This window comes from Lactuca serriola, chromosome 8, assembly GCF_051521515.1.
Source record: "Lactuca serriola cultivar US96UC23 chromosome 8, Lser_US96UC23_V15, whole genome shotgun sequence".
Lineage (NCBI taxonomy): Eukaryota > Viridiplantae > Streptophyta > Magnoliopsida > Asterales > Asteraceae > Lactuca > Lactuca serriola.
The window spans coordinates 91,217,887-91,289,975 of NC_136415.1; the positions used below are offsets into that span (position 1 = coordinate 91,217,887).

At 34.2% G+C, this 72,089-nt stretch overlaps 1 protein-coding gene, 1 long non-coding RNA gene and 1 pseudogene across 9 annotated transcripts; all 3 read right to left on the reverse strand.

The window, feature by feature from the left end:
* Window positions 1–6,980: 6,980 nt before the first annotated feature.
* LOC145065851 (D111/G-patch domain-containing protein) lies at window positions 6,981–11,240 on the reverse strand. Its single transcript, XM_079012951.1, has 8 exons — window positions 10,952–11,240; window positions 10,692–10,870; window positions 9,272–10,229; window positions 8,690–8,781; window positions 8,521–8,595; window positions 8,318–8,379; window positions 7,986–8,055; window positions 6,981–7,904 (listed from the first exon to the last, which is right to left on the reverse strand). The coding sequence occupies exons 1-8, from the start codon at window positions 11,079–11,081 to the stop codon at window positions 7,182–7,184; spliced, it is 2,289 nt and encodes a 762-aa protein (XP_078869077.1). The 5' UTR covers window positions 11,082–11,240; the 3' UTR covers window positions 6,981–7,181.
* Window positions 11,241–29,670: 18,430 nt separating this feature from the next.
* On the reverse strand, window positions 29,671–31,005 carry LOC145067154 (protein FAR1-RELATED SEQUENCE 5 pseudogene; annotated as a pseudogene).
* A 21,943-nt stretch (window positions 31,006–52,948) lies between these two features.
* LOC145071307 (uncharacterized) lies at window positions 52,949–57,085 on the reverse strand. Of its 8 annotated transcripts, none has more exons than XR_013690374.1 (8): window positions 56,670–57,085; window positions 56,525–56,593; window positions 56,251–56,323; window positions 55,893–56,160; window positions 55,643–55,828; window positions 54,942–55,547; window positions 54,820–54,869; window positions 52,949–53,150 (listed from the first exon to the last, which is right to left on the reverse strand). It is a non-coding gene; the product is annotated as an uncharacterized LOC145071307 (long non-coding RNA). The 8 variants fall into 8 exon arrangements; XR_013690376.1 differs by lacking the exon at window positions 52,949–53,150 and having other exon boundaries at window positions 53,431–54,869; window positions 54,942–55,293; window positions 55,421–55,547; XR_013690375.1 differs by lacking the exon at window positions 52,949–53,150 and having other exon boundaries at window positions 53,433–54,869; window positions 54,942–55,056; window positions 55,150–55,547.
* Between the last annotated feature and the right edge of the window lie 15,004 nt (window positions 57,086–72,089).

The window sequence follows — 72,089 nt, forward strand, 5'->3', positions numbered from 1 at the left end:
CGACACGTACCCCCCCCCCCCCCCCCAAAAAATAATAATAATAATAATAATAATAATAATAATAATTCGCCTATAAATGCTGCAATTGCTCCCTATTTCTCCTCACATTTTCCAGAATTCCCTCTCAAACCGTTAAGCCGATTTTGATGTCTTTTCTTCGAGGTTTTGAAGTATCTTAGCTTAGAAAAATTCTGGAGCATCAAAGATCCCAACAAATAGAAGTGTTTGGGTTAGAGTCCTGCCTGCGACTTTTCGAGTTTTCGTTAGAAATCTCTGTAAGTTAAGCTACGTTGACTAAGCTTTAAGGATAACTTATAATTATATTTATAATTGTTATTAGGAACCTATAACTACCAAATTAGTCATTTTAATTCAAGTTAAATATTCTGATTAGTCTACTTACGAGAGAGGTGTCTAGAATGAGCATGTTGGCTTGGTTGTTGGATTTTAGAAAAACTATATGAATAAATGATCATGCCTCCCAACTGTCCTGTCTAACTGATCCTTATTTGATAGCTATGAAAGTATATTTTGAATTAGTGAAAGATCTATATTTTTTTCCAGATTTCCATAGAAATTAATATGTAATAATATTATATGACATGTTACCCATATTGTCTAAGGGATAGCTATTAGTCGTCTGAGTAACTGCCCATGTGAGTTATCACAGTATAATCTATATTACACTATATATCCATGTATGTTAGGATATAAGAGCTAGTAGGATACTCTTTATATGCCTATTATTAATGTACTTGAAGTTACTAGAGTAGAATGTATAATCTCTATGTGCCTGTATGAGTAGAGCTGAAAGTGTAGTCTCTATGAGCGCAAATGTTGTTGTATTAAAGTATCTGTTACAGTTAACTTAGGGCTTGAAGACAGAACGACGACAGGTCGAGAACCTATAGACCCGAGTGTTGAAGATGAAATGGTAGGTAGGTCGTAAGTCTAAGATAGACATATTATTGGTGGATTGGTAAAAGGTCGTGAACCAATTAGTGGATCGGCGAAAGGTTGTGAGTCATTGCGTGTATGCATGTATATGTATTATGGTATATGTACTTTGGGGAACTCACTAAGCTTCATGTTTACCCAGTTGATAATAAATGTTTTTCAGGTACTTCAACGATTCATGAGAAAGGCAAGGCTCGACTCTCCACATGCACATTTGCATCATGTTTTCTGCATAATGTAACTATATTATGATATATATGAATAAATAAAAATGAAAAATTTATGTTGAAAAAGGGACGTTACACAACTTTTCTGTGTAAGTTAGTATTTTAGTTCACTTATAATATTAGGATTTTTTAGGTCATAACTCAAAAGGTAGAAGCGGGAGAAATGATTTCTAGAGCAACAAGTTTGTAGTTCCTGAATCGACTTTTCAATTCTCAATAAACAAATTAGCAATTGAAATGTCTCCTAGGCTAAGACAATTTCAATTTAACATTTTATAAATGGTATAGGTAAGAAACAATGGCATTCCAATCTCTTTGTTAACTTTCTCTATCTATATTATCCATCGCTGCATAAGAAATCAAGCAATATGTCACACCCCCAAACCTGAACGGCAGAAACATTCAGGGGCAGAGGACGTCATGTACATTATCACACCAATTGCATAATAGTAATCAAAGTACAACAACCATGCATTGATAAAGTATAAGTTTTTACATATGTGTTCAAATCATTGTATATTGACACCAAAATGTATAACAAAAGTTAAAAGACATGAGTCTATAATGCTCCGTCTTCTAAAAAACTCGTGGATGTACATGTTTTACCGGTTTCCTGAGAATATAAGTTATTTGAGAAAAAGTGTCAACATTTAATTTGGTGAGTTCATAAGCATTTGTATGAAAATATATGTCATTCAATGAGTTGAAATCACGTTAGTTTCCAGAAAATCTGATATTTTCTATAAAACCGAAATGTAAGCTGTTTGTTTGTAAATAATCATATCTATCCCGGAAAATCCTATATTTTCCATAAAACTGTGTTGTAAATTGTTTGTTTGTAAAGTAATCATATCTATCTCAGAAAATCCTATATTTTCCATAAAACTGAATGGTATTCTTATATATATTCCAAGATTGAAAAATATAAGTAAAAATGTCATACTTAATTTTGTAACATGTAGTTTTATTCGAAAATAAAAACCATTTGATGTGCTGAGTAATTACGTAAAATAAATATAATATTAATTTCACGTAAAAATAACGTATTGCCGTTTATCATGTGAGTTTTCATAACCGTACTAAAAAATGATTTGTCTGTCACGACATTCTTCAAGCGTCGTTATGTTTGATATTTGTCACCCATAACTTGCTGGTCGTGCTGTAGCTAACAGCCAGGGTGTGGGGTCATCAATCTCGCATAGATCTATACACAAGTATCACGCTCTCCGGGAGAAGACTCTGGTTATAAAATAGGACTTCCATGTATACCTTGGGTAGGTACAATGAAGATGAATGACTCACAAATTTCCAACGAGATACGTGTTTTGTTATTTGAAAATATTCATGCATGAAACTGTTACCCAATTCTTCATGTTTATAATATAAAAATAATCATATTTTTATATATTCGTTTCTTTGCCCTGAAAGGGGTAAAATAATGAGAATGTAACCCAAACTATATCTATTATAGTTTATAATATATGTTTCATTTGAACTGATAACCGTTGTATCATAAGATGTTCTGTATGTATATGTTTTCATGTAATAGTTATATAAATTGTCAGAAAACATAAACAATGGTTTATATTTTAACATAAGTTTCCTAGTGTTTTACTTGTATTCTCCCCTTTTAAAACATGGAAAAAGATATAAAAAAGTGTAAGGGTATGAACTCACTTGATAAGTGGTGATTTGGGCCGCGCTTCGTTACTTGAAATCACGATTTTTTGGTGGAAATCGAGTTCTGCTCAGGCAGAGTTTCGACTGAAAAAAATTATTTTCTCGAGGACTTTGGGGTTTCAGGCTTTCTTCAGGTGTGAGGGAGGTTTACTAAGATTCGAGGGGTTTAATGTAGCTTAAAAGGGTGTGTAAAGGTAAAGAAAGTGTGAAATTTGCAAACTAAACTTGGAGGTCTCGCATCCTATTTATAGGAGGCTTCTGACATCGATACGCAGGGCGTTCCTGCGAGGAACGCAACGCGTTCCGAAGCGCAGGGCGTTCCTCGTACGCAGCGCATTCGGTGAGACGTGTCTGGTGATTGGTTTCCGGGCTCCTGAAGTTTCGATGATGCGAGATACATGTCCACCTGCATGCGAACGCGGGGCGTTCCCTCGGACGCATGGCGTTCCCCTTCTGATAAGTCTCGAAATGTGTGTCCAAAACTTCAAAAATTCATAACTTTTGCATACGAGCTCCATTTTTAACGTTCTTTATATCCACGCGTAGGTGAGACCGTACTCTACAACTTTCGTTTAGACCTCGTCGGTTGATTTTGAATTTATTTTTAATATTATATTTTTAACAGGTCGGGACAAGAAAAATCCGTTAAAAATTCATAACTTCTTCGACATCCGTTTTCGTCTGTCTTTTTACCGTTGAGATACTATTGAAGAGATCTTCGATTCTCATTTAGGTTGTGTCGGCTAAAAATCGCTCGATCTATAATTCGAATTTCGGGTTGTACACTGTTGTGCTGATTCTTAGAAAAATAATAACTTCCTCATACAAAGTCAGATTTGAACGTTCTTTTTATGCACACTCTCGGTTTATCGTATACTACAACTTTTATTTAGGTACCTAAGTCTAAAAAGCATTTTATCGTAAATTCACGTTTTACGTCACACAGCGTCGTGACGGTTCCGTCACGAAACTTCGATAGGTTATAACTTCTTCGTTATAACTAGGTTTTTAGCGTTCTTTATATCTCCGGAATCCTTGTCACGACCACTAGAAGTTTCTTCATAGATAGCGAGTTTATCTGATATTTTATTTTTGATGATCATTTTTATCTTAATTTATACATCTTTATAAATAAATAAATGTATATAATATTCAAATAATTTCTCTTTATTACTTTAAAACTAGTTACAATAGTTGACATAGACTATTACATTGATTTGAAATATCGGGTTGTTATACAATCGTCGCCTTGTCACTTGAGTCTCATCAAATCGCAGGAACAAGGTATACTCAACTCTATTTTTTCTCAATTAAATTCATCCCATTTTATTTCTATGGTCTTAAAGGATATGATGGAGATATTTGTTGCCATATCAATCTAGTTATCTTATTGCACTATGAATCAATTTTTGTTTATTTTGTTGCCTTTGTGGTTGAATTTATTGATATTGTTTGTTGAAAGCTACATTTTTATATGTTTGGTGTTAGTAGCTATCTTGAAGCAACACAAGTCCTTGGTGTTTATTTATTTTAGTGTGAGATTTATGTTATAGATTTTCAGTTTTCTCTTTGTGAGTTGCAGGTAATATTGAAATGGATACGTGTAAGTCATGAAATCTTCATGTTTTGAAATTTTATTTAAATCATTATAATTGGTATATGCTCATAAATTAAAAAGATTTTAGGTTATATAACGCTTTCACTTTGTGAATTACATAATTATAAATGGATTTAGATTTTAATGAACACTCGTGGGATTCCAAACTCAAACTAAGTTATAACTCAAACTAAGTTATAACTCCTTAAGATCCTAGATCTAAACATAAAACATGAAAAAGGTTGAAACTTTAATAATTACAGAGGTCCATAAATAATGTGAATGATGAACTCTTCTAGATCTTTGCTTCCTTGCACAACACCACCTTGCTTTAACTCCAAAATCACACCAAATTAAACTCTCAAGAACATACGAAAAGGGGGATAGGTTTGCTTTCTGGAGATGGATGCGGAAGATAAGAGAAACCCTAGCTAGTTAGAGTCATTATATAAGGTCCAATGTCCAAGACCTAAAGTTTTGAGCTTTGTGGTGGCTCGTCACACATATCACCTCAGGAGCGGCGCACCCTACATGACATATTTGTGCCGCGACCAATAAAGGCCGCATCACGCCCCAAAGCAAAACCCTAAATTTCTAATTTCATTCAAATAATCAACTTAGCAAGTGCACAACAGAACTGGATGTTACATATGCACTATTAAAAGCATCTATAATAGGAAAACTTTTTTGTTAAGTTTTTTGCATGTCACCCCCAACAAAATATCATGTCACATCAATATAATAAAAAGTCTCAATTACCTCCACGATAGGATAACTTTTTGATTAAGTTTTTTGGTAAATTAAAAATAATAAATACTACATATGTCCCAACAAAATGGTTAAATAAGCTTTTGGTATTTGTTGAAAGCTATGACCCCACTAAAAATATGAAAAGGCTCTTCCCAAAAGCTTGTTAACTAAGAGTATTCACAACAGGTGTTTTCACAAGAGTTTTATCAAACAACAAACTCTTGAAAAAAAAAAGAAAAAAAAAACATATAGTGAGATTTTTTAATTCAAAGGTTTTTGACTAAGCTTGTTAATTAACAAAGCTCTAGCTAAAAGCTTTTTCTTTTCTTTTGAAAGATCCATAAATCTTTGACTAATTAAAAGTAAATAACATTTAAAAATTATTAATAAAAAAATGAAAGTTTTCCTATTGCGAGAGATACAATCATATAATTAGCTTTAGTATTATGAGATTTTTAATGGAAAAGTTCAAATAAAAAGCTTCCCTATGGATGCTCTAACAAGTCATGGTGAAAAAACTCTATTTGAAAAAGCTATTTACACTTCTTTCAAAACTTTTTCATTTTAAAAAAATTCAAAAAAACTCATATTATGGATGTTCTAAGTCAAAATTCAAATATAGAGAATTTGCCATATAATCTTTCACCGCAAATTGCTTCAAATGTCGATATAAATGTATGTTTATAAATAACAAAAAGATTATAAAATTTGAAACATAGTTAATTTTTTTGATAACAAATAGTAGCCGCGATGAAATTTTTATATATATAAATGTTTTTTTCTTAACAACAAAAAAAAACTTACAGAACCGACAAACAGAGGTTATGATTAAATTTTTCAAAAGCACGAGACAATGATATGATTAGACATTGTAAAAACATAAAAATATCATAGTTTAAATGTTAATTTAGTATCATTATTCATGGGACACCGTAAGTAAAAGCCGCCATAAATTATTGTACTATGTATCATTGTCTCTATCAACTGATATAACAAAAGACATGGTGGACCAATCCTTATATTAATAAAAGAGTAGCTCTTTTGGCACGTGTCATCATATTAGACATTTTAATTAATGTGTTGCCACTTGTCAATCTATTAGTTTTCCATTTTAAATTTATTACACCTCCTTATTAATGTGATTCTATTTTAAATTTTAAATTATTGTTTTCATTAATTCACAAATAAAAAATATCTAATATATATTAAAAATTAATTTTATATATTTATTTGAATCAATGATTATAATTTCATATAACTAATAAAAATATCTCTTAAATTAATAATTTATTTAAAATAACTTATTAATAATTTTGAATTTTTACAATAAAAGTTTAATTAATTTTATAACCGTGGTTCCCACGGGTTATAAACTAGTATCATTAATATTGTAGAGGACCAAAACTGATTTCTCTTTGTCTAGTTTATAAAGAACTATAAAAACGTGAGCTTGTGCCTTGTGGTTACTCTGTTTATGCTATCATTATCCATTACTATCCTTAAGGAAAAGTATAATCGCAATTCTAATGTTGAATAGGTGACTAAATGGGTAAAACATATGATCCAAAATCCAAATAATGCCCATTCTATATATGTGATGCTCACCTTGGACATGATTTACTACCTCAAGCTATATTTGAGGGGTTCAAATTTCAAATAAGAACATAAAATCTTGATTCATTCAAGCTCATTTATTTGAATCTTTTATAAGTTAAATTTACACTTGTCAAGTGTTTTCCAACGTTTCATGTTTTGAACAACACAACCAATTCCAAAATAAAGCATCAATGTCAACATAATAAGTTTAGAAAAAAAGTTTAACAAAGTTACAAAGTTATAAACTAAACGATTTACATAACATAATCATCAAGCCTAAGAATTACAAGGACGCTCGAACCATATTTATATGCAAGAGCCCATTTCCAAATCACATCATTTATTCGACACAAATAAACCATCAAATGACGAAACTACCCTTTGGCTCCTAAACCTCTCGATTTAGGCAACCTACTTGCAACCAAAGGCTGCACTATACCCTGCGAGTCTCTCCCAAGCCCCATCCCTTCCACAAACCCCATTTTCGCCATCATCTTCGACCCAAACCCTTTCGTATGCTTCTCAAAAGACCCAATCTCCGAATTTCCCGATTTACCCTTCGAACCCGAGCCCTGACCCACAACCCTGTTTGGTCTGTGTGGTGGGGTAGGGGTAGTATATATAGGCTTAGCCTCTGACATATTGTTGGTAGGGGTATTTTCGGGAATCTTTGCTCCTAATCCAAGCGATTTGGGCCTTTGGATTGCTTCAATGGGCTCAGATATTCCTCTACCATCTTTCCCTAATCCACCTCCATCTACATACCCCATCTTTGCCATCATCCTTGAACCAAAACCCGTTGTGTGCATCTCAAATGCACCGTAATTCGGGGCCCGCTCAGTTGACTTTGGTCCATGGTCAATGTCAAGGTCAAGGTCAAGGTCAACCGTAGTGGGCTCAGTTACCATGTTCCCACTTGAAATAAATGACACAGGCTGGGCTGCGTATGAGCCTGTTTTGTCTTTTTCTCGTCTTTTTTTCTTGCTTGATTCACCGGGGGTTTTGGGTTTGGTGGGTCCCGTTGATGGGGTTTTGGTTCTGTTTGAAGGTGTCTTGCCAGCTGGCGTGTTTTTCTCCTCGTTGTTGATTCCCAACATCTGAAGGATGAAAGTTTAGGGGCTAAAATGGAAATTTTGATTGGGATGAAACTAAAGGGAAAAAAGATGTATTTTTTGTACCTTTTCTAGACGAAGTTTGTCGGCTGATGAAGGCATGCATGTGTGTTGTGTTCGTGTCACTGTTACAAACCTGATGAACAGAATAAATAGCAATGTACTTTTATTTATTTGTTTATTTAATTTAAGGTATTCTACTTTGAAATATCTACCAATTATATCATTATACTCTCAACTATTTCCTTATTATGACTTTGTAGTTTATTAAATCTACCAATTATAGCAATGAGTAGATTTTTAAAACCACAATGATGTAAAATAAAGATATGAAAGTAGGATTTTATAACTTATAATAAAAAAAATAAATGAAAGTGTGTTGCTATTTCTTGCATTACCTTCTTTTTCCTGAACCTTGACTGTTACTTTGTAGACGATAAATTGCAGCTAGCCTTTGAACCTAAGGAATGTAGCTCATTTGAATATATTAATGTTAATATAAATTAATATTTAATATAGTAATATACATCTCCAAAGTATAAGAAATGAGTATATGGTGATTGAATCTTTTGAAGGATGAATAAAAGTGTATTTTTGAAACCTGGGAACAATCACGTGAGTGCATAAGTTGAAGGGATATAATATCACCCTTATTCTGAACCATCTGCACTAGTTTCTGCATTAAAATACCAAACAGATGTTGATAATCCTTGAGTATTTTTTATGAATACACTGAATGATTTAAACTGATAGATTTATTTTGTGCTTACAGAATTTATTTTTTCAAGATCAACACCACGATTTATCATTCGATCCCTACGCTTTGAGGCAATCTTATCTTGGCGTATTTTCTTCTTCTCACCTGAAATGACACAGTATTTGTCATTTTTTATTATGTAAAAGTGGGAAATTTTCATATTTTATCACATAAATGTGGAATAAACTCGTCTTTTATCACATAAAGATTTAAAAAAATGAACTTTTATCACATGAAGATTAAAAAGTTTCATTTATTCACATAAAAACGGAAAAAAAATCATCTTTTATCACATAAATATGGAATAAACTCGTCTTTTATCAAATAAAGATTAAAAAAATTGATCTTTTATCACATAGAGATTAAAAGGTTTCACTTCACATAAATACGGAAAAAATTCGTTTTTTATCACATAAAGATTGGAAATTTTCAGCTTTTTTCACATAAATATGGAATAAACTCGTCTTTTATCACATAAAGATAAAAAAAATGATCTTTTATGGAAAAATTTCATCTTTATCACATAAAGATCGAAAATTTTCATCTTTCATCAAATGCAAAGATGACTCGATGGAATGAATAATAGATAATTTACCTGAAAATCTGCGGAAATTTTTACTCTTTTCAGCTTTCGATGGCCAGGACTGTGGAATCTTCGCTGCATGCTTCTTTTTTCCATATAAAGATCTGGAATTCTTTACAAGCATAAGGTCATCTATAGCAGACCAATCATCTTTCGCCTTTGATTGACTTTTCTTCTTTGACCTAGATTTCTTCATGCCATATTCCCTTGATGCTTCCTGAAGTGCAATCCCACTTACCCCCTTTACCATTTTATGAAACCTCCCACCACCAACACCATCATCATCATCATCATCATCCGAGCTATCAAGAACATTGCCCAGCAATTGATCAACATTTGCAACTTTATAACTCCCACCAATCCCTTCAAAGTAATCTTTAGCAATCTCATCATTAATATCAGAATCACTGTTATACGCGCCCTCACTATCAGATGAGTTAGAAGAGTCTTCAGACTCTGAAGACTCTAAGCTTTCATCATCATCATCATCACCATCATCATCTTCATCATCATCATCATCATCATCATCATCATCATCCGCTTCCTCATCAGATATATCATGGGTGTACAATTTCATGCCACCGATTGACAGAAATCCTGAATTTTTCACTGGAGATGATGACAAATCATCCCCATCATCATCCATCATATCGGTTTCCATTTCATGTGATGATGATGATGAATTGAAACGTGAACATTCTTGTTTTTCAGTAACTGGAGATGATTCAATGATACTAGGGTTTTCTTCTGGTTCATCTTGAAACCCTAATCCTGTATGACTATGAGAACTATCGTCCACCTCAAAACTTGCACCATAATCATAAGTGTATTTGACAGTTTGAGAATTGGTAACAGGGGTATTGTCCATGTAAGCAATAATCTTTGATTCCTTGGAATCAAGCAAAACAATAGGGGTTGATTCATCAAACTTGTTATGTCCATCACCACCTTCATCTACAAATGGACTCGCCTGCAAAACCTCAATTTTGTCAAATTGGTAAACAGGAAGATGTTCTTTCAAGCTAAGGTCAAGCACAAGGGTTACAATGTTCAAGTTTTCAAGCAGAGGGCAGATACAAACAATAAGCTCAAAGAAGATACAGGTGTAGTAGATATAGCTATTGCCCTTACATCTACTTGGTTGCATAAATTGGTAAAAAGTTGGAACTTCATTGCAGAAATAAGTGTTTTACCCAAATCAATCTCTAAATTCAAGGATCAGATCATCTGTACAGTTTTTGATCGAAACCTATCTCATATTCCAATACTCATTTGGGGTTCTTATGTTAACCCATTGTTACAATTAATCAAGCATCCATATCATTTCCGGAATCAAGATGAGTCCATATGACCTAAAATCCCAGAGTACGAAGTTGCACAAAAGGAAGTGAAATCACATAAAACAACCTAATGTTCAAAAGATAATCATCACCTCAGGATATTTGTAAGCAAAGGCATTCGCTTTTGGCTTACGAGAATCGAGTATCCTCGAAGTGGAATTAGTAGGTTTCGATTTACCGCCAGACGTACTACCAATCTCATATCTCACTGCAGATTTGTTCTTAGATGCATTCAATTTATTCCCAGAACCGCTCGGATGGGTACTTTTTCCTACAAAAAACAAACAAAACAAGCATTAAATTCAAGTATCATCCCAATAAAGCCCTATGGATGTATCAAATGATGATATGCCTCTGGAAGGGGGCGAAGTGATGAGAGGAGACCAATCGGATAATAAGCCACCCTCCACGAACAACGATTGTTTGGTGGGTTTTCGAGTTTTCGATTTATTGAATTTTTTCTTAGTACTCCCTCCGGCCATCGTTAATCGATCAAAGGACGCAAGAATCCAATGGATTGTTATTAGGTCCCCTCTGTTTTTCGTCGGACCAAAATAGAGACGATGGGTCGGGCACTTGGGTTGGTCAAGGTTGTAATTCTGTGTGACGTGGTGCGGGTGCAATTGTGTGCGCTTTTTTCTACAGAATTATTATACGTGGTTTGAGAAATAACATGGTGAGAATAATTTGGGAAACTTATACACGATTGGTCTCGTAGTTTCAATTCCTTCATTATCTTTGGTTCTTTACGTGTAAAAGCGTAAAAATGAGAAATTAAGGTTGCGTTTAGTTACGAAAAAATAATTTTCATTTTTCGTTTTTTGTTTTTCCTTTTCGATCTTTGTTTTCCGTTTTCATTTTTTATTGAAAAATTTAGAAAAGACGTTTAGTTAAAATTATTCATTTTTCATTTTCAGTTTTAGAAAATTAGAAAACGTGTTTAGATGTGTATTTTCCTATCGGTTTTCACTTTTAGAAAACGGTAGCGGTGGTAGGGTGGGGGTGGAGGTGGTGACAGTAGCGGGTCGGCGGTAGCGATGGTGATGACAGACGATGGTGGTGGCGGCGGCAATTATGTCAATGGTGGTGGTGGTGGCGGCAGCGGTGGTGGTGGTGCTAGTGACGGGTTAGTGGTGGTGGTGGTGGTGATGGTGATTGTAGGTCGGTGGTTGTGGTGGTGGTGTTGGATGGGTAGGTGTGTTTGTGTGTGTTTGTGGGGGTAGGTGTGGGTTTATGTGTGTGTGGGTGTGTCTGTGAGGGTGGAGGTGGGGGTAGGTGTGGGTTTGTGTGTGTGTGTGTGGGTGTGTGTTTGTGGGGGTGTGAGTGGGTATGTGTGTGAGTCTGTTTGTGTGTGGGTGTGGGTGCGTTGGTGGGTATGTATGTGTAGGTATGTGTGTGGGTGGGTATGTATGTGTGTGTGTGTGGGGGGGGGGGGGGGGGGTATGTATGTGTGTGTATGTTTGTGGGTTTGTGTGTGTGTGTATGTTCGGGTGGGTGGGTATATATATGTGTGTGTGTGTTTGTGGGTTGGTGTGTGTGCGGGTGGGTGTGTGTGTGTTTGTGGGGGGGGGGGGGGTATGTGTGTGTGTGTGGGTGGGTGGGGGTAGGTAGAAGTGGATGAGGTGGGAGTGGGTGTGTGTTTATATTTTAGAAAAATTTTGGAATTAGAAAAATGTGGAAAACAATGATTATCAGTTTTCTAAAAATTTCCAACTTCTTTGTAATTTTAGAAAACGGAAAATTTTCATTTTCCGTGAAAAATTTAGAAAAATAGACGAACTAAACGCGTTTTCAAAATTCTCATTTTTCTTGGAAAATTTTTCCGTAAAACGGCTCATTTTTCCGCAACTAAACGCATCCTAAATACCTCCTACTTTTTATTCCTAGATATCCTCATATCCAATAAAATGGTGACATGTGTAACATTTAATGCTCATTTAATGAGATTTAATGATATTTTAGGATACTAGTATGACACATGTCATCATTTAAATGGGTAGGAGGATTGGTAGGATCAAAAAGTAGGAGGATATTTAATTTCTCAACACCAAATCATCGACGGTTGGAACAAATCTATGCATGACCATTAGAACAAATATGTATAAGACTACGGTAACAAAATTGTTCAATATCCGGATTCAGGTAAGGTTTGTCGAAACTTAAAGGATGGTTGGATTCAAGATATGTAGGGTTAGTCGTTGGCGATCAAATCTACCACAATCGTTGTCTGGGTTTTTAGGATGTCAGCATGACCAAATAGGGTTGGGAGTAGCATTCCCCACCCCGACCCAAATTCCCCATGTTCCCTCGACTCGGAATTCTTTCGTTTCCCTACGCCTGAATTTCAAGATCTAGTTGAAGATCTTTATCCAACTCTGATTGCTCTGGAACATCATTATCATCAATACCGTGTTCATAATTCTGAACATCTTCATTATGTGGCTCAAAATGTTGAGGAGGAATCGAATCCAAATCAACACGATCATCAATTGATTTAAGAATTATCTGTCTTCTCAATATCTTTCAAATTATAATCTTCCACAAATACAACATCACGAATCCTTACAAGTTTCTTCAAAACTAGACCATATACCCTGTAATCGAACTCATCTTGTTCATAACCAAGGAATATACACCACTTGGTCTTCACATCAAACTTTGATCTTTCATCTTTGGGAATATGAACAAAAGCCTTGCATCTAAAGATCCGTAAATGACGACACAAAACATCTTTGATACTCCAAACCCTGTCAGGAACATCAAAAGACAAAAGAACACAAGGAGTAAGATTAATAACATCTACTGTCGTATTCAAAGCTTCGCCCCAAAAGGTATAAGGCAACCTTACATGTGAAAGCAAACATCTAAATCTTTTCACCCAATGTTTTATTCATCTGTTCTGCTAAACCATTCAATTGTGGTGTCCTATGCTGTCCTTGGAGGAGTCTTTTGGTACCGAATAACTTACTCTCTATAATAAGCATCAAAAGGGCCAATGTATTCACCCCTACCGTTTAATGGTTTACAAAATTAAAGTACATTGCCTTTTCATGATACTAGGTGAAAAAAATAAGCGTATGTTTGCATTTCATGAGCACCAACATACTAGGTGAGAAAAATCCAAAGTGTTTTTTTAACATGCATGGTTTGTAATTTCATGGACTTAGCCAATCATCAACATGTTTTAGATCACTATTGGTGATTACTTCTATATATGAAATTGTTACATCGACTATTGGTGATTAACCGAAAATATTCATTGTTATTTATTATATATGTAAAGCATCTTACCATAGGTGATTGTTTGTGTATATGGATTTATTCAAAAGAATCCTTATGCTTTAAAATGCACCAAAACATGTAAATGCATGTTCCAAATGTAGACGTTTTACCCGGTAGAAAACTATTCTCATATATATATATATATATATATATATATATATATATATATATATATATATATATATATATATATATATATATATATAGGAAAAGTGAATATAACCTTAAGGGTATATAAGCTCAGGTACCCAATGAGTCAAAACTACGTAGTTTTGTTAAATTGTTTAATTTTCTGAAAATAAAAAAGCAAAAAACAATTCCCCCAAAATTGTCTGATATAGTTGAATCGTATATTCGTCTCTCTAACCATTTCCTTGAAATCGATCAGTGGGAAAATTGAAATCAACAGCAAATCGGAAGTGAAGATTGAAGATGTCTGATATCATTGAATCATATATTAGTTTCTCTAAGCCTTTCCCTGAAATCGGTGTGGGAAACATCAAAATCAACAAGAAATCGACAATGAAGATTGAAGATGTCTGATATCATCGAACGTATGAACTAACATCGTTTCTTCTCTACTTCAACTAAGATCCTATTTTTCTTATATAAATTCATGTTCTTTTAGGTATGTGATGCTCAGAGGTGAAGAAAAAAAAGCCCTAATCATCCAATTAGAAATGGAGAAAAAAGGGAATTGCTTCAAATTTGGTCATCTAAACCACAATCATGGACGCGGACACAAATCAAACCAAATTGAAGAAGCTGGAGGTCTATTTGCAGAAATGAAGTCCAAAGGTATCCAACCAATTTCTTCTCTGTATGAACTTGATAAACACAACAAATCAGTGAATTAACCTCCAAGATTAAGTGTTATATTACATCCTTGATTCTTCCTGGGATTTGTTAGTAATTTGGCCGATTGATTGATTAATACCATAAAAGCATGTATAAAAGATGGTTATACGGATTCTCCAACATAGTTCTTTCCTATATCTATCTTTTATTATTAGTTTGATGTTTATCTATAAAAGATGGTTATTCAAACATTTATAATAGGTAACCATGATATCAATAGGAACTCAAAAACTTATACAAACATTTATTGACAATATTGAACATGGATTTAAGTAATGACCAGTGAAATTATTTCCCCATTGTGTGACAACCCAAAATTTCCATTCTGAACGAACCATATCAAGACAATAGAGCTTAGAACAGTTTCAGTGAAATTCCAGACTTCAGGTATAAGTTTGGCAGTTTTTCAGGATTTACACTTAAGGAGATATCAGGAGAGTGGTTGCACTAGGGTTTTGTGCAACACTGTTATTCCAACACCCTGTTATATGAGAAATCATTTCAGGAATAAAAATATTTTCTGCCAAAAATAGCTCAGGACTATAAATAGAATTCTGAACCAAATTCATTCATTATTCGCATTTCCAACTAGAGAAAAGCCATTTTCTCTCTCACGGATCTTCGGGTTTTTATCCCAAATCGTGAGTACCCCTCTCTAGTAGTATTATATAGCTTTAAATGTGTTCATAACATGATTTAGAAGGCTAAATCACTAGATTTAGGAGTTTACTCCCCAAGGTGTTCTTGGGCGGTAAACTCCCGAAACGAAGCCTAGACTGTCCCTCGTGATATACAACTGCCTTAGACTCATATGTATGTGTGTTAGGGACAAGAAAACAACCAAGAATCACCCAAGTTTGGGAGTTTACGGCCCAAGAATATCTTAGGCCGTGAACTCCAAATTCAAGCTTAAAATGGTGCTTTTAAGGCACCTAAAGCATTGGACATTTACTAGGAATTGTTCCCACTTAAATCAAGGACCAAAACACATCAAAACCACCCTCCAAAGTGAGTTTACGGCCAAGACATGGTTCTTGGGCCGTAAACATGAAAGAAGGGCACCAAAGTGTGCCTAATGCCTTCATATGCTTTAGGTAAAAGTCTAGAACCTATCCTAGATGTGCAAGAGACTTGAAAGCAACAAAAACACCATTCCAAGGGAGTTTACGGCCGTAAACTCCAAAGGAAATGGCCTTGGGGCTGTAAACTCCTCTAAGGAGTGTTTCTAGGCCTTAAACCCTTCCAAGAATTTAACCATCAAGTTGGAATAATTCTAGGAATCATTTGGAACTTCAAAACACACCATACACCCATGGTTGGGAGTTTACGACCGTAAACTCAAGAGTTTACAACCGTAAACTCCATGTGTGATGATATATGGAGAGTAAACTCATATATAGGGTCCTTTGGAACCCTAAACCCAAGTGCCTTGTCCCACAATAGCTTAGATGCAATCCTTAGGGCTTAAAACACTTATATATAGTGTTTATTATGTCTAGGATGTCTTAACATTATCAATTAGTGATTTGAGACTAATTGAGTGCATATATGTGTGATTATATGTTCATTAGGATCGTAGTGTGTGTACAAGTCCTCACTTGACGCCTAACAATCCTACACCGTCTAGTTCATCTAAACTACCAACAACAGGTGAGTTCATACCCCTTAATCAATGTTTTAAACGATTTTAAATGCTTTAAACGGGGGGGGGGGGGGGGGGGGGGGAATACAAGTAGAAAACAGTATGTTATTAAATCAATCTTATGTATTTTATAACGGTGTTTTCACTCAGTAGATTTCACATATTTCAAAAGGTGTCACATGAAATGGTTTTCTATCTTAAAATACCTTGATAACAAAAGTATTAGTTTTGAAATGTTTATTAAAATGACATCAAGTCACTCTTAATTATTGTTCAAAACTCCAAGATATCTTGCAAAACCATTATTTTACCTTCTTGAATCAAACCATACTTATGTGCATATGTTCATTTATATGTTAGAGATTATAGTTTTCACCCTTCATTTAGTTTCCAATACTCTTGGGTAGCAAGGGTGCATAAATCTACTTGAACAACCAATTACCTTCCAGTTAGCTATCATAGGGATAGTTAGAAGATATCAAACATTATTACTATTACAAGGAATCACACAAGAGTCAGTTCATTCATGAGTCTATACCAATACCTTACATGATACATGAGTACACTTACTTAGGATTACCTGATACATGAATATGTTTACATATACTTACCTGTTACATGAACACACTTACATGAATATCATACAGGAAGACTGTTACTTAGGTGCATCATCCTGTATTTACTTACCTCGATACTTGTACTTAGAACTAAGAGGATGATTTATTAGTATTTACTGTGTAAATTATCTTTCCTATCCCAGTTCAATGGGATAATTCGGCGGGACTTACCATTCCGAATCCCACTGATTAGCACCAGTGGTCGATGAACGTCTACGGATGTCTAAGGTTGTCACTTATTTAGTAGTAAGTGACGGGACTAACCATCCCTCTGTCCACTGTTGCAACAGTGGATGAGATGTGAATCTTCGGAGGATCATTAGGTTAGCGATCTGTATTAAGAGATCGATATCGGGACTAACCCTCCCTCCACCCTGCTGCCGCTACAGAGGATGAGGGGACACTCTTCGGATGTCCATAGGGTCTATCTTTCGCTTCGATGATGTCGTGTTTGTCTTGGTAACCCAAGATAATAACACTTACATGATTATATTTTTCATGTTTACTTTATTTTGTGATACTTTCACATAAACGAGGAGTTAGAATAAGTACTCTAGTACTAGTCAATAGAAAGGAAAAGCTATCATATTACTTACAAAATATTCGGGTCTTGGTAGAAGACTACTTAGTCATAACAAAACATTCGGGTCTTGGTAGAAGACTACTTAGTCATAACAAAACATTCGGGTCTTGGTAGAAGGCTACATAGTCATAACAGAACATTAGGGTCTTGGTAGAAGACTATCATATCATTTTCCTATTTTACTTTATTTTGTGAGATATTCACATAAACGATGAGTTAGACTAAGTACTCTTAGTACTAGTCGATAGAAAGGAAAAACTATCATTTTACTTACAAAACGTTTAGGTCTTAATAGAAGACTAGCATATCATTTCCCTATGTTACTTTATTTTGTGATATATTCACATAAACGATGAGTTAGACTAATTACTCTTAGTACTAGTCAATAGAAAGGAAAACCTATCATTTTAGTGGTCATAACAAAACATTCGGGTCTTGGTAGAAGACCACATTTCATACTTATATCAACTGTTCTATGTAAGGATTTATTCGACATTCTTAACAGCATTCCAAAACAGGACAATAACACCTAAATACTTATGAATTCACCAGCTTTATAGCTGATACTAGCTTTCAAAATAACTTGTATTCTCAGGTCATCCGTTAGACAGGTACGATGTCCAGGCCTTGAGAAGACGGAGCACAGTCAAGACTCGGCATATTTTGATTATTCATTTTTATTGTTGTACATTATGAAAGAACACACATGTATTAAAACTTTACCTTTTAATGCAATGGATGATGTTGTTTCTTGTTTATTATATTACACTGTTGTGATACTGTACATGACGTCCTCCACCCCTGAACGTTTCCGCCGTTCGTGGTTTTGGGGTGTGACACATTGGTATCAGAGCATTGTTTATAGTGAATTAAGTATATCAACCCATAAAAGATATACTAACTATAAATACATAGGGATTAAAACACTCTGTCTAAGAGAATATACTTTTAAATAATAAAATATTTAACAAAGTATACGTGCCTGCATTCATACTACAATCAGTGTCACAATGACAAGAACAAAAGTATTATAATTGTTGAATATCACAGGTAAGCTCGGGAATGTATGGTCAGTCTTGGGAGTGCCATAGCCTGATCAACTATGCTGTTCCAAAGAGTGATTAGCACATGCCCAAGAATGGTTGTGTTAGGGCAACAAATCTAAAAACTTACCAACATTACCACAATGAGAACATTATAACAGAACCTAAGTCTAAAATACCATAGGGGTGTTTTGTGTTATTATAAGTACTTTATACTTGAGAACTAAAATGGAATCTTCATTCCTAAGTTGATAATTGCTAAGTGGATACACTAAAGTTATATGTAACTAGGATGTTATAGACTTAGAATAGGTGGAATTTTTGCTTTACCCCTATTCCTTGTGAATTTGGAGTTGAGGTCACTTATTCGAAGGTCTATCCTGTGTTGATTACATATAACTGGTATGCACTTTACAAATAGCGATGGAACTAATGAAGATTTCCTAAATAATTATCTAGATAGTTCGTTTAATAATTATTTTCTTAACCCAAATTCTCGCGTAGATAACATGGCTGGATTCCATCCCCACGACAACCTGTTCCTTCCGAACGCGGTTATTGCTGGATGGTTTGGAGAAGAACCAGTTAATGATCATACAATCCCTCTGAATGATCACCATGCTGAAGACCTTTCAGACGATGCCATCTTTGAACCTGAGGTTGAGAACCTACCCCAGGCAGCTCCCTTTCCGATTCCTAACCCTCGTCCGGCTTTTCATGGCCCGACGCCTGAGTGGGTGGAATGTTTGGAAACATGGAGCCAAGGACAAGATCAGCCCATGCCATTTAATGGTGACCGAAGCTTCTATGACCTGAGCAATGGGGGCTCAGCAAACAGAATCATGTCAATTCTAATCCGAAGAGTTGCCCGAAACGAAATTCAGGGTAGGACAGCTCTACAACATATCGCAGAAGTCGATACAAATGGAGGAATGCATATGCTTCGCACCAGTCGCCTTGAACATGATCGTGAGAGGTCTGAGAGAGACCATGAAACCCTGCTGCAAGCACTGGCTGAATCACGAGCCAAAGTCATGGAACTTCGAGTACGCCAGAGAGTGTACGAAAGACACCTACTTGATGCGGAACGCCAACTGGCTGAACTGAGAGTTCACCAGAGGGATGACCGTCGCCAGTAGTAGATGCGTTACTTTATATTCCTTGTTAGAAAGGAATCGTGTTCCTGTCTATGCCCGATGTAGCATTTTCTATGAAACTATCTTGTACTGTAAGTACTTTGGTTAGGTCTTTTTACTGTCAGGAACTATCTTCTCTGGTTATGATGTAAGACCTTTTTACAAGGTCATTTTCCCGAACTTGTACGTCATGAATATCAAAGATATTGACAGTCGACTAACTTCTGTGTCGTTCTTTATTCGAATACTCTTATCATACTTTCATTAGAGTCTATTTGAAGCATGCTCTAGTCAAGTCATTGGATTATAGCAATTTGACTCCGGAGACATCTCCGAGTCTCTTTTAATGGTTGGATCACGTTATTCGCCAACCATTGATACCTCGGCTAGAACGACAAACATCTTGAGACCATTGCATGAACTTACTTCCGATATTTGCTAGGACTGCATCATAGGGATGTAGGTCAAACCTTCGTGAGCATACTTCCATTCCATACTAGGACTGCATCATAGGGATGTAGGTCGAACCTTAGAGAACATACTTCTATTCTTTACATGAGCGATCGAACTACGTTTAGATTCAACCATTTTTGCTCACAAATTCGTTTCCTTCCGTGTAACAGAATCATGTCATCCAAGAAAGACGATCAGCCCATCAACCAAACGCCAACTCTTCAGATTGATGCATCTACCTTCCAAGCTGCAGTCTCGGCTGCCGTGTCAGCCATTCTGAATCATCTGAACGCTAACAATGCAAGTGTTAGCGGAATTTTTAACAACTATTCCCATCCAAGTAACAATCCAGTACCGCAACGAGCAACAAACTACCACGATACCCCGAGTGCTGAGGCCAAGAGTAACAACCGGAAGTTTTGGGCCATAAGGCAGAACAAATCGCTTCGAGGGGCGAATAAGAAACAATCACCGGTAACGACCTTCACAGCCACGACATCAGCACCTCCAACTACCATCCCTTAGAACATCCCAATGGTCCCCAAACCAGCCAAACTTTATGCTGGAAGTCTCCCAAAATGCATTAAATGCAGTTTTCACGACCATAGACCTTGTAGGGAGATGCAGTGCTCACACTGCAACAGGAAGGAGCATACAGCCCGTTACTGCAAGACTCCAACAGCTCGGCCTGCTCAAGTGCCAAACAACGGTGTGAACCAAACTTGCTACGGTTGTGGCAAGGTAGGTCATTACAAAAGGGACTGCCCAGAGGCAGCAAATGCTGGCACACACGGCAGTATGCTACCGACCACCGCCGCAGGAGAGTCTACTCCGGACCCACGTTAAGGTGATTTAGGCGTTTCGTTGTAACAGACTTATGAACCATCCCAAAACTAGTGCAACCAGAGTCTTATCTTTTGCGGGATCCCGTCCGTTTAGGGATGCTCGTGCTGCGTATACTTGTCTTTTGTAGTATACCTTGTTTCGCAGCAATAGTCTTGTAATAAATCCTAAGTACAGTAACTCTGTTAATGGTTGCACTGTTGTGTTTTGTCTGTAACGCCTTATGTTCAAATCTAATGTCTTTAGTTCCCATATGTTTCCGACTTTATCATACGACTCGAGTAAATTTGATCCTCGAAGTACCAGCTTCATAAGTACATCTCTTTCTCAGAAATCGTCTTTTAGCAAAGCCGTTATACCAGAACACCGAAGTATTCATACAAGGAGTACCTTATAGTTCTTTTCCTTTCCGAAGGAATCCCCACAGTATTACTCGTGCAGTACGTCAAGTTCAATTCCAGGATTCATACGGTTGATCTATCACTGAAGAATGTATACATGAGAGTGATATATAATCAATGTTCTACAGGTTTAGAATTGATGATTCCACTTTAACTTCTTTTCCCTCGATGGGATGTGAGATTAAGGAAGAATCAGTTATTCGACTACCTTTTCAGTCTTAATTATATACAACTCATATACACGAAATTGTGATCATTGAATCACGTATGAATTCTAATATGAACTTCAGGACGGAGACTGTCCAGGAGTACGAGTAATTGCATTGGCATAGGGACAAACTTAGAACCCAATATGACTCTTATAACCAGATCGCCTTACAGTCTAAACACCTACGGAAGATACAAGAACAGCCCGGACAACACATCAAACTACTCAACAATAGAATTAGAAGACCAGGCTTCTCACCCTTTAGAGCTCCGGTCTTATTCTTACCAGAAGTCGACGGAGTGCATTTTATGTACCTCGACGACCGGAGACTTCATTAAGATTTCCTTTAAAAATCGTTGTCTCTGCCTCGCATAGACGAATTGATTGGGCAAACACAGGGAAAGAATTTCTTCAGAAATGGACCTGAGATCCGAATATCACCAGTTCGAGTGTTAGAGAAGGATGTCCTAAAGACTACCCTCCAAACTTGATGCGGACACTTCGAGTCCGTAGTGATACCCCTCGGATAGGACCAATACGCCCATAGTATTCATGAGCTAAATGAGTGGAGTACGCCTTTCTTACTGGGATCAGTTCGTCATTTCTCCATGTAATGACTTACTTATCTACCCTCGTCGTAAGAAAGAACCCATAGAAACATTACCCTCGAAGATACTTTCCGCAAAGTTCTCTGAACAAGAGTTTTGGAATTTAGAGTCAAATTTCCTGAGACACACTTTTAGTGTTGGGGAAATTCTTGAGTACTCTGTCAAACTATCCGGAACCGTTGGGAATTTGTCGGCACCATAGTCACCGACGGAAAATTCGCCAAATTCTAGGTCTTACAGACCTACTATCATAGTCCATTCGGAACTCCCCATAAACTTCAGGAACCCTTTCGAGGTGCGAGAGAAAGAACATTTGGAATTCCAAGTGATAGGCCAAATTCTTTAGGAAACCTCACTCTGGGAACGGCTTAATACGCTTCGTAAAGCGTGGAAAGCTAAAATCCAATATAGTTAGGACCTCCGAGATTCTTACCAGAATCGGTCATGCATTTAACAAACTAGACCTACTCCACGAACTCAGTAACGTACGTTTTCCCCTTCGCGTCTCGAACTTGAAACAGTATCCTTCCGTTAGGACTTTCGTAATCCCTCTCGACGAGATCGAGATTTACGAGATCCTTGCCTTCGTATTAGAAACGTAGTGACCCTCTACCGAGAGGTCAAGCGGACGAAGCAACGCCGTCGCCCGTTAGTGAAGGTTCGTTGGAATACCAACCGAGAACCCGATTTCACTTAGGAGTGCGAGAACCAATCGATTAGGAAGTTCACATAACGACTCGATCATTCGTACATATATACTTGTCTAAATTCTAATTTCGGGACGAAATTCCCTTTAACAGGGGGATGATGTGACAACCCGAAATTTCCATTCTGAACGAACCATATCAAGACAATAGAGCTTAGAACAGTTTCAGTGAAATTCCAGACTTCGGGTATAAGTTTGGCAGTTTTTCAGGATTTACACTTAAGGAGATATCAGGAGAGTGGTTGCACTAGGGTTTTGTGCAACACTGTTATTCCAACACCCTGTTATATGAGAAATCATTTCAGGAATAAAAATATTTTCTGCCAAAAATAGCTCAGGACTATAAATAGAATTCTGAACCAAATTCATTCATTATTCGCATTTCCAACTAGAGAAAAGCCATTTTCTCTCTCACGGATCTTCGGGTTTTTATCCCAAATCGTGAGTACCCCTCTCTAGTAGTATTATATAGCTTTAAATGTGTTCATAACATGATTTAGAAGGCTAAATCACTAGATTTAGGAGTTTACTCCCCAAGGTGTTCTTGGGCGGTAAACTCCCGAAACGAAGCCTAGACTGTCCCTCGTGATATACAACTGCCTTAGACTCATATGTATGTGTGTTAGGGACAAGAAAACAACCAAGAATCACCCAAGTTTGGGAGTTTACGGCCCAAGAATATCTTAGGCCGTGAACTCCAAATTCAAGCTTAAAATGGTGCTTTTAAGGCACCTAAAGCATTGGACATTTACTAGGAATTGTTCCCACTTAAATCAAGGACCAAAACACATCAAAACCACCCTCCAAAGTGAGTTTACGGCCAAGACATGGTTCTTGGGCCGTAAACATGAAAGAAGGGCACCAAAGTGTGCCTAATGCCTTCATATGCTTTAGGTAAAAGTCTAGAACCTATCCTAGATGTGCAAGAGACTTGAAAGCAACAAAAACACCATTCCAAGGGAGTTTACAGCCGTAAACTCCAAAGGAAATGGCCTTGGGGCTGTAAACTCCTCTAAGGAGTGTTTCTAGGCCTTAAACCCTTCCAAGAATTTAACCATCAAGTTGGAATAATTCTAGGAATCATTTGGAACTTCAAAACACACCATACACCCATGGTTGGGAGTTTACGACCGTAAACTCAAGAGTTTACAACCGTAAACTCCATGTGTGATGATATATGGAGAGTAAACTCATATATAGGGTCCTTTGGAACCCTAAACCCAAGTGCCTTGTCCCACAATAGCTTAGATGCAATCCTTAGGGCTTAAAACACTTATATATAGTGTTTATTATGTCTAGGATGTCTTAACATTATCAATTAGTGATTTGAGACTAATTGAGTGCATATATGTGTGATTATATGTTCATTAGGATCGTAGTGTGTGTACAAGTCCTCACTTGACGCCTAACAATCCTACACCGTCTAGTTCATCTAAACTACCAACAACAGGTGAGTTCATACCCCTTAATCAATGTTTTAAACGATTTTAAATGCTTTAAACGGGGGGGGGGGGGGGAATACAAGTAGAAAACAGTATGTTATTAAATCAATCTTATGTATTTTATAACGGTGTTTTCACTCAGTAGATTTCACATATTTCAAAAGGTGTCACATGAAATGGTTTTCTATCTTAAAATACCTTGATAACAAAAGTATTAGTTTTGAAATGTTTATTAAAATGACATCAAGTCACTCTTAATTATTGTTCAAAACTCCAAGATATCTTGCAAAACCATTATTTTACCTTCTTGAATCAAACCATACTTATGTGCATATGTTCATTTATATGTTAGAGATTATAGTTTTCACCCTTCATTTAGTTTCCAATACTCTTGGGTAGCAAGGGTGCATAAATCTACTTGAACAACCAATTACCTTCCAGTTAGCTATCATAGGGATAGTTAGAAGATATCAAACATTATTACTATTACAAGGAATCACACAAGAGTCAGTTCATTCATGAGTCTATACCAATACCTTACATGATACATGAGTACACTTACTTAGGATTACCTGATACATGAATATGTTTACATATACTTACCTGTTACATGAACACACTTACATGAATATCATACAGGAAGACTGTTACTTAGGTGCATCATCCTGTATTTACTTACCTCGATACTTGTACTTAGAACTAAGAGGATGATTTATTAGTATTTACTGTGTAAATTATCTTTCCTATCCCAGTTCAATGGGATAATTCGGCGGGACTTACCATTCCGAATCCCACTGATTAGCACCAGTGGTCGATGAACGTCTACGGATGTCTAAGGTTGTCACTTATTTAGTAGTAAGTGACGGGACTAACCATCCCTCTGTCCACTGTTGCAACAGTGGATGAGATGTGAATCTTCAGAGGATCATTAGGTTAGCGATCTGTATTAAGAGATCGATATCGGGACTAACCCTCCCTCCACCCTGCTGCCGCTACAGAGGATGAGGGGACACTCTTCGGATGTCCATAGGGTCTATCTTTCGCTTCGATGATGTCGTGTTTGTCTTGGTAACCCAAGATAATAACACTTACATGATTATATTTTTCATGTTTACTTTATTTTGTGATACTTTCACATAAACGAGGAGTTAGACTAAGTACTCTAGTACTAGTCAATAGAAAGGAAAAGCTATCATATTACTTACAAAACATTCGGGTCTTGGTAGAAGACTACTTAGTCATAACAAAACATTCGGGTCTTGGTAGAAGACTACTTAGTCATAACAAAACATTCGGGTCTTGGTAGAAGGCTACATAGTCATAACAGAACATTAGGGTCTTGGTAGAAGACTATCATATCATTTTCCTATTTTACTTTATTTTGTGAGATATTCACATAAACGATGAGTTAGACTAAGTACTCTTAGTACTAGTCGATAGAAAGGAAAAACTATCATTTTACTTACAAAACGTTTAGGTCTTAATAGAAGACTAGCATATCATTTCCCTATGTTACTTTATTTTGTGATATATTCACATAAACGATGAGTTATACTAAGTACTCTTAGTACTAGTCAAAATATAGGAAAACCTATCATTTTACTGGTCATAACAAAACATTCAGGTCTTGGTAGAAGACCACATTTCATACTTATATCAACTGTTCTATGTAAGGATTTATTCGACATTCTTAACAGCATTCCAAAACAGGACAATAACACCTAAATACTTATGAATTCACCAGCTTTATAGCTGATAATAGCTTTCAAAATAACTTGTATTCTCAGGTCATCAGTTAGACAGGTACGATGTCCAGGCCTTGAGAAGACGGAGCACAGTCAAGACTCGCCATATTTTGATTATTCATTTTTATTGTTGTACATTATGAAAGAACACACATGTATTAAAAGTTTACCTTTTAATGCAATGGATGATGTTGTTGCTTGTTTATTATATTACACTGTTGTGATACTGTACATGACGTCCTCCACCCTTGAACGTTTCCGCCGTTCGTGGTTTTGGGGTGTGACACATTGGCGTTCCACTCCTTCAATAGTTGCAGCAATAACACTCCCCTGTTCAACAACCTTTTCCATTCTAGATATAGCATCATATAGGCATTTTGTGATATCCAATAATGCAATAACTTCACCAATTTCAACAACTGGTAGATGCCTAAATTTTCCTGTTTTCATATTAGATGAATAAATAATATATCAGTTAACAAAACTAAAACTAACTGAAGCGGTTTAAATAATTGTGGGAAACTTCTAACTTGTTTAACTCGTTTCTGTTTTAGCTATTTTTTTTAATTTTCTCGTATGAATAAAATATATCCTAAATTGATCCACATACATAAATGGTTTGAAGTTACTTTTAATAGAAGCATAACACTTGCAATTTGTAGATAAAATCGGGGTTCTTGGATATGGGGTACATCACTTCAAGGATGATGATGAAATAAATGGAAATCTACATAATAAAAAATAAAAACTAACCTTGAACCATTTTCTGAAGGACGTCAATTGCCAAAGTATCGGAAGAGACAAAAGTAGGATTCCTAGTAATAACTTTAAATATTATTGTCTCATGGAAGCTTCCTTAATACTTTTACTTGTGTTCTAATTTTTAATTCTGACAATTGTTGAGAACGGAATTTTCGTATTCGTTTTTATTGAAAGACCAAATTGTCCTTATAAACCCGTTGAAAAAATTCGTTCCAATTTTTTTAAGAAACCGAAAATGGTAATGATGTGTGTAATGTTTTGTATACATAAGGTTTACTTGGTTTTATGGACCTAATAAACTGTATGAATGAGACGATCAAAATGAAAGATTTTTTACTTGTTAATAAGGTTATGGTTTTTGATTTATGATATATATTATTTTTTGTTGTACGGTAAGTGCATCTGTCATGGCTCTTCCATCCAATAATGATGTTGTGGACACTTCCAACACCAAAAAGAAGTCTAGTTGCAGGTTACCGAAATACCCTGCTAGTCATCTACACCTCTACATAACCTTACTAACTAAGGATTAAAATACCCTTGTTGCAGGTTGCATGACCTGAAAATCATTTTTGCATAATGATTGACATAATGACATATTAAGGGCCCAAAAGATTTAGGATCAAAATATCTTAACAAAAACAAACTCTAGAATTATAGATGTGGTTGTTGTATAACAGTGTACTTACCATTTTTTTTTTCCAAAATGAGAAATGTACTTATACTTATCATTTTTAATCAAAATTAGCAATTGAGATTCTTCGCTTTTGGTTGTATTGTTTATGCGACTTGAACTTCCCTCCTTAAGATCTTGAGGATTACCATCTTTGGGACAGGGGCAAAATCGTCCAACAGTTTTAAAAACCATCAAACTTATGTGTAGATTAACACAACATTAACCAAAATGATAGCCTACTTTCATTTTTAACATAGAATTGCAGAAAAGTTTTGTTTTGAAGCCAAAATGACAACTTTAATTTCATTTTCACCCAAAATTGCAGAAAAGTTTTGTTTTGAACCCAAAATGACAACCTACTTTCATTTTTAACCCAAAATATCCTTATACTTTTGTTTTTTTTTTCACAAAATACCATCGTACTTGCGTTTTTTTCACAAAATACCCTCATAATTTTCTTTTTCACAAAATACCATCATACTTCCGTTTTTTTCACAAAATACCCTCATAGTTTCGTTATTTTCACAAAATAGCATTATACTTCCTTTTTTTCACAAAATACCCTCATAGTTTCGTTTTTTCATAAAATAGCATCATACTTCCGTTTTTTTTCACAAAATACCCTCATAGTTTCGTTTTTTCACAAAATACCATCATACAATCATTATTTTCACAAAATACTCTCATAATTTTGTTTTTTCACAAAATATCATCGTACATTCGTTATTTTCACAAAATACCCTCATAATTTCGTTTTTTCACAAAATACCATCATACATTCGTCATTTTCACAAATTACCCTCATAATTTTGTTTTTTCACAAAATACCATCGTACTTGTGTTTTTTTTTTCACAAAATACCCTCATAATTTCATTTTTACACAAATTACCATCGTACATTCGTTATTTTCACAAAATACCCTCATATTTTTGTTTTTCATGAAATACAATCGTACTTGAGGTTTTTTTCACAAAATACCCTCACAATTTCATTTTTACACAAAATACACCATACTTTCGGTTTTTTTACATAAAATATCCTCACACTTGTGTTTAAAACACGTAGTGGCAACCAAATTTCAATTATAATCACACTAATCATAAACAATCAACAAATTTCATTCGAAAACATTAAAATTGTTAAGAAGCATCAATAACTTCTAGATTATTCATACATGTTTTTGTGTCTAAAACATGAAAAATGTGCAGTTAACCAAAAAAATGTCATGAAGCATCTAGTTTTTCTTTTGCCCACAGAAACAACACATTTCATCATTATGTCTCTTGCAACGATTCATCCGCCTGATACATGAAAAAAATATTAAATTGTTAATATAATCATTCGAGTTCTCAGTCATGAAAATTAAATTATTATTATAATTACCTTTCTTTTTGAACAACTAGTAGCATAATGACCCAATCTTTGACAGTAAGAGCATGTTCGTTTTTTAGGGGTCTCTAAAGAAGACTTTATTCTACTTGCAAGTTTCGGACGCCCTTTTTGTAGTAGTTGGACCAAGAGGATCACGAATAGATAAATGTGGCATCATATCTACTTGCGAAACTCCCATACAAGAACTTTGAGATGCATTCTCCAAAGACATAGATTTTTTTCGATTTGCTTGTTCATCTAAAATACTTATCAATATCGTATTAATTTTTTGTATCTTTGAAAGGGAGTGCCTTGCTTGTTCAATTAGTTTAGTAAAATTCGAAAGAACACAAAATAATGTGTAGGCACTAACTCCATTTTCATTATTTATTTCTTCGAGTCCGATACTAACACTACCCAGTTTGTATCTAGCATTAAGGGTCCATCGCGATAAAATATAGTGACTCGGAAGTTCTTGAACATGCTTCTTCTTCATCACATATAAGCTATGTTTGCATAAAATCCCATTTTCCTCATACATAGAACACGAACATGTAACGCTGACTTGATTTAAAGAGCGAAAGGTAACAATACGCCAATATTTAGTATCAACATCCAATTGCCCAACTTTATATGTGCTTTCTTCTGTAGTTTTTGTTATAGTCTCGTGAGTCAAATTGGTAATAGCTTCAGTCTATTCTTTTTTGAAAGTATCAAACATTTTTCTAGTATAAAATTGACCTGCTTTTTCTTCTATTGGATGCACTGAAGAAAGAACTGGTCTCGAGTTCATAGTCTTGAAATCTTCATCTTCTTCGGCAGCCCTTCGTGACTCAACTGCTTTGTCGCATTGCACAACGAATTCATTCAACATGGTCCTCGAGTTAACAAATCCATCAAAAAATGAATTGATACTCTCACTTCGTTCGGTTGTGGTCAAACCAGCAAAGGAAATATCCTTCAAGTAGGGTTTAGCCCAATGTATACGTTGGTTATACATGTCACTAAGCCAACAATTGTTTTCCAATTCATACTTAATACGCATATCTTCCCATGTTGCTTCAAATTGTTCAATGGTGTCACTATTTAACCATTGTCTGTGTGTCTCTTGAAAATCACTGTAACGGGAAACATACGATCGAAGGTGCTCAATTTCATGCTTCCTGATATGCCATGAACAAAAGCGATGTCGAGTATTTGGAAAAACTTTTTTTATTGCATTGCCCATAACTTTGTCTTGATCGGTAATAATTGCCTTCGGATACTTATCAAACATACATTTGAGGAAATGTTCAAATAACCATTCAAATGTCTCCTCTTTTTCGTTTTCAAGCAACGCTCCACCAAAAAGTATAGATTGTCCATGATGATTCACCCCAGTAAAGGGAGCAAAAGGCATCTTGAATTTGTTAGTCATATACGTGACATCAAAGACAACAATATCTCTGAATTTTGTATATGCATCTCTTGTACCATCAACCCAAAAGATATTTCTAGGATACCCATCATCAGACAAATCCACGACAAAATACTGGTCACCGTCAACTAATGTTTTATCTTGAAAATGTTTTATTAGTCCACATAACTCCTTTCCTCTATGTTGTTTTCGATGCTCAGATAAGACATCGACACATTGCTTTGAAGTTACATCAACTACATTTGAGCTTTTCATTGTATTAACGACCTTTTTAATCTGAGAAGGTTTCAACCCTGCTTGCCCAAATTGCACCATCAGAGATTTAGCTTTTACTGAATGGTGGAAATTGCTATGAGATCGATGCTTCATCACCTTCGTAGGTGTCATGGTCAAGTCGTGATTGTGTGTGTCATTAAATAAGTCCACCAACCATTTCCCATCCTCCTGTATTGTTATTCGAAGCTTTGCTTGACATCCGATTCTAACATCTCTACGATGTTTTTTCTCATTTTCACTTGAAGCATTTTTGTCCATCCGTTTGAAACCTTCTTTGTTACATACATATATCTTCCGAAAAGGCTCATTTGTTTTAGGGATTTTTAATTGTGTCATCTCTACGTATACCAAAGCCATGCAAAAATGAATAATCAATATAAAATGTATAGGCATCATCGGGTGTATCAAAAACCTTTCCTAATATCCTTTCATCATTAACATCATCTTCGTCAAATTCGATGTTCACACTGAAATCATTAAGTTCTTCAGATTAATTATCCCTGTCAAAAATACCCGTTACCCGAATTACCCACCCGATTTATTTGGGTAACGGGTAAATAGGGTTGGGTAAATCGGGTATCGGGTTAATTTTTTCGGGTAAGTGGGTAACCTGAATTTTTTTCGGGTCGGGTAAAGGGTAAGTTGTTTGGGTTTCGGGTATACCCGATTACTCGAAATATATATAAGAAATACTGTCCCTTTATGAGTTTATTTAACCCTCTCAATTCTCAAATCCTAATTTCCCTCGTTGAGGCTCGTTCTATTTTCCCCACGTCAAAAAACCCTCGTACCTCGTCCGCTCTTCATTGGTATTCGTCACTAATGGATGACTATATTGAAGTAGAAGATGAGACGATTGAAGTTGACAACCCAACCAATGATCAAGTTCCACAAGAAAAATAGAAAAAAAAATAAAGAATTCAACCCAAGATCGAAAGTTTGGAAAGAATACTTGATATCTCAAATATTATTGAGTAAAAAATCTCAATGTTCAAAGTTTAGCACGACATACTTATTTCATTACATTTATTTTTAGGTGCCATTAAAAAATTAAAAATCGGGTAATACCCGAATTACCCTTAGCCAACCCATTACCCGAATTACCCATACCCAAATTACCCGAATTTAATTTAGGTAGGGTAACGGGTAATTTTTTTTATTTGAAAAACCCGAATTACCCAACCCGAATTACTCGAAACCCAAAAATTTTACCCGATCAACATCCTTACTTCAGATTCATATGTTGCTTCTACAAAATCACTTGTGTCAAAATTTTCATTTATATACGGTTCTATAGCTTGATCAACTGCTTCGGCTTCAAACACCATGGCCTATACAAAACCACAAATAAAAGACAATAAGAACTTGACCCAACATGGCAAGCTTATTTTATAGATATTTCCCATTACATGGGCATAAAACAACTGACATGCATACATATTAAAAAAAAACTATTGGTGTTTTTAGTTTTCAATTTTAAAGTCAAAATCAACATTTCCTTTAAATAAAAATGCCTTCATCTTGATACAAGTAAAAGAGAATTTTAAGAATACAACTTCAGGACAAGTTCTCAGATATTATATTCACACCGGGTGGGTAAGATTAAATTGACTTGAGTATAACATTAATGCAAGTGCAACATTTTTTCCTACACCAGGTATCTAATTAACAAAGGGATTAAAGACTTTTCAATAAATGATTATCCAAATCCACAACACGGTGCAATCCTCTGCTCACAGAAACAATAAAAACACGAGATAGTGCACTGAAATTCAAAAATAGAAAATAGGGGATGCAAATTGCGATTTCTGTATACTGATATTTGCCAGATGTGATCGTTTTTTTTTTTTTTTTTTTTTCTGGGAATAAGGTTTTCTGCGATTTTTTTTCCCTTTCCAATCGTTTTTTGTTTGACAATTGAAACTTGTTTGTTTTTCTTGTGAAATACAGTTTCTTTGAATTCTGATTTCTTTGCAATCGGTTTTGTGATTGTATGATAATTTTTTTTCTTCGATTATGGAACCAACGATGATATGACGATTAGTGAACAAAAAAAACAGGAATTGAGTTTAGGCAGTCAATAATGAAACACGTATGGAAAAAGGATTTTTTTGTGAAAATTAAACAATTTAACAAAACTACGTAGTTTTGACTCATTGAGTACCTAAACTTATATACCCTTAAGGATATATTCACTTTTCCCTCTCTCTCTCTCTCTCTCTCTCTTTCTCTCTCTCTCTCTCTCTATATATATATATATATATATATATATATATATAGCATGCTATATAGCAATATACTTTCATTTAGATGTTTATTATAGCATGCTACATTCATTTATTTTTTTAAAGCTTTCTAATTAAAAGCATTTTTACTTTAAATGTTTTCTTTTTCTTATTAACACATTATACTTTCATAGTAAGTTGTTTTTTTTTTAAATTATCTGTGTATTATGGTATTGTACTTTATTTGTGATTGTCCTGATAGTATTGAAGGAAATGCCCAAATTACCCACGACCCTCAAACTATCTAGTGTGTGTGTATATATATATATATATATATATATATATATATATAGAGAGAGAGAGAGAGAGAGAATTTTGTTTTATTATTGGATTAATACTTTTAATCTTGAAACAAAATCCGATCGAACCCTTTCGGTAACTCCACTCTCAAGATACAAAAAGACGGTGAGGAAGGTAAGCACGAAGCATATTAAAAATCGACCTCATTAGGAATCATAGCGACCTACCAGTATTAGAGTGAGTGCACCTAGTCTTGATTCAATGATAATGTTTTTAATTAAACACTTGAAGACACATGTGATATAATTATAATACATATAGTGAACTATACCATATACTAAATATAAACCTTTTAAATTTATAATTGTCCTTCTATTTTAATTCTCTTATTATATGAAGTTCAAGATAAATATTTAGATTTTAATTCAAGTTTAAATAATATTCAAATTTAATTAATTAAATATTCAAATTTAATTCTAATTAGATAATATTTCAAATTAATCTTAAAATTAGAATATTCAAATTTAAACAATTAAAATAACATTCAATATAAATATTCACGTTTAAATAATATTCAAATTTAAACTCTATTTAAATAATATTCAAAACTAATCTCATTATTCGAATATTCTGAATTAAGCAATTAAAATAATATTTTAATCAAGCAGTTTATACTAAAATTTTGAAAAAATACCAAAAATTTGAAAATATGGAAAAAGCCTGATTACGTGCTACGTAATGTCCATATTCAAAAATTTTGATTTCAATTTTACAAAGAAGTGCAAAAAACCAAAACCTTTTGGCATTAATACCACTGTTGGGGATTTATTGCATGAAGTGCACTCTCTAAAGGTAGCAGAATAATCAAAAGATTTACCTAAGTGCACATGCATCTAAGAATATAGGTTTTACTAGTTTTAGCAACATACTTTAAATCAAACTAAAAGAATGATAAAATACTTACTTCTTGATCCTTACATGATCATGTGAATGACAACCTTACAATGGATGAAGATCCCAAAGTATAACTCCTCTAATGTAGTCAAACACAAGACAAACTCTATTAGGGTTTATGCGAAAATCCTATAACCATAGAGAGGGGTTATAATATTTTTATATGGAAAAGAAAGAGAGACGGGAGAACAAAAATTAGAGGCTCTAAATGTTTTTCTCTAAGGTTTAATCCCAAGCCCTCTATTTATAGGCAGTAGATAAATCCTCAAGATATTCAAATTCTTAGGGTTTAGCCTTTCCTTATTTAAAACCAATCAAAATCTAGAATATCCTTCTAGATTTCGTTCCATCTTTCTTTCATGAGGGTTATAGGATATTCCAATTCACCCAAATGATTTAATTAATATTCAAATCCTTTAATTAGTTAAAAACAATTTAATTAATTACCAAAATAATTTCTAATTAATTTATTATTCGTTAATAAATTAACAACTTTTTTTTTCATTTCCTTAATGCTACTTATGTCATGAGGACAACCCAAAAGGATCCTGTTATTATTTGGAAATAGTACCAACTAGTTAATCATATTGGACACTATTTCCAAAAGTAAGACATTTTCTTGCCAATTCACTGATTGTTCCTAATCCAATTAGATATAAGGAGTAAGACAAATAGTTGAATAAGCATATTATGTACCCAAAATTATATGTTACAAGATAATAAACCATAATTACATCTAAGCAATTAAACTAGAGTATAAGGGAAGAAAGTGTGTAAATCTAAGCTATCTGACAAGTGAGTCGGGAGTACCTTAATTTTCTCAATAATAGTTTCGTTTTAATAAAAAAAGTTTCAAGCTTTTTGTTTTAATCTTTACTTAAATCTTTTTCATGACAATTACACGTAATATATTTTCCATTGAATATTTTGACATAAAGTTTGACCACAAACTCCTCGTAGATTCGACACTTACTTAACCTAGATATCTAGTGGTTTTTAAGGTTATTTTTTTATTGAGACGATGACCTCAATCACAATAATGCTATTTAAGTGAAGTGAGATTTTTAAGAGGAAATAACGAGTGTATGGTCATAAGTATATGAAATTTTTATATGTACACACTTAAAATAAGGCTAGAGTTACAATTATCACAAATGGAATCAAGGATACCCGAATCCGCATACATGTAGTCGATAGCACCCATATCCATTGAAACGACCCAAAAATACGGCCCAAAAATTTCATTTTTAATATAACCATAATCATAAAACGGAGTATATCATAATAAAACCATGCGTTGCAAATCTCAGAACCATACTAAAATACAAATGAGAAAACGGTGTCATAACTATATCAAAACATATATAAGATAATTGATCAACTCCCAGGATAAAAACTGTGGCTGTGGTGTGTGCGATGCCATCATCCCGAGCCCTTCCCTCTGCTTGCGGAAGTACCTGAAACCAAAACTGAAACTGTAAGCACGAAGCTTAGTGAGCTCCCCCAAACTACCACATACCACACAAACATATAAAACACATACTGGGCCTTGCCCACTGCATCGGACCGAAGTCCGGCTAACCGGGGCCTTGCCCCCTACATCGGACCGAAGTCCGAAGCTGACTGGAACATCGGACCGAAGTCCGAAGCTGACTGGGATCTTCGTCCCCTACATCGAACCGAGTCCGAAGCTGACTAGGACATCAGACCGAAGTCCGAAGCTGACTGAGACATCGGACCGAAGTCCGAAGCTGACTGGGACCTACGTCCCCTACATCGGACCGGAGTCCGAAGCTGACTGGACCTCTGTCCCCTACATCGGACCGAAGTCCGAAGCTGACTGAACATAGCATAAACATATCAACTGGCATAAACACATATCCTGTCTGAACCACGAAGGCATCAAACATACTAACTACTACATCGGATCGAGGTCCGAAGCTGACTGCTAGCTAAACGGGCCGACATTGTGGCCTTAGACCCGTTACTACTGGAAGGAAACTCACCTCGTGAACTGGCTGCTGTGTGAATGGCTCTGGAAGCTAACCGTTGCTGCTCCGGTATCTCCCCGGCTACAAGGCCATAAACACACTCAATCAAATACTAAACACTGCACTGGGGTAAAATGACTCTTTTACCCTTGGTCAAAGTCAACTTTCCCGTTCAAAGTCAACCCACAGTTGACCTGACTCGCCGAGTTGGGCCACCAACTCGCCGAGTCTCTAATCTCATTTCACAACTCCACTCGTGGCTACTCGTCGAGTATGGCATCGACTCGACGAGTACTCTCTCTACCCAAGAACTCAGACAGTCTTCATCCGACTCGCCGAGTCATACAAACAACTCGACGAGTTGTTCTTAAGCTTAAGAAGATTGCCTTGGACTCGCCGAGTTGTATGAACAACTCGCCGAGTCCCTCCATTACTAAGTCTGCTCTCCGACTCACTGAATCCACTCTACTACTCACAGGCTTCCACTCGTCATCACTCAAAAGGGGAAAAACGGGGACTCGCGACTCGACTCGTCGAGTCGTTCTTCCGACTCGCCGAGTCGCTTGCATGCAGCAACTCAAAACTCGATTCTGCTTGAATCCAGTGCATAAAACTAATAGATCTGGACTCCCATAACTCGATTAGCACGTAAAGATTCTATCTTTACGTGCCCATATGCATCCATGAAGCTAAAATGGCTCAAAAAGCATAATAAAGGCTAGATCTAGGGTTTTCATGCAAGATAACTTCAAAAAGGCAATAGATCTGGGCTCTACAACTCCTAAATGAACAGATCTAAGGATATCTCGACATAATAGGGCATTCATACAATCATAAGGCTTGAGAGAAGCATCAAACTAGATCTAGAAGAGTTATAATGGAGGTTAAAAGCATAAAACAGGAGGGAATCCGAAGAATACCTCAAAGAACTCTGATTGCCCTTGGATCTTTACTCTACACCTCTTCTCCTTGCTCCTTTCTTCTTCTCCTTCTTCAAGCCTTCAAAATTTAACACAAGAACACTTAGATTACTCAAGGATGGATTAGGGTTTTCTCACAGCTTTCTGAGGGTGAAGGAGGCGAGATTGGGGCTATAAGGTGGATTAAATAGTGAGCAACCCGGGGATTTAGGGTTTCTCCCAGGCAGGCAGACTCGCCGAGTCCCGAATATGGACTCGCCGAGTCTCCGACTAACACGTGCTCGAAATCCCGTCCCTACTCGGCGAGTCAGGCTATGAACTCGCCGAGTCCCTCTTGCAAACTTCTAATTAAATACTATGGAATCATCATACCGGGGACGGGTCGTTACATCCATAATCCATTCTCCATGTTTGTGAAGATTCATGCTTGTGAACATTTGAGGTAAGGATGCAGGCTGTTGTTTTGAGCTAAACTGTGACCAAAGAGAAGAAATGGGGATTGTTTGAGATTATCAATCAGGGGCCTTTGGGGATACATTAACATGGGTATATGAAAGAGAATGAGATCAAGTTGGGATTACGCTAAGTATACTCGAACTGTTGTTCTTGAACGAACTATTTTTGGTTGTTGTTGACTGTTTCCTAATTGAGAAGACCATCAAAGCTGATGTATTGGTGATGAAAAGTAAACCCAATCATACAACTATTATGGGATTGAAGAGAATGAAGCTTATGTGATGCTGGTGGTGGGGCTGGTTGATCTCCACCTGTGAAGGCTGACAGTGGTGAGTATTTTGAGGTCGACGATCATTCTGACGGTGATTGGTTGTGGTTTACGAGTTCCTAGTGGTTCTAGTGTGAATGATAGTAGGAGGGGAGGGGTGATCAACATGAATTGGAGAAGATACATTTCGGGAGATTGAAAAATGTTGCTCATCCAATAATACCCTGGAGTATATCTTGGAAAAAGTAAGGAACAGTGAGCGATGCTAGATAATGGTACCAATGGACTCAAAACAGGAAAAAGGCCCGTTAATAATATTCAATTTCGAGAACTTTTTCCTTAATATCAAGATTTGCAAGAAGCAAGAGTCTTGATCTTGGAACAATAGGCAGTGATGGTAAGGTTACCCATGGATATGTTACATAGCTCGTGATCCAATTGTGTGTCACAAGATTCTTTGTTGTCTTGGAATAGTTTCTCGAGGTTGAGCCATACGGTACGATCATTGGAGCCGTTGATGAGAATTGTGTTGATAACATTCTAAGGAAAAAATGGAGTAAATCCATATTCCTACTACCACATCAATATTTTTCCATTTAGGGTCGGTTGGACTCGGGTTTGTTGCTTAATAAGTAGCATTGATGCGGTCAAGAGCATTATATGCTTGGCAGTGTGTCGAAAAAAACCCCCATCCATGAGTCGTAAATCAAGTGTTCGGGATCAAGAATAAGAGGTATGTACGATTTTATGTTGACCACACCGATGCTACTTATGATACCATATTGAATAATATTGGTCAATACTCTCATTGCCTTCAAACGTGAATACATGGAACATACATATACATAATTTACATGGGATAAGGGTTGAGAACCTATATCTACAAATAAGTAAATGGGCTATACAACTAATACAATAATACATGTACACTAACATCAAAGAACCATTTACTTAAATGGAGGTCGTAGAAGATTGTAAGCAAGCATGGATACAACCCGTACATTTAATCTTAAACTCTTGAAACCCTCATCTAAATGATAACAATTTATTGAGTTTTACGTTTTCTCAAAGTCTAATTTAAAAAAATGAGATTTTTCCTAAGTTGCTTGTACCACCCAACAATTTCATTTAACATCAAAGGATCGACTAAAACCTACAAACCTTTTTTAAAAGTTGATTGCTGATATGTGCATATCTACACATATATTTTACATCATATCTTAATACTTTTAGCTATAATTATGCTTATTATAGAACAAAAGGTACTTATTATGTTTAATATCTATTATGTAGCATAAAAGACATGCTCATAAGCAACATGGAAGCTGGAAGCATGAAAATGCAAGCTTAGGCAAGAAGACACAAGAAAGATGTTGTTGGACAACTTGACCCTTGGTCAGTATTTTGACCATATCTCATGACTCGTAACTCCGATTGATGATATTCAAAATGATATGAAAACTAGACACAATTTCGGATGACTTTCGTGTTTTTGAGAAAAGTCGGATTTTCAACCACCACGATGTGGTGACACCACCACGGCGTGGTGAATGGAATCTTCGCGATTCTTGACGCCGACTTGGAGAATACGGGATAAACTCGAGGACCACGACGTGGTGCCTTCACCACGTCGTGGTGTTGAGATTTTTGGTAACTATATATATCTCGGACATTAGGTCGATTCTAGGAGAGAGGACTGAAGGCTGCGACTATTAACGAAAAAGTACCCTTCCAAGACCCCTTTGAGGGAATAATTCAACTAGAGATCAAAGGATAAAGAGATTGGAGCAAGAGTTCACATCTACACATCCGATTTGCCTAGTTTAATCATGATTAGTCTAGTTTCCCTTATGTTTATGTTTTTCCCAGCTGTGATTATGAGCTAAAAACCCTTGCTTTCGTTTAGATTAGATGAACTCCTAAATACCATGTGTTGATTTCTTGTTTGATGGATTGATGAAGTTGGTTTTGCTTTAAATATTGTTTGATAAATCTAAACCTAGCTAGTTAAAGTTTCTATCTTTATTGCCTAGTCTCAAGTTTTGTTTAGTTAAACTACATTTAATTGCATGAAAATTTATTTACCTAGTTGTTTATGACCATTAAATTGCTAGAGCTAGCGAGTGACTATATCCTAGTGTAGGTGATAAGTTAGTTGCTTAAATGTGTTAGAGAACAGTATTTGATCATAATATTTACTTGATTACTAGACTTGACCATAGAATAGTGGTCTGTAGATTCTATCATTCAGAGTCCAAATTACCTTTAAAATCAATTTAGTATCCTTAACTTGCATGATCATTTGGGTTAAAGTTATTAAATTGACTTATGCTAGTTAGTTTGACCATGATGACTAGTAACTTTTATTTGGTAACTAATGGAATTAATCTATTGACTTGAAATCAACCATAGGAAAAATGAGGGATTCGAAGCTAAACAAGAGTATCTTTTATTCTTGGTTTTAAAGTGTCTTCTAGTTGTTTACTTTAGTAATTAGTTTGTTATTTTAATTTAAGTTTTTCTGAACTTGTAAAATCAGATATAACCCCCACATTTTAGTTGTTGTTTTTAGTTTAGCTTTTAGTAATTATTTTATTAATTAAATACCGTTCCTTGTGATCGACACCCGACTTACCAAGCTATACTATAATCTGACTAGGTACATAGTTAGTATAAGTTTGTTAGGTTATAAATTTAAAAGTTGATAGGTATAATTTGTACACATCAATTGCTCGATGCTAATAACATCTCTCCTCACCTCACATAACTGACCAACCAAAAGTTTATCAATAATTTTATGTTGGTAACCTTTAAGACTTACATGCTTATAATATTTTACAAGATTTAGGTCTTGGACCTTTGGTATAATTGTTGTAAATGGGTGATTGCAAGCCTTTGGAATAAATTTAATGTTTTCATAAAATATATTTATTCTAAAATCCGTTTGTTATTGATGAAGTCATTTTTATTTACAAGTTCTTTTAGTTACTTAGGTTGGGTAGTCGCCTAGCAGGCAAAAACGGAGGCGGTGGGGGTACGCACCATCCCAAGAAAAATTGTTATGTGTATTAGTTTTGTAAATTATGAACTTGTAATACATCTTGCATCCCCAACATTATTACTTGTACCCTTATGATTGACTGCCGAAATCTTCTTTTCTTTATCAACAGCCCAAGTTAGGAATGGATCATTAGGAGCCCACATGGCCGCATATGGCCCATATTCCATAAATTTTCGTGCTTTTTTTTTTTTTTTTTTTTTTTTTTTTTTTTTTTTTTTTGCCGAATGCGACTTTTTTTTCCTCCAGTTTTCACACCGACAACAATTTGTGGTTTGTGAGTCGTGATTGTCAGATTTGTGGTCTTATTCAGTTGCTGATATTCGCCATATCATATTCAGGTGTGTTTTTTTAAATAACAATTTGTTGTTTAAATTTTTAGGAGATTATAATCATTAGACCTGTCAAACATGTCGTGTCGTGTCGGGTAAAGACATTAAACGGGTTTAAAGGACTTGAACCTAACCCGACCCGTTTAATTATCGTGGCGTGCCGTGTCAACCCGTTTATTTTCGTATCGGGTTTCGGGTTAAGGTTTAGGCCTTGTAAATATGTTGTGTCATGTCGGGTTGAAATATTTTAAAGGTTGGAAAGTAGGAGTTGTGGAGGAAAAAAAGAAAAAAGTGAACATTGGAGTTATGAGATGAAACGACAAAATTTATAGGAAATTTAGAAGAAAAAATGAAAGGAGTTAAAGTTTAGGAGTAAAAGGGATATGTATTGAGAATGACTAAAATTAATTAACTTTGAAAATTTGAATATTACTTCTAATTATTGAGTTTGACCCACTACAAGTCTATAACATATAATATATTTATAAAAATATGAAATTTATAATAAATAATATATAATTAAATGGGTCATATTCGAGCCATCTTCAAATTGAAAGTCTTGACCCTAACCCTATCCGTTTAATTATCGTGTCGTGTTATGTCAACCCGTTTACATAAACGTGTCGAAATCTCTGACCCTAACACACTAATTTTGTGTCGGGTTCGTGTTGGGTTTTCGTGTCTTGTCATGTTTTGCCTGGTCTAATAATCATCATATTAGAGTTTGATTGTTAAATAAATTTGTTGTTATGTTATTGATTATTAATATTGTATATTTATCACATAATTTTATATACTATGTATTATTTATGAGACTTGTTGAAACAAATAGATATATGATCGGTGTTTTTTCTTATTTAATTGTACGACTTAAAATTTTTCCTTTTAAGTTAGCATTATACATACAATTAAATCTAAATATAGCTTATCTACAGTTTTTAGACGGAGTAATTTTTTTGGCTTGGTTTTTATCTTTTTATCGGCTCATTCTTCTTTTACTACTCTGATTTTTACCGCTGCTTCTTCGTGGCCGTTGTTTTCTCCAAAACTGTGGATGATCGGAAGTGGAGGTCTTTGGGTTAAGTGGACTCCATTACTACGTGTCGTTCTACTGATCTATTTTCCACCGCCTTCTCTCTACTAACTGCTCCACCGTCTCTTTCCCTCTACAAAAGATTGTGTGTGTGTGTGTGTTTGAGCGACTACAATGTTTTGCCCTTTAGTTGCGTTTCTTCTTCAAGACATCCCACTAAAACACCTGGAAGCGGAGTCGTGGTGGTGTCGTTGGCTGTTAATTTCGACGACAACGATATTGTTAGGGAGTGATGTAGAGGGTTAAAGATAAACGAACTTCAAGATGTACAAAACCAGAGGTGAGGCCAACGAGGGTTTATCTTCTACCATTTTATACATGATATTTGTATTCACTTTATAGTATGTATCATTGATTGAAATACAAAACACAAATTTTGTTTTTTGCTTTTCAGTTGCTTCTTGATTTTTAATTATAATAACAAACCTACAAACTGATCACCATCATCTGCTTCCATTCACAAAGTGATTTCTTACAATTGTATAAACAATTGAACTTTTCTCTTACAATTTGTTGAACATTTGTGACTTGAGTGTATAGAGAATAGAAGATAAGGGAAGCGAACAAGTAGATAAATTGCTCAATGTCTTGGAGGTCAAATCTTCTTTCTCATAGGTTCATGTTTGACCTAATTCCAAATTTTATTTGTTTGCATAATAATTAGGGTTTACGTCATTTTTGGTCACTTAAATTTTGGTTTTGTGTTCATTTGGTCACTTAACTCTTTTTAAGTTTTAAAATGTCATCAAACTTTTGGCTTTGTGCTCATTTAGTCACTTAACTTTTGGTTTGGTCATATTTAGTCACATAACTTTTAAAATTGTGTTCATTTAGTCACTAAACTTTTAAATTTTTTCAAAAGTTTAATGACTAAATGAGCACAATTTTAAAAGTTAGGTGACTAAATGAGCACAAATCTAAAAGTTAAGTGACTAAATGAACATAAAGTCAAAAGTTTGATGACCTTTTAAACTTAAAAAGAGTTAAGTGACCAAATGAACACAAAACCAAAAGTTAAGTGACCAAAAATGGCCTAAACCCTAATAATTAGACTACTTATGTGTGTATTAGTTTATACGAAAATCACATATCTAAGGTTTTGTTAACTCTTATTGTAGTGATTTCATGTAGGTTCTTATGGATTAACTTGGACTATAAAAAATGCCAACAAAATTTCCAAATTTGTCATAATGAACACTCCTTTCAAAGCTTCATCTCCTATCGCATAACAATTTCAATAGCTCAGGTTCAAATTAGAAAAAACAAATAATATGGCACATGTCATGTGTATCAAAGAAGCCATCTTTGAGCACTTGTCAAAGTTTCATGATGATTATGTTGGTTCACTTTGAGATGATAATTCTTTTAGCAATGACTGATTTTTTTTTCATTATGCAATTCGTTCAAACAACAAGTGGTTGGAAAGAATGCTTGGTTTATTGAGAAACATATGAATACATATGTAACGTCCCAAAATCCAAGACTAAAAATTTCTTTTAATAAAACATTACTTTAAGCAAATTCATCATTTCAAAACATAAACAGAGTATTAGTTTTCCAAAATACATGTTCGTTATCAGAGTAAACATTCCCAGGCTGTCTAAACTATGGTGTGTGCCATGCGATCACCCCGAGCTCTTCCCTCCGCTACCGGAAGTACCTGAAACCAAAACTGAAAACCGTAAGCACGAAGCTTAGTGAGTTCCCCACCCTACCACATACCATGCATAACCACATACTGCACATACTGGGCCACGCCCCCTACCTCGGGCCTTGCCCGCTACAACGGCCCCGCCGCTCCAGGCCCCGCCTGGCTTCGAGCCCCGCTCGGATACAGATCTGTTTCACTTAGGCCTCGTCTGTCACAGGGCCTCGCCCACTAACATATAATAACACGTAAATATATCACATCACATCACATAATCTAAACACATACTAACGGATCTTGTCCTAAGGCCTCGCCTATCTTTGGGCCCCGCCCTTGTCCTGCTATTGGTGAGTCATGGAACCCCGTCCATACTCCTGCTGATAGTGAGGTACGGGCCCAGCCCACCCTCACTCCTTCCCTAACTTGGGCCTCGCCCCTGCTCTGCTGCTACTGAGATGTGGAACACCATCCACACTCTGCTATTGGTGAGATACGGGACCTCGCCCACACTCACCTCCCTACCAGGCACATACAAGTATCACACAGACAACAAGTATAAACTATCACATAAACCATTCCTTGGGCACCCACTCTCTATCATTTGGACCTCGTCCCGAATATCATACTAGCATACTATGCCTAGGGCTAACCCCCGGGTCTTCTAATCATAACTACATGGGCCGACATTGTGGCCGTAGACCCATTCATACAAAGGGAAACTCACCTGCACTGGCTGAACTTCTTGATGATCCCACTAGCCGCAGCCCGGCAACTCTCTGAACTCCTGCTCCACCCGCTCCCCGAGCTACCAATAACAATGTAACACTGAGTCTAACTGACCCCCGACAGATAACCAAGTCAACTCTGGTCAAAGTCAAAGTCTTGGTCAACGTCAACCTTCCAGGTCAACCCTACTCGCCGAGTCACCCTAGGGACTCGCCGAGTTCATATGTTCAAAGTCCTTCTCTTTGCGACTCGACTCGCCGAGTCAGTCCATGACTCGCCGAGCCTACCGATTTCCGAGTCCTGACCTGTCCAACTCACCGAGTCTCCAATCGACTCACTGATTCGAGTCTAAACTCGAAGGGTTTGGGGTTTCGCGACCTGACTCGCCGATTCCAAGAACAGACTCACCGAGTCCAAGACAACCTTCAATAGACTCGCCGAGTTGTTCATCCAGCTCGCCGAGTTCCTGCCCAACATCATTTGACTCGACGAGCTGTTCATCCCACTCGTCGAGTTTCTCCAAATCCTCATGCTACTCGCCGAGTCCACTCAAAGGACTCACCGAGTCCATTCAGATCTCCAAACATGCAGAGGACTTTTGAGTCATGCAGGGACTCCAAACCATAGATCCATACTTCCAAAGCTCAATCCCCACGTAAAGTTGCAAACTTTACGTATAACTAAAGAGATCTAGGCTTAAAACATACTAGGGTTTGGTTTAAGGACAAAAGGGCTTCACCAACTACTCATCTCCTGATGCTTTATGACATATTGGACCATCCCAACACTAGATCTGAAGTGGCAACAACATATCTAATCCCCTAACTCGAATTGGGTCTCAATCAACCATAAAACCCCCAAATCTCATAACAAAAATAGATCTAGATGCAAAGAAGGGAAAATGGCAGCTTAATACCTCCAAGATGAACACAAACTGAAGTGGATCTTGGATATACACCTCTCCTTTGAAGCAACCTTCTTGATCTTCGAGTTCCTTTCCAAAATTTCCTTCCTCCAAAGCTATTTCTCTCAAATGATGGAAGCTCACACGAAATCTAGGGTTTATAGGTTCTCTGGGATGATATGGAGGCTCAGGGAGGGACATAACACCCTTTATATAGGATACAACTCCCGGAATTAGGGTTTTCCTCGCACAGACCAGACTCGCTGAGTCTCCTTGGCCGACTCGCCGAGTCGGTCACTTACTCCTCGGCCCGGATCCCGCTCAGACTCGCCGAGTTCCTCCTTGGACTCGCCGAGTCTCCCCTTAAAATTAGGGTTTTTCTTTCCTTTCTTGGACTTCAAAACTTTGGGTGTTACAACATAAAAGGATCAAGAGCTATAATCAATAGCATAATTTGCATGGTGTGAAATTAGACATCACTAAATATGCAGTAAGTTTAAAGTATCAAGTATCGAGTTGAAAACATTGTTAATTTTGAATTTTGAGTAATATCTATATTGGTGTGAATGATGTACAACTTGATAAACCAACTCTACTTTTCATTTATTTCTTCCTTTAATAATATCATTAAAGTTTTATAAAATTATTTTAATTTTCTCAAGCATTTATTTTGAAACCGAAAAGAGCTCAAAATACCCCGCCAATCGATCACTTTAACGAAGTATGAATCATGAACCCCTCAACCATGAAATTTAATTTTTAATTTTGTCATTTGTAGCTGACATTGGATTTTGGTTCGGAGTTGAATTGGCCTACAATGAGGACTAGACATTAATGTATTTTATGAAGGTTTTATCGATCCCTGTTTCTGACAATAATAAATTAAAGTTGTTTTTTTTTTTAAGTTTACAAATATCACATTTTATTTATTTATATATTTTTAGTAATTTTTGTATTATTTTGGCAAATGGATTCAATCAGTATGTACAAAGCAAGCCGGTGAGACATTGATGGTGCAAAATTACCAAAATACTCTTTAACCTGAAAAAATTGGTTGAGCAAGATGATATTACATTTTTATTTTTATTTTTTGTTTTCCTTTTAACGAATAGAAGTGTAGTTTCAATTATTTATTTTTGTTAGCATCCTACTTTCGTACAACAACCAAATACAATATTATACTTGCAAAGATTTTCTTTTTATAGAGTTATAATAGGATGAAATGAAAGTAGGTTGTTCTTATAATTGAGTTATCCAAAGGACAATGTCCTAATAGTATCTTTTATCTATATACCAATGTAATCATTCTCTTCTTTCAAATTTGGCAAAACGACACCCTTCCTTATAAGAGCTGAAGTGGAGCCCGACATGTCAAACACTACTCCCATCAGCCTTACGACTAGAAAATCATTAACAAGAAAATAATTAATTATATACTGAGACAAATATTATATCTTTTCTCAAAGTAACTCTAATAAGTCTTTTTGAATTCTTTAAATAAGCATGCATATTTTCGATTGAATAATATTTCAGATTAAATTTATGTTTTCTCATTTGGTAGTTCGTATAAAATATTGTTAACTAAATTTAGTCTCAAGACTCGTATTTGGTCATTACCAACAGATGTGTTTCAACTGCTTTTCGTTAACGAATATATTACAATAGTATTAATCCAAAATCACAAAGGGATTTGTCGTTTCGAAAACATGACAAAGAACTTTTATTTATAATTGGTTCACTGTCGTTGATAGAACTAGCAGCCTGAAAATCTTCAAAATAAGCTTAAACATAGCAAATGTATGAAGCAATAGCAGTAGTGTGCCACCGATTTTAGGTACAAATTAGGTGTACGACGCCTAATTATAACTAATCTTGCATTTTGTTTGTATTTATAAGAATGTTTCATAATATATATATATATATATATATATATATATATATATATATATATATATATATATATATATATATATAGACACACACACATACAAAAAATCAAATGAAAACCACTAAAAGTTAAAAACCATTTTTTATTAATGTATAACACAAAACTCACTTTCGTCTTTTGTTATATAAGATCTACACACACCACATACACTCTCACACGAGAACCACAAAAGATTAAGAACAGTAAAAACCTCATTTTATAAGTAAATATGTACACAATACTTATTAAACATGTTAAAATCTGGATTTTTTGTTGTATTTTTGGCATGAAAAGGACAAAATTGTAATTTTTGCAGTTTAATATTTTCATTCATACACCGATTACAAAATACAAAATTTAATACTGTCCATTCATAATTTAGTACACAAAATTCACAATTTAAATACAATTATAATATCACTAATTTACTAATTTAAGAGAGTCAAACCCAAAACCACCACCACCAACTACCACATGTCAGCACCAACCATCTATATCAACGTCGTAACCATCATTAATTTCAAACCAAATCTGTATATAAAATCATGTATTGTTAGCTTAAATACTATATTTACAATCTAATAAACATATTAATTCATTAATTTAGAGTTTAATGCAACAATTATAAAAACTAATATATTCTTACATGTTTACTTCATAAAAAATACTCACAAGAAAATTAATCCAAATATTCATATTTTAACATAAAATTCATACAAAAAATCACAATTTAATGCAATAAATTCACACCTTAATACGGTCAATTTATAATTCTATACACAAAATTATCAGCTTAATATATTAAATTCACAGTTTAATACACAAAAACTATACATTCACATCCATATTCTGTACTTAGTATTTATATTTATATCTTTAGATATGTGGGCTAATGTTTATTTCAAATTTTTGTAGTGGTGTTGATTATGATGGCATGTGCGGAATTAGAAAAGATCTAGTGATTCATCATACAAATGCAAGAACACAAGGAGTAAATAAATCTTTGTAAGCTCTTATTAGATCTAGAAAGATTATACAAAATGGGTCTTGTATACAAATTCTCTCTCTAGTCTAACACTCCAAATGGACTCTTACATAATGGGAGTCACTCACTTCCTATTTATAGGAAAGACTCAACCCATTTACACATACAAAGATGAAAGCCTAAAACAATACATCCAAGCATGACTTTGCACCCTAACATTCTCCCCCTCAAAGTTAGGATTGGATGTCCGACATTAATCTCCAACAAGCTAGCGCGATCAAGACCAAACTCCCCCTCGAAGTAACACCGGTCTTCAAATCCGCAAATGAATATTTGACAAACCCGAGAAGCTTCGAATACCCATCATTCTCCCCCTTTTTATAATCAAAAAATGATTATAAAACCCACTAAGGATGAGAAGCGCCCGAGGAATAATCTTCACAATACTCCCCCTTGATGTGTACCAAAAATGAATCACCAAAAATCTTGCACGGAAAAACAATCACGAAAAAGCCACAAAATATTTCCAATTTATGAAAAATTTTGACTTTTTGAGTGAAAGTTGCAAGATTTTTCAAAATCCGGGTAGAAATTGTCACTTTCTGAAACTTGCAGGGACCCGTTGCGCCAAAAACAGTCAAATATGCGAAACTCTAGCCCATTTGCGAAACCGGGCATAAAGCGTTAATTCGCACAAACTGCAGGGACCAAAACTGAAAATTCTGCATTTTTTCAGCTTTTATTGCCATTTTGCGAAGTTGGGTATAAACTGTCAAAAATGCGAAACTGCAGGTACTCGTTTTGACAATTTCTGTATGTTCTTCAAATTTGCAAAGTTGGGTCAATTTTGTCATTTCTTGAAAAAACCAGGGACCAATTTTGAAACTAATTGCTTTCTTCTTCCCCAATTCACTTGTACTGTAAAAGACTTCGTGTTCTTCCCCAAATCACATACTTCGCACGTTCTTTACTTCGCATTTTCTACAAATGTTTCGCATTTTCACCAAATGCGAATGAAACACTTCCCAGTCATCAAATGCGAACTATGTTTGACACACCCAAATGCGAATACTTTTTCTTTTACGTGTGAACTGCTCCCAAATGCGAACTAAACCATCATTGCAGATGCGAACCAAAAAATTTATATGCGAATCCAAAATTGATTATCACACATACAGATTATTGACTCTTTGCAAACATAAACAAGCACAAAATCGATCCCGATTATTGACTCTTGGTAACAAGCTTCGCGTTTCAGTCAAGATCAACCCCAAATTTGCGAACAGTACTCCCCAATTCTCAAAATCGACTCCAAGATCTTTTAACCACTCGATTCGTTCTCAACCAACACAGAATCGATTTCGTTTTTCATTCATCTAGCTTCGCTTTTGTGTAACCAAACACAGCTTCTATTATCAAATAATCTTCCATTGAAAATGAATCCAACATCCATCGACATCGATCCAAAAACAAACGACCCTCAATATCGATTCCAAATCCAATTTCCAGTAAATCAAAATCAAAAACGAATTCGCAAGTTTCACCAAACGTGAATCCATTCAAAATCTAAATTCCAAACATCGCAAATCCAATCAGTTCTCGGTTCTCGCTTTTCAAAAATCGCAAGTATTGACCAACACCTAGTTCGACTATCAAAACCATTGATTCATCGCGAAGCATCAATTATCCATTCCATTCATCTGTTCTCGGTTCGTTCCCAACCTTCATTCATCAACAGTATCACAAATCCAACCAATTAATCTCCAAATTAAACTCGATTTCTTCTTTCAAATCACATATTGAACTCAAATCCATCTATTTCTTCTTTCAATTCCATGAATCAACCCATAGAAAACATAGTTGACTTTTTCTGTGATTGACTTTTCAAAGTCAAAGATCAAGAAACACGAAATTGACGAATCTAACCACAAATTTCAGATCAAAACTTGTTCAACCAATTGTTCTTCAAATATTCTTCACAAAAATTTGAAAGTTCTTGATCAATTTCATCAAAATCAAAAAAATGAATCTCCGACTTCTTCACTCTAACTTGATCATTATCGATTTCGGGAATTAGAGAAAATCGATTCACAAGTTTAATTCAGCAATCAAAATAAATCTTTGAACTACATCGATCCAACAGAAAGAAAAAAATGATCGAGAAATTGAGAAGAGTCTTCAAGCGCAGTCAATTAAGAGAAAGAAGAACATATGCGTATGAGTTCCAATGTACAACTAGTTGAAGCGTATGGTTGTATCAATTGAATCCATACATATGTGAACGGGTTTGAAAGTGAATGAACAGTATCGAATATTACAATTGGGCTCAATGAAATGGATTGATGAACAGTAACACACTCAAGTAATGGATTGGAAAAAAATTGGGCTTGAAAACCAATTCGCATGAACAGTAACACGAATTTAAGATTTTTATTTTAGATTGAATTTGATCTTAAAAAAAATATTGGATCAACAATGGGGTTGAAACGGATTAGATCCAATGAGGCAAATCGATCAGAAATGAAAAACGCGAAGTACGAATCGAAATCATGGATGTTTTGGAATCCATTTGAGAATTTGAGATACCTTTTTGACGAATCGAGTTCTGTTTTCAACAAACGAATCAAATTTGGAAGATCTTGGTTCTTTTGTCGGAATGAGAAAATCTCCAAATCGAACATTGTACCACCCACCATGCGAGATGTACAACTCGTTCTTCGTGTTCTTCGTCGATCCAAGAACATCTTCAAAAGAACCACCAACACTTTTGGGTTTTGACATTCAATGCAACTTTTGGAGATTGTTGCTTTGGAACCCAAATTTGCTTCACGGATTTTGGCTTCACATCATTTGACGATTTTTGTGAGTAAACCCGCTTGTTCTTCCGATTCATCATCTTCTTCTTTTTCTTTCTCATCTTTTTGCATCTTGAAGACTTGACTTCATGAACAAACCCACTTTCAACAACATGAACATTTTGAGTTTGAATCAAATCTTTTGGAGTTTGATACTTGTGATTTTCTTGGATCACCGGCTTCCGATAAGGAATCATTCCTTCAAACGAATCACAAGAACACAAAACATCATCGGTTTGAACTCCAATTGAGCAAAAAACTTTTTCATCTTGAGAATCAACTTGAACTCCTTTTTCTTGAACATCAAGAACATGATGATCTTCAAGAACATCTTCAACAAACATAAGAGCATGAAGATCACTTGGGTTTTCAACAAGAGAAATGAAATACTCATCAAACAATTCTTTTTCCTTTCTTTCCTTTTTATCTCTCTCATTCTTCAGATTATGGCAAATTTGAGTCAAGCATTCAATCTTTGAAAGTGGCTGAAAAATCAATCCTCCATGATCATCCTTCAAACCTCCATAAGAAATCAAAGTATCCCATGAAATCATTAAGCCTTTCAATATTAATCCAATGAGTTGTTCTAAACCGATTTTGTATTTGACATCTTTAATGATCACAATCCAAGAAGCATGCTCCAAGAAAACCGTCATTTTTGATCACTAGAACTTGAAGATTTCTAGAGAGAGAAAGTGATTATGAATGGGTTTTCTAGAAAGAGAAAGTGATACAAACAAGTATTCTAGAGAGAGAAAGTCGAATTATGGATCAAATCAAAGAAAAATTTGACTTCTAGAACACAAAAACACTCTCTAAACACGAAGATCAATGAAGAAAAAGAATCACCAAATCAAAATAGCCATCAAGGATCAATTCTTGATGAAAATCAAGAACACCCGCTCTGATACCAATTGTAGTGGTGTTGATTATGATGGCATGTGCGGAATTAGAAAAGATCTAGTGATTCATCATACAAATTCAAGAACACAAGGAGTAAATAAATCTTTGTAAGCTCTTATTAGATCTAGAAAGATTATACAAAATGGGTCTTGTATACAAATTCTCTCTCTAGTCTAACACTCCAAATGGACTCTTACATAATGGGAGTCACTCACTTCCTATTTATAAGAAAGACTCAACCCATTTACACATACAAAGAGGAAAGCCTAAAACAATACATCCAAGCATGACTTGGCACCCTAACAATTTTAATTTATATAATATTCACAATTTAAATTTTACATGTTATTCAAAATTAGGGAAATAAAAGCTATATATAATGCTTTTTTCATCTTATATTTTAGAAGCAAAAATAAATGTATAACCACTAAAGATCAAATGAAAACCACTAAAAGTTAAGAACCACTTAAGAACCATTTTTTTATTAATGTATAACACAAAACCCACTTTCGTCTTTTGTTATATTAGATCTATACACACTACATACGCTTTCACATGAGAACCACAAAAGATTAAGAACCGTAAGAACCCTATTTTATAAGTAAATATGTACACAATACATATTAAAAATGTTAAAATCCAGATTTTTTTTTTGTATTTTTGGTACGAAAAGGACAAAATTGTAATTTTTGCAGTCTAATATTTTCATTCATACATCGATTCATATTTTAACAAAAAAATTATACAAAATACAAAATTTAATACAGTACATTCATAGTTTACTACAAAAAAATCACAATTTAAATACAATCATAATATCACTAATTCACTAATTTAGGAGAGTCAAACTCAAACTCTACCGCCACTACCAACTACCACATGTCAGCACCAACCATCTATATCAACGTTGTAACCATCATTCATTTCAAACCAAATCTGTATATAAAATCATGTGTTGTTAGCTTAAATACTGTATTCACAGTTTAATAAATATATTAATTCATTAATTTAGAGTTTAATGTAACAATTACAAAAATTAATACATTCTTACATATTTACTTCACAAAAAATACTCACAAGAAAATAAATAAAAATATTCATATTTTAACATAAAATTAAAAAAAATCACAATTTAATACAATCAATTCACAACCTAATACAGTCAATTTACAATTTAATATACAAAGTTAACAGCTTAATATATTAAATTAACAGTTTAATACACAAAAACTATGCATTCACATCCATATTTTGGTATTTATATTTATACCTTCAGATATGTGGGCTAACGAGGTTTTTAAGCCCGCGCCTTGCGGCGGGTATTTAAGCAATAAATTTATTTAAAGTACATTGCTATAAATGAAACATCCCATTAATGGTCGTTTTAATGTTTTTTTTTTCTCAAATATTATGAAAGTAGATTGCTTTTGTAATGTGTTTTTTCTCAAATATTATGAAAGTAGATTGCTTCAAAAGCTAAAAAGTCATAAACCATAAGTAGGTTGCCTAAAGACCATAGACAATGTTATAACATATAATTGATTTTTTCTTATTAACGTATTGTGCTTTGAAAGTAAATTTGGTCCTAATTTTTTTTTTCTGAATATTTTTTTTCATTAGCTTCCTTTTATATTGTTGGTGTATACACAGTCCATAAAATAAATTAAATGATGAGTCAACTATTGAAAAACAATAATAATTGCCATGAATATGATTATAGCATGTTTTATGTGGTGTTAGGAGCAATGTTTTAAAAACCGGTTCGAACCGGAGAAAAAACAGTTCAACCACCGATTTTATGCATATTTATAGACTAGATCGAACATAATGTTTTTTTTAAACCTGGTTGAACATGTGTGATAGAACCGGTAAATAACCATGTGCATTGGTTTATTGAACTTGGGTTGTTAGATTTCACTTTAGCCTATTATAAAGAGTCAATTTCCAAGGAAAACTGAATACTATTCGATCAATCAAGTTATTAGAAGTGGACCAACGGTTGAACCGGTTGAATTGACGGTCGAACCGGAAATCGGTCATCAAATCTGTTTAACTAAAAAATTTGTTTTTAAAACCTTCGTTAGGAGCACATTTTTAAAAAGTCAATTATAAAGAGTCAATTTCCAAGGAAAACTGAATACTATTCGATCAATCAAGTTATTAGAAGTGGACCAACGGTTGAACCGGTTGAATCAACAGTCGAACCGGAAATCGGTAATCAAATCGGTTTAACTAAAAAATTTGTTTTTAAAACCTTAGGAGCACATTTTTTAAAACCGCATACTTGTGGTATGTGTTATGAAATTGTATAATCAACATGTATAATATTACAACATGAATGATAAAAAGTAAGCCTATAGTCCACCTAAAATAGAATAAGAATAGCAACTATAATTGTTAGTTTATCATGAACCCAAATTGCCATAAACTCTTAAATGACATTTAAATAAGAACGAAACACAAACCAATTTAACAGGGCCACATACATAGCTTTTTATCAAAATAATTTATATTTTAAAACGCAATTGTGTTTTTCAAGAACAGATATTAGTTCCTACAAAACTAACTATGTTCAAAAGTCTTTGTTGCTAGAAAGAAAATATACAATGGTTGTCGGGTTGACCAGCCACTTTCAGATGGATCTTTCATTTGACCCTAAAAAAGTCAACCCATATAATCAACCAAAAAGTCACACAAAATGAAAAATACTTTTCAAAAAGAACTCACTTGATGATGTGGTAAAGCTGGTTCTCTGGTAGATAAAGGTGTCAACTTCTTTTTTGAAGATGATTGGAGAGGGGCCAATGTGAGATAATCTTTGGCAAATAAGTTAAAAGGAGTTCTTTTCTATGCAAAATCATTCAAGGACATTAGAAAAAATCGATTGGTGGTTGAAGAGATGGAATTTAAATCAAAATTAGGTACTTTTTGTTACCTGAAAACAAAAAAGGTGATTGGGGAGGGGTCAAAACCAATAATGCACCCATTAGAAGTTGATTTGTTTGATCTTGAGATTGGAGAAAAGGGGAATTAGCATATTTTCTATTGAAAAAGGGTATGGTGTCTACATGTCAACCATCTGCTCATACCAAATAAGAATAACAATGTTTAAGAAAATGTGTTTGTTTCATGTTTAGTGACCAGTGTTCACGCTGTATTCATTTGAAGACTAAATTTGAAAATATAGAATTTATGATGACGTGGACCTCCGTTTATGTGGCCATAATGGTGGGTAATTGTTGCTACAATAGCTTTAGTTTGAAGGGAGCTCCATCTGAAAGTTCACAAAGATGATGATGAATTGATGATTATCGTTGATTATAAGGTGTTCCCCTGCAAATATGAGGAGATTTTAGTATGTACCTTTTAAATTTATGGTTTATCAACGATATAGAATGAAAGAAATCAAGGGATTTACACATACAAACCATTGATGAAGAACATTGTTGCTGAAGTAATTTTAATCTTGTTCGGTAGTAGCTTAGATCGGGCGCCAAATAGATAGGTTGGATTCATATTTCAATCCATGATTCTGATTTGAATTCGTTCATGCCATTTTGCGATCACTGCCTCTCCATAATATACTCCAGTTATTATTCTAGAAGATCGATAACCTTAAATAAAAAAAAAAAAACTTTGTCACTGGTGCCTGCTTTGTTATAAAGAAAGAGTACATACCTGGTTTGTCTCAGATTTAGAGTAGGAGATGATTTCTATTGATTGCAGTAGCTTTTATCAATCGCTGCAGAGTTTTAACTCTAGGGTGCCATTTCAGAGTTGCACAATTGAAAGATATAAGAACAGATGCTTAGAAGAGTGGTGGCGGTGGTGGGGATGAGATCTGGCGGATATGGAGGTGGTCATTGAGTAGCAGTTGAGGAATAAAGATGGTATCACATAGTCTATCAAAATCATATCACACCGTAACATAGCTCCTAAGTCCAACCTATTAAATATTAATGGAGAACCTTCACTTAGACATTATATCAAACAATTTGGGTGTGTAAACTGAAAGTAGAAAGAAACACCAAATTACCATTCTTCCCTTTTCCTTTTCTTTATTCTTTACTTTCTTCTTCAATCAACAACCATGTACGGGAATGAAAGATCTGTAGTAATAGGGAAGATAAAAATTAGGGCAAATATTAGTGCCTTTTGTATGATCAAGTAGAAAAACAGGTGAGAAAATGTCGTCTTCTCCCAGCAAAAAAATCCGGAGTTGCCATGATATAACTTTTCGATTCAATGTATCTTTCAAAGATTCATATAAATATCTACATAATTATTGATGAGAAAACTGTCACCAATACCTTACATACGTATGGTGAGAAAATTCTTGATGCTCATCAGAAATGGTTTCAGTTCCCCATTGTTATCCTCTAAAAAACACAAAAAAATTGAAATCACGATAAGGAAAAGGAAAAGAAAGTTGATGAGTTTTGAAGAAACACTAACCCTTCGTTTTCAGTTTATTCCTTTCTTCAAAATAGGAACAAAGAAACCCCAAATTCAACTCTATTTCGAAACCCTAGAAATTTCCAGCGCCGATTGCAACAATGAAAATGTGAAGATGAATAGATGGGGGTGGTTCGAAGCAAAAGGTGGGTGGTTGAAGGCGATACATAGGACATGAGTGGTAGAATGCGGTGGTTGGTTGAAGGACTCGTCGACTGAGAGAAATGGGAGACAACATTAAAGAAAAAGAAGTTAAGAGAAATATTAGGTGGAGGAAGAGGGAATACTGGAGAAGATGTCAAAGAAAACTTGCGACCTTCCCTTTTCAATCCCATACCATATGCAGTCCTGGAATGCAGTCCTTTTTCAGTCTCACACTCCACATACTACTTCTTTATCAACCCACACCGCCAACACTGTTGTTAGGAAGTGACCTTAAGAACAATGAAATAACATTTGGAAAATGTTATGTTTTATAATATCTCTTTCAAATTTTAATTTATATAATATTTACAATTTAAATTTTACATGTTATTCAAAAAATAGAGAAAATAAAATTTATATATAATGCTTTTTTTATCTTATATTTTAGAGGCAAAAATAAAATTCATAAAAAATTAACAGCTTAATATACTCAATTCATAACTTAATAAGCTTAATTCACAATTTAATATACAAATTCACAGTTTAATAAAATATACTTACATGTTAAAAATTACATCTCATGATGTTTGGAGCTTGGAGGTTGTATTAGATAGCAGTTCACACACTCATCACAATTCATAGCTTAAAAAAACCTAAATGTGGGCTAATATCTCTTTCAAATTTTAATTTATATAATATTTACAATTTAAATTTTACATGTTATTCAAAAAATAGAGAAAATAAAATCTATATATAATGCTTTTTTCATCTTATATTTTAGAGGCAAAAATAAAATTCATAAAAAATTAACAGCTTAATATACTCAATTCATAACTTAATAAACTTAATTCACAATTTAATATACAAATTCACAGTTTAATAAAATATACTTACATGTTAAAAATTACATCTCATGATGTTTGGAGCTTGGAGGTTGTATTAGATAGCAGTTCACACACTCATCACAATTCATAGCTTAAAAAAACCTAAATGCACATTATTTGAAAAAACACTAATATAAGAAAAACACGTTTAAATTCACATTAAAACTTATAAAAATTCATACATATACTGCTTAAAACTTATACAAAATTCATTTAATCACAACTAAAACTTAAGAAAAGAATCATGCATTCACAAATTAATACTTACAAAAAATCATGCATTCACAACTTAATACTTATAAAAATCATGCATTCATAGCTTAAAGTTTTTTCTAACTGAAACAATCAGATATGTATAAAATCCATGCATTAACAAATTAATAATTATAAAACAAACGCTTATTCACAACTTAAGAAAGTAGTTCAAAAAGTTATTCATATTATTCAATATTTAAAAACATACCTTGTTTTTAGTGAAGCATTTCATCAAACACCTTCAATGCATCTTATGTCCATATCTAAGATTGTTCCCTTGCTTCAGATCTAGGGATGGCAAAAGAACCTGAACCCACGGGGAAACCCGAAGCCCGATTATTTCGGGTCGGGTTACGGGTCGTTATCGGGTTCGGGGCAGGGAGTGGGTTATCCTCGCCCCGACCCGACCCACCCCGATTATACATATATATATATATATATATATATATATATATATATATATATATATATGTTAATTGCATGCATTTAAAGATAAAATACTTACCGTGGACAATCTTTTTAGTTATTAACAATCTAGTGTGAATGATCATTTTTTATGTTTTGACGTATTACACTAAAATTAAATCAAATAATTTTTAATATAACGTTGAGTTAATTTTATTAAAGTGATTCATCATATTTTTAATTTAAAAGGGAGGCTAGAACACGTATTTTTTATAAGACATCGGTGTACCCTAAAACAGAATAAACATTTCGTTATGAATTGTTGTAAACCCGGTAAGATACCCAAAACCCGACGGGAAAACCCGAACCCAACTGGGCGTCCCGATAAGATACCCGAAAGATATCGAGGCGGATTTGGGAAACCACGCCCCGCCCCGTTGCCATTCCTATTCAGATCCATGAGCACCGACGGTAGGTAACAACGGTGGTGCGATGTTGGTTGTGGTAGAGGTGGAGTGACATCAACGGTGGTAACATCAGATCAAGATGTCAGATCTGTTAGTGATGATTTTCGTCAGATCCATTGTTTTGGTGAATCAAATCAGAGAAGTTTTCTTGTATTCCATCAGATCTGGATGTCAAAGATCTGGAGACAAACTAGATATGGACTTTGGAGCAGAGTGTGACATTTTTGGTGTTCCGACGAAGCAAGTAGTTGATGTTAGGCGATGGTCGGTGGTGATAAGATCAACTATCAGATCTAACCACATCACATCAGATCTGATATGTTTTGTGTTTTAGAGAGAGAAAGTAAAGTTGAAACAACTGATGGGTTTTAGCTATAAGAACATCCTATGTGCTCATACAAACCCTAATGCTTGGATCTAGGTTTCTCTATTGTACATGCAAGTCATCCAAGACTATAAACCCTAGTCTAGTATATGATAATTAATATAACATATAAATTAGGGTTTAGATCATACCTTGATTGTTATGTAGCAATAACAATCTCAAATCCTCCTTGTATTGACTTTAGAAAGCTTAGAGTCACAAATGCCACTCCTCTAGTGGTTCACAAACACCAAGAGCAAGAGGATGAAGAGGAGAAGAGAAGGAGGCTGCCCAAAACGTGTGGAAACCCTAATTAACAAGTTCACCACGCTTTTGAGCCATAAGGGTCCTTTAAATAGTGAAGCTATTAGGGTTATCAAACAAGGAAACCCTAATTTGGATGCTTAAGCCCTAAGCAACCCATGGACTCCTTCCTTAAAGGCCTAGGACGATTTCTAATAGGTTTCCCCATAGAATTCGTCCACCCCTTTAATATGGAGTCCATTAGCTCAATATTCAACTATCATACAATTGACAGTTCTAGTCCCTTAAGTTTAATTAATGTCTTTTAGCCATAAACTTAATTCTTATTAATTCTTGACTAATATTAATTAAACAATATGATTTCTCCTTTAATATATTATTCTCATAATATATTAATAAATCATAATTAATCCTTTCTCTCCATAATTCATCCTATCAAGTTGCTTTGGTGAAGGCAACCCAAAAGGACCATGCACCATCGGGTCAAGTACATACCAAAATAGTTATGGATATGTCTAACAACTATTCTGCGTATGACTTCAGATCCTGATCTGCAATTGTATCTTTCTAAAACCGCTGTCAACTCTGATCTTATCACATACGCGTGTCCTTTAGATAAGGGATCATATATTCCTCCATTCTAGATATCGTATAGACTGAGACATGAATCTAAATCATTCTCTCTGTCTATGTGCTGTTTCCCGAATTCAGATTTATGACGACTGACAACAGACTACAATTGAACACATCAATTTAGTCCCGGATTGGCCAAGCAATTAGGTGCCATTACTAAATCATCGAGGGGCCCATAGATATCGCTTTCACCCTACTTTGGATAAAAGGAACGGATAAACTTTGATTCAATGCTTGCTTGCACTCACTCACCAAATCACACACAACAATATGTTTTATAACACCAAGTTACTGGTGCATTTACATATTATCAATGTACAACCGATTCGCAAGATACAACTCACACATCTCGGTTTCAAGAATATAAGATATTATCGTCTCACCAATCACTCATGATAAAATCCATGAAGTGATCCAAGTGAGCGTGGGTTTAATCCAATGCTCAAATCATATTCATAAGCACTCATGAACGTTGCAACAAACATTTGCTTATGTCTAATACACTTTAGACAATCCACACACCAATTCACGACAGTCTTCATTCATACCTACTTCCAACATATGAACGACTGTGGCCCGTTCAAATAATTTGATTGTTTAAATTATTTAGGAAGTCAAAACATGCAAAGTGAAACACAAGAATAATACTAATCCCATATGACCTCAAACCTTTGAGTATAAATAAAACACCTTTTATTTATCACCATATCGATTACTCATTATTTGTTGTTTCGGGTAATCAACTTTTTACTTGAATTATTACTACACTTGTCCCATACTCTTAGCATGCACACAATGCTCACCTATGGTTCTTACTTTGTGAAATAGATCAAATGAGCACATTTCCAATCATACTCATTTCACAACTCCTAATCCTTTCCACAAGTGAAAGAATATCAAATTCTTGCCACTTATAGAATATGCTAGATTCTAACATTTCATGCAATGATCTTTTCATAATATCACTGCACTAAAGTCACAATGACTATTGCCAATAAAATTACAAAGTTCTCTATCGGGGATTGTTACAAGACAATTCCATAGATGTGATGTCTCTCACTCAAAGTACATTCCTTTGAACATCCTTTCTTGCATAAAAGTTTCTAATCCAGACATAGACTCTCAATATCCAACTCCCAATATAGAAACATTTCCATATTTGCCATATGACAACTCATTCTTAATAGAATCTTATCTATTCATAATAATGTCGATATGGTCCATCCAATATCATACTTCCAACTACTCACAAGCGACTAATCCTTGGCGAACTTTGGATTGTCCTTTGATAGTTGTTTAATTATCTTAGTCAAAACCGATTCTTGTCCTTTTCCCTCTAAATGCGCTAGACATTTGGAAAATTTTAGAATGGTCAAATATTATAGAATTTGCAATCGATCCTATATCCGAAGCGTATGTGAGACGATGCATAATGTCTTACATAAAGATTTGATACTTTATCAATCTTCTGCCATAATATTTTATGTGCTACGTTCTCACAATTCGAACTATGAAGTGGAATGCCGTAATCATAATCGAAATTTAAGAACACACTATTTATCCTTGACTAAATTTATTAACATTCCACAACCTAATCCTTTAGATTTGAAATGAAGCATAATATTCTCTCCCTTAATTATAGCAAAACAACTATTCAATCCTTACAACTTTGCAAAGCAAGATTCTTGTTTTCTATAATTAATATTGCTACCTTGCAATACTTGCCTTAATAATCATACAATAATAACATTTATGCTCCCACTATCATGATGATTATTATAAACATAACACTTATGCTCCCACTAGCTTTGACATGTATTCAGAAACCAACTTAACTTCTAGAAAAACAATACTTATTGAATTTCTTAAGTTTATGTTTCTAATACTTAATGCTTTGATAATCTTTTATCAAGGCTTCTTGAACTTATACACCTTTGTCTTAGATAGCTCATATGTGTGTCTAAACAATTCAGACTAATTGCCAAATCTCACAATTCGAATAATGGAAAAGGATACCGTAACCATAATCGAATTCGGGAATCCAATTTTCACAATCACTATCTGCTTAAAATCTTTCTTAGTGAAAGCATTTCCTCATAGTCATTTCCATGAAGGAGGGAATCTTATGACACTTAGATTTTAATGGTTTATGTGTTCCTATCAATGCGAATTTGTCAAAACCAAAGTTTACGACAAATTCAAACTCATATGGACCGAACTCTTAATCTTGATTTCTTGCCTTATGGTAACACAGCTGCCCACCATGTCTTCCAAGTAGTTTAGCAGCTCACCCTTTCCTATCAATGTACTTTTCATTGATCAAGGTGCTTGCCTTTTATGCGTTCAAATGAGAACTCATAGAACTCATATGCATAATTAACTCGATTGGAATGACACGGAAACAAGATAATGTCTACACGATAGGTTGTAAACCTTAACTCGTGTGCTAGTGATGATCGATAAGGTTTATTCTTGATTAGTTCTTGAAACTTTTCAAGACCATTAAGACTCCCACTGACTCCTTGACATATAAGATTCTCTTGTCAATAAACATTTCTCGAAAAACAAATATTCAAGAGTTAGTGTAGTCTTTATTAAGACAAAACATTTCATAAAGTTGGTCCTGGTTGATCTTTGTCTTATCCAAGACATCAAAACTTTCTAATTTCAAATGTGCAAGAATAAGAAAAACCCTTTTCTAAACTCTACATTTGATGAATGTTATAAACCTTTTTAAGACTTGTCACTCAATATAACAATCTTAACTTTAAGACTTGTTTTGGAACGAAGTATGATTGACCTTTTGATTTAACCATTTCTTCAATTCTTAATTCCTCTTCTTAGACATACAATTGTACTAAGACTCACTTAGAGGATCAATTGAGATATGGTTTTTAATCATTGAGACTTATCATAAAGCATAAAAGTACTCTCCCTTCTTCTTAGAATAGAGAAACTTTTATCTTTCTGCCTACTTGATTCTTCTTATTTGTTCTGCTATTGATTTAAATGTTTTTAATCAATTTAGAATTACACTTAATCTTGTAAGTATAATCACATTTACTAATCTTTTAGTAAATCATGACGAATATCTTTGTTACTCTTGTGGTGGACTTAATCAACACACAACTTTGTGTACTCGATCTCTTAGTCTTTCACTTGACACTTTGTCAATGAATTTGTCTAATTTCCAAATATGAAATTTCTCATTCATCGTGCAACCAAGTTGCATGATTCCAAGTTTCTGTCCAATTGAAACTTGGGTGATGAGAAACTCTCCCTATTTGGTAAATTCTCGACATTTCCACAAACAACATAATTAAGAATCACATCCACTCGTTGTAGAAATATACGAACATCAATTTTTCATAACGATTTCATTGCAAGGAAATAAATAAATAAATAAATGAGTCAAATCAAAATTTATTTATTCATAAAAGCAGCGGAAAACATTTGTCCTTATGATGCAAAATCAACTGAAAAACTATGTAGTCAAATATTCCTAACAATTCTATCATAACTTTCTAAGCTCCAAATCTAATCTTCAAGTCCATGCGATCGAGATCCATTTCTTTGTGATTACCTCTTGCTCTTTCATCAAGCTTCCTCTCTTTTCACTGATCCTGCAAAACATTCAAATGTAATCTTATCACACCATGTATTAAGAATCAACGAATAGGAACTTAATGGAGTTAGATAGTGGATTTTTACCTGAAGCGCAGCCATACTCTTTGACTCTCCCATCTTCTGGAATCTTCAGGCTCTTAGGGCAGACTTGTATCCAACGCCCTTTCTCTTGGCAGCAAACGCAGGTCGGTTTTCCTAGAACATCCTCGGATGCATGGTTGGTTGACTTTCCTAACAAACACGCTCCATTGATTTGCCAAATCATTTCTGATTCAGCAGCAATGAGCATTTAAGTTAGGTCAATGAGGTTTTCGTCATGATCCATCACATAATACTTTCTTTTGAACTCATTATATGATTTAGGGAGTGACTACAGAACCCAGTTCACAGCCAACTTATCCGGGAATGACGCACCCAACATTATCAACCTATCGATGTGTTATTTCATTCCTAGAACGTGGGCACACACAGGTTTACCATCTTCATGTTTCATTTCCAATAGGGCTTTAGTGACATTGAACCTTTCAATTCTTCGATCTTGTGGGTTAGGGAGAATAATTGGAGGAGGTGGAGGAAGTAAAGCATGATTTCTTGTTCCTCGAACGAATTGTGGAATATCATCTCTATGTGGAATGCTTGTTCCACGGGATTTGGGAAGACCATAGTTGTAGTACTCTGACATCTACAAAACGGGAGAAAAAAAATTCAAGTTAGTTGATTGATTGAGTCCTTAATAAATCACCCAAATGAGATATTAAGGCTAGGACCCAACACAATATTCTACAACTCGGGAGAGGGATGCCGTAACCCAAATTGAAGAACATTTGAAGGTAAGTGAATGGCGATTCACTAATTTTCCACCATGAAAACGAAAATTCGATTAAGTTTTAAATGCTTTGAAAACTCCTAGATCCTTTGAGATTCATTGAACTTTTCAATAGCATGTTTAAATCTCGATATGCCCCTCTAGTTTGTGACTGGGATGCCGAGGATCATAAATCGGGTGTGAATAACCATGCAAATCTACATGGTGCCCCCACATGTTACAGTCACCTATTCGATGTGCCGGTAAACCACACACGCTCCGCCGAACTATGACAAACATTGAGTCACCCTTTGTTACCTTTGCTTAGAACTAGGGGTGAGCATTTGGACCGGCCCGGACCGAACCGGCTCTTGGATCGGACCGGTTATGGAGAATTTTGTGGACCATGGACCGGACCGGATGAGTCGTGTCTGTGTCCGTGTCCGTGTCCGGGTCCAGGTCCGGGTTTTCCGGTTTTTGGACCCGTTTGGACCGGTACAACTTTAATTGTATAGAGTATAATAAGTAATCTACATTGATGTATAATATTATAACTTGCAATTTGCAAAAATTAATTTTTCAAATAAAAGCAACTAACATATAAATCAAGTTCACCAACAAAAATCAAACAATTTTAAGACAAACATACAAAAGTATTACCATAACAACAAAAATCATAGTTTAAACTTTAAAATCAATCAAACTAACAAATTTCATAAACTCATAATCTAATCTTCCATTGGCCTCTTCCCCATATCATTGTCATCCATATGTAACATATTTAAAGCTTGTGCAATCTCTACATAAACACAAATGAAAATGTTGTTAGTATTTAATAAAAAGTAATAATTGTATAAAAAAAGAATAAAGATTGTAATTTTTTTACCTAAAGCTATATCATCATCGTTCAAGATGTCACCAACGTTGTCAACTATCGGATTTGTAAACTTTATCACCCAATCTTGGGTGCATAACAAAGCTTTAACTATCAATGTCGATAAACTAGTTTGATACTCACTTACAACTCTACCACAAGTGTTAAACGCGGACTCGGAATTATAGTATAAAATAATACTAAAAAGCTGAAATATTTCAGCTTTGATAGCTCTACTTTGAAGGATTGTAAGTCAATGAATATCATACCGAAATAAACAAAATTATAGTCTAAATTCATCTACAAATTGTAAACTAAATGTTGGAAAAAACCGTAGGTCAATCTGACTTAAAACGAATGAGTTATGGGTGTTTAAAAAACGTCACAAATTATAAAATCTTGCTAAAAAGCTGAATTTTTTCAACTTTGATAGCTCTACTTTAAAGGATTGTAGCTCAGTGAATATAATACCAAAATAAACAAAACTATAGTCTAAACTCATCTACAAACTGTAAACTAAATGTTGGAAAAAATCGGAGGTCAATCCGACTTAAAACGAATGAGTTATGGGTGTTTAAAAAACGTCACAACTTACAAAATGTTGCTGAAAAGCTGAATTTTTTCAACTCTGATAGCTCTACTTTGAAGGATTGTAACTCGGTGAATATAATACCAAAATAAACAAAATTATAGTCTAAATTCATCTACAAACTGTAAACTAAATGTTGGAAAAAAGGCAGGTCAATCTGACTTAAAACGAATGAGTTATGTGCGTTTAAAAAAACGTCACAAAAATCTTAATCATGTCCAACCGGTTCTAAACCCGGTAAAAACCGGACCGGACCGGGAAAAAAACCGGACCGGACCGGCGAGAAATCTTAGAACCGAGAACCGGCCCGGGGGTCCAAAAAAACGGTCCGGTCCGGTCCGGTCCACCGGTCCAAATGCTCACCCCTACTTAGAACCATTTAGTGTGTCGGTAAACCACACACGCTCCACTAACGTCTTCGCAAGGGTACAAAGTGTAATTTCATGGAATTGCATCAATTCACTTTTGCCTAAAGTAACTAAGATTGGGAATTTTGTAAAACATTTAGTTACTTATGTACTTCATTATACTTATAATGGAAGATTCTGTCCTATGCTACCCGTTCGGCTAACGACCCTCCACTAGTCAAGAGTGCGGTGGGTAAGAGTGGATAGCCATTCAATCGCCATTTTATAAGCAATTTCCTTAAACACCCCTTATAGACCAGCTTCGTGAATGAGGCCTACTAACGGTAAGACTGACTTTTACTCATATATATATATATATATATATATATATATATATATATATATATATATATATATATATATAAGGGTTTAGGTCATTTTTGATCACTTAACTTTTGGTTTTGTGCTTATTTGGTCACTTAAGTATTTTTAAGTTTTAAAAGGTCATCAAATTTTTGACTTTGTGCTCATTTAGTCACTTAACTTTTGGTTTGGTCACATTTAGTCACTTAACATTTAGATTTGTGCTCATTTGGTCACCTAACTTTTAAATTTTGCTCATTTAGTCACCAAACTTTTAAAGAAATGTAAAAGTTTAGTGACTAAATGAGCACAATTTTAAAAGTTAGGTGACTAAATGTGACCAAATTAAAAGTTAAGTGACTAAATGAGCACAAAGGCAAAAGTTTGATGACCTTTCAAAACTTAAAAAGAGTTAAGTGACCAAATAAGCACAAAACCAAAAGTTAAGTGACCAAAAATGACCTAAACCCTATATATAATGTTAGACTTTTAATGTTATATATAGTATAGGGTGTATTTTACACTTTTAAAATATTAGGTGGTCAAATTTAACTATTATACTTTTAATTCAATTATATTGTAAACCAAAACTTTATGGATTTATTAAACCTCTTTTAATTATACACCTTAATTAATTAATAAAACCATAAGGGTGTGATATGAACTTTTCAAAACAACACTAGGGTCTTAGAATTTAACATTCCTAAATTAAACCTTTAATCAACTTTTAAATTCCAAAACTTGAGGGCAAGTTTTGAAACATTTCAAAACATTAGGGTTTAGAATTTAAATATTTCAAAATCAAACTTTTTAATCAAAATTCAAATTCCAAAACTTGAGGGCAAGTTTGAGACTTTTCAAAACACTAGGGTTTCAACTATTTAAATTTCAAAACAAAACTTTTGAGTTCAAATTTAAACTATAAAACCTAAAGGGGAAAATTGAAACTTTTCATAACACAATGATCAAATAAGAAATAATATAAATTAAACAATTAATTTTGTCATTATCTATATTTGACCTAATTTCAATTTCTTGCAAAATAAGTTACCCAATTAATACAAATAATCAAACTTTATCATATAAGGAAGTTATTATCTAATCAATTGGTAATTATCTTTTGTTTAATCAAGGATATACTCATAAATATGTATAAAATCGGATTTTAATGATCTAAAACAGATAAGGCAAGTATCCATGAGTAAAACAGCAAGAAATCCTGAAAATAGCTCCATCTGACGCTTGAACTCGCCGAATACCACACTGGACTCGCCGAGTTGAGGCCTACTCGCCGAGTACACTGTGGTACTCGCCGAGTTCATCAGGAAGGGAGGCCAAAAACAATTTTGCAACTTGAATAACCACATAATGCATCAATACAATAGAAACCAATCAAGGCTCTGATACGACTGATGGGTTTTAGCTATAAGAACATCCTATGTGCTCATACAAACCCTAATGCTTGGATCTAGGTTTCTCTATTGTACATGCAAGTCATCCAACACTATAAACCCTAGATCTAGTATATGATAATTAATATAACATATAAATTAGGGTTTAGATCATACCTTGATTGTTATGTAGCAATAACGATCTCAAATCCTCCTTGTATTGACTTTAAAAAGCTTAGAGTCACAAATGCCACTCCTCTAGTGGTTCACAAACACCAAGAGCAAGAGGATGAAGAGGAGAAGAGAAGGAGGCTGCCCAAAACGTGTGGAAACCCTAATTAACAAGTTCACCACGCTTTTGAGCCATAAGGGTCCTTTAAATAGTGAAGCTATTAGGGTTATCAACACAAGGAAACCCTAATTTGGATGCTTAAGCCCTAAGCAACCCATGGACTCCTTCCTTACAGGCCTAAGACGATTTCTAATAGGTTTCCCCATAGAATTCGTCCACCCCTTTAATATGGAGTCCATTAGCTCAATATTCAACTATCATACAATTGACAGTTCTAGTCCCTTAAGTTTAATTAATGTCTTTTAGCCATAAACTTAATTCTTATTAATTCTTGACTAATATTAATTAAACAATATGATTTCTCCTTTAATATATTATTCTCATAATATATTAATAAATCATAATTAATCCTTTCTCTCCATAATTCATCCTATCAAGTTGCTTTGGTGAAGGCAACCCAAAAGGACCATGCACCATCGTGTCAAGTACATACCAAAATAGTGATGGACTTAGACACTAATCCAAAAAAAACTTCTTGACTCCAAATTTGAGACCAAGTGGTGATCGACAGTGATGGAAGAAGGTGGTGGTTATCACCACTCGCCGGAGCTCATAATCTGGAGGAGAAAACCAAAGATCTGAAGTCGAAAATAGTAGATCTGAAGACGAAAATTATAGATCTAAAGAGATAAATCATAGATCTAAAGAAACTTGTGGATCTGATGACGGTGGTTCATCGACGATAGGACGTGGTGGCAGTCAAAGGTGGTGGCTGGTGGCTAACTGGTGGTAATGTTTGTGTGTTCTTCACGTTTGAGATGAGAAAAAAATAACCTTGTGAGAGTGTATGTAGTGTGTGTAGATCTGATATAACAAAAGAAGAAAGTGAGTTTTGTGTTATACATTAATTAAAAAAATGGTTCTTAAGTGGTTATTAACTTTTAGTAGTTCTCATTTGATATTTTCTCTCTCTCTCTCTCTCTCTCTATATATATATATATATATATATATATATATATATATATATATATATATATATATATATATATATATATATATTAGGCGAATGCCCGCGCGTTGTGCAGAAACACCTATATAGTTGAAGTCTTTACAAATATATGATTTTTTAAATATAACAATAACGTTGTTGTTAAATTTGATATAATAATTTGTATATACTAAATTGATATAATATATTGATTATTTTGAATTATATGATAATATATACATTTATTATATCTTCATAATCTCAATCGTTTGAATGACTTCTACCCGCGAGTTATACATGAATAAAATTAAATATAATATATGATTTGATGTTATTTATAGTTGTTTTTATTGTTAATTAATTTTTTAAAATTTATTTGCTTAACGTTTTAATTTCTATCATTATAATTATTTAAAACATCAAACATTGTTTTTTTATTTTAAAGTTAATAATATAATCATTTATATAGAGTTGTTTTTAACTATTGTTATTGTAAGTTATTTTAAGCTACTTATTTGGAAACTTTTAATGATTATAAAAATATATTTAAGAAATATTTTAGTTAAATTGAGATTACAATTTAGTTTTTGCTTTTATCACTACAATTATCACTTTTAACTATTTACAAAATATTCTTTAGTTTTTTTTAAATAGAACTGAAATTTATATTTGAGTTGACATTGTAATGCGGAAAAACACCTATATAGTTGAAGTCTTTACAAATATATATATATTTTAAAATATAACGTTAACGTTGTTGTTAAATTTGATATAATAATTCGTATATTAATTTGATATAATATATTGATTACTTTTAATTATATGATAATATATAAATCTATTATAACGTCATAATCCCAGTCGTTTGAATGACTTCTACTCGCGAGTTACACATCAATAAAATTAAATATTATATATGGTTTAATATTATTTATAGTTGTTATTTTTAACTAATTTTTTAAAATTTATTTGCTTATTGTTTTAATTTCTATCATTATAATTATTTAAAACATCAAACATTATTTTTTGATTTTAAATGTAACAATATAATCATTTATATAGAGTTATTTTTAACTATTGTTATTATAAGTTATTTTAAGCTACTTATTTGAAATTTTTTAACGATTATATAAATATATTTAGGAAATATTTTAGTTAAACTGATATTACAATTTAGTTTTTGTATTTATCACTATAATTTATCACTTTTAACTATTTACAAAATACTATTTGGTTTTTTTTAGTGGAACTGAAATTTATATTTAAGTTACACTGTAATGTTATATTTAAATTAACAATTTAAGTATTTTGTCCAAACTGTTCAAAAATTACAGCTCTAAACTGATAATGGTTTACATGCAACAACATTCTAAATCTAATAAATTAAGTATAATATGTTAAAATTTAAAGACATAACTTTATAAATAGAAGTAAAGATATTATTTTAAAATTGAAATTTAGTCTATTTATGATTACACTTTAGGTTTGATATTTATTTAACCTTATTAACCAATTTACAATCATTATTAGAAAGACACTATAATTTATCATTTTTAACTATTTAAAATAATCTTTGGGTTGTTTAAGTTAAATAAAATTTATATTTAAGTTGAGCCTATAATGTTATATTTTAATTAATAATTTAAGTATTTTATACAAATTGTTCAAAAATTATACCTTTAAAATGATAATGGTTTACATCCAACAATATATTAAAACTAATAAATTAAGTATAATATGTTAAAAGTTAAAAAACATAATTTTATAAGTAGAATTAAAGATACTATTTTAATATTGAAATTTAGTTTATATATGAATATACTTTAGATTTGATATTTATTTAACCTAATTACCAAATTATAATTATTATTATAAAGAAATTGAAAAGTCATGAGGGTTTCAAATGAATATGGTGAAAGGAAAAAAGAATGGGGTTTCAAATGCATGAGATCCAAGAAAAAATGCTAGCTTTATAAGTATATATGATGTGTATATATATATATATATATATATATATATATATATATATATATATATATATATATATATATATATATATATATATAGAAGTAAGTTCAAATAAAAACAGTAAATAATGTGAGAAAGTAAAAACACTATGTTTATGTTATTATTCAGTAATAAATTTTGTATATGTCTATTGTTGAAGTAATTTTAATATAAATATTGACTTTCGATTAGTCATATATTCATTACAATGTTATTATTCTATTATAAACTTATGTATGTGCATTTTTGTTGTAAATTCTAATTTTAATTTTAACCTTTGACTATTCATTTATTCTTTGCTGAATAATGACATAAAGTTGTCGATATAAAATTCATTGCAGAATAATAACATAAAAAAGTGTTTTTACGTTTTCACACGATTTATTGTTTTTATTTGAACTGTCCCCTATATATATATATATATATATATATATATATATATATATATATATATATATATATATATATATAGAGAGAGAGAGAGAGAGAGAAAGGTTGACAATAAAGGAATGAATCTGGGCCACTTATTTCGAATCCACTGCTTAAGCGCTTCAGCGTACCGGGCCGACGAAACATGTCATATTCATATATGAATACCTATATGGAAAGGTATATTCATTTATGAAAAAGTGTATTTATATATGAATATGTATATTCATATATGAATAAGTATAGCGGAACTAGTTATTCATATATGAATATGGTAGCGGTGGGTGGCGGC

Coding starts and splice junctions, on each gene's coding strand:
- LOC145065851 (XM_079012951.1), bottom strand. CDS start 11,081: ATGGCCGGAGGGAGTACTAAGAAAAAATTCAATAAATCGAAAACTCGA. Junction 10,230..10,691: donor TTGCTTACAAATATCCTGAG/GTGATGATTATC, acceptor GAGGTTTTGCAG/GCGAGTCCATTTGTAGATGA. Junction 8,380..8,520: donor ACTCACGTGATTGTTCCCAG/GTTTCAAAAATA, acceptor TACATTCCTTAG/GTTCAAAGGCTAGCTGCAAT.